General features: G+C 37.6%; 6 protein-coding genes, 1 non-coding gene and 1 pseudogene across 10 annotated transcripts; 4 read left to right on the forward strand and 4 right to left on the reverse strand.

The window, feature by feature from the left end:
- Nucleotides 1-4,166: 4,166 nt before the first annotated feature.
- Nucleotides 4,167-4,592, reverse strand: LOC128127647 (uncharacterized mitochondrial protein AtMg00810-like). The gene has a single exon (XM_052766306.1). It carries the CDS (start codon nt 4,590-4,592, stop codon nt 4,167-4,169), a length of 426 nt encoding a protein of 141 aa, XP_052622266.1.
- Nucleotides 4,593-22,552: 17,960 nt separating this feature from the next.
- Nucleotides 22,553-23,575, forward strand: LOC111904083 (pectinesterase inhibitor 10-like; annotated as a pseudogene).
- Nucleotides 23,576-25,399: 1,824 nt separating this feature from the next.
- On the forward strand, nt 25,400-26,252 carry LOC111904048 (21 kDa protein-like). The gene has a single exon (XM_023899826.3). The coding sequence runs from the start codon at nt 25,499-25,501 to the stop codon at nt 26,090-26,092; it is 594 nt and encodes a 197-aa protein (XP_023755594.1). The 5' UTR covers nt 25,400-25,498; the 3' UTR covers nt 26,093-26,252.
- A 2,684-nt stretch (nt 26,253-28,936) lies between these two features.
- Nucleotides 28,937-30,829, reverse strand: LOC111904049 (uncharacterized). The gene is made up of 6 exons (XM_023899827.3): nt 30,622-30,829; nt 29,969-30,050; nt 29,821-29,876; nt 29,528-29,651; nt 29,275-29,451; nt 28,937-29,169 (listed from the first exon to the last, which is right to left on the reverse strand). Exons 2-6 carry the CDS (start codon nt 30,048-30,050, stop codon nt 29,090-29,092), a joined length of 519 nt encoding a protein of 172 aa, XP_023755595.1. The 5' UTR covers nt 30,622-30,829; the 3' UTR covers nt 28,937-29,089.
- An 84-nt stretch (nt 30,830-30,913) lies between these two features.
- TRNAK-UUU (transfer RNA lysine (anticodon UUU)) lies at nt 30,914-30,986 on the forward strand. The gene has a single exon. It is a non-coding gene; the product is annotated as a tRNA-Lys (tRNA).
- A 5,283-nt stretch (nt 30,987-36,269) lies between these two features.
- LOC111904073 (probable pectinesterase/pectinesterase inhibitor 33) lies at nt 36,270-38,620 on the forward strand. Its single transcript, XM_023899851.3, has 2 exons — nt 36,270-37,365; nt 37,926-38,620. Exons 1-2 carry the CDS (start codon nt 36,462-36,464, stop codon nt 38,618-38,620), a joined length of 1,599 nt encoding a protein of 532 aa, XP_023755619.1. The 5' UTR covers nt 36,270-36,461.
- LOC111904047 (pentatricopeptide repeat-containing protein At5g62370) lies at nt 38,618-42,655 on the reverse strand. Of its 2 annotated transcripts, XM_042897629.2 has the most exons (5): nt 42,029-42,168; nt 39,244-41,934; nt 39,051-39,149; nt 38,891-38,975; nt 38,618-38,802 (listed from the first exon to the last, which is right to left on the reverse strand). In XM_042897629.2, the coding sequence occupies exon 2, from the start codon at nt 41,886-41,888 to the stop codon at nt 39,342-39,344; it is 2,547 nt and encodes an 848-aa protein (XP_042753563.1). In that variant the 5' UTR covers nt 41,889-41,934; nt 42,029-42,168; the 3' UTR covers nt 38,618-38,802; nt 38,891-38,975; nt 39,051-39,149; nt 39,244-39,341. The 2 variants fall into 2 exon arrangements, with proteins under 2 accessions (XP_042753563.1, XP_023755592.1); XM_023899824.3 differs by having other exon boundaries at nt 39,244-42,655.
- A 21,582-nt stretch (nt 42,656-64,237) lies between these two features.
- On the reverse strand, nt 64,238-69,031 carry LOC111904084 (trehalose-phosphate phosphatase A). Of its 3 annotated transcripts, XM_052766185.1 has the most exons (13): nt 68,909-69,031; nt 68,670-68,747; nt 66,711-66,779; nt 66,187-66,614; nt 66,037-66,108; nt 65,865-65,942; nt 65,467-65,523; nt 65,290-65,391; nt 65,127-65,204; nt 64,956-65,025; nt 64,816-64,886; nt 64,617-64,709; nt 64,238-64,530 (listed from the first exon to the last, which is right to left on the reverse strand). In XM_052766185.1, the coding sequence occupies exons 4-13, from the start codon at nt 66,607-66,609 to the stop codon at nt 64,477-64,479; spliced, it is 1,098 nt and encodes a 365-aa protein (XP_052622145.1). In that variant the 5' UTR covers nt 66,610-66,614; nt 66,711-66,779; nt 68,670-68,747; nt 68,909-69,031; the 3' UTR covers nt 64,238-64,476. The 3 variants fall into 3 exon arrangements, with proteins under 3 accessions (XP_052622145.1, XP_052622146.1, XP_042753355.1); XM_052766186.1 differs by lacking the exon at nt 68,909-69,031 and having other exon boundaries at nt 68,670-68,862; XM_042897421.2 differs by lacking the exons at nt 66,711-66,779; nt 68,670-68,747; nt 68,909-69,031 and having other exon boundaries at nt 66,187-66,696.
- Nucleotides 69,032-72,089: the final 3,058 nt, after the last annotated feature.

Consider the following 72,089-nt stretch of genomic DNA (forward strand, 5'->3'; position numbering starts at 1 on the left):
CAAAGTTTATCCGTTTCTTTTATCCAAAGTAGGATTAAAGCGATATCTTTGGGCCCCTCGATGATTTTGTGATGACAAACGTAAATGCTCGGCCGGGCTAGGGCTAATTTGATTTGTTCAATTAGTCAGTCGTCATAAATCGGGAATCGAGATATAGTACAAAGAGAATGATTTGAAATCATATCTCATATGATATCTAGAATGGAGGAATATATGATCCCTTATCTAAGGACACGCGTATCTGATAGGATAAGAGTTGACAGCGGCTTTAGAAAGCTACGATTGCAGATCATGATCTGAAGTCATACGCAGAATAGTTATTAGACTTATCCAAGTGGGAGACTATTGGATTAGTGTCTGAGCCCATAACTATTTTGGTATGTACTTGACCCGATGGTGCATGGTCCTTTTGGGTTTCCTTCACCAAAGCAACTTGATAGGATGAATTATGGAGAGAAAGGATTAAATATGATTTATTAATATATTATGAGAATAATATATTAAAGGAGAAATAATATTGTTTAATTAATATTAGTCAATAATTGATTGGTAATTAGTTTTGTGACTAAAAGAGATTAATTAAACTTAAGGGACTGGAATTATAATTATAAGATAATTGCAATTTGGGCTATGGATTGTCTTAAACTAAGGAGTGGACGAATTCTATGGGGAAGCCCATAAGAAATCATCCAAGGCCTTAAAGAAAGGAGTCCATGGGTTGCTTAGGGCTTAAGCATCCAAATTAGGGTTTCCTTGTTAGATAACCCTAATTGCCTAACTATATATAAGACCCTTATGACCCAAAAACGTGGGGAGCTTTATTCTAGGGTTAGAACACGTTTTGGGCAGCCTCCATTCTCTTTCCTCTTCATCCTCTTGCTTGTGGTGTTTGTGAACCATTAGAGGAGTGACAATTGTGACTCTAAGCTTTCTAAAGTCAATACAAGGAGATTTGGGATTGTTATTGCTACATAACAATCAAGGTAACATCCTAAACCTATTTTCATGTTAATATGATTACTTGAATGCTAGAATTAGGGTTTATAGTCTTGGATAACTTGCATGTACAATAGAGAAACCTAGATCCAAGCATTAGGGTTTGTATGAGCACATAGGATGCTCTTAGGACCAAAACCCATCAATTGGTTGACCACTCCTTGTTTGGAATGAGGATTGTTGGATCTAAGGCGATGTTTAGGCTTGTATAGCCCTCAAGTGGGTGAGACTCGTGGGTGAGACGCTTTTGGTTATGGTAGTATGGGTGAGGCCTGGTAGAAATTTTATTAATTAAGGTGTTGATCACGTTTAGAGTAGGATGAATCTATAGTCAATGGATGGCATTCATATGGTGTTTAGGCTCAGGTACCTTGTAGCAATTAGACTCTTGGGCAGAGTCTCATGATGTGACCTTGTGCGATATTTTCATATGAAACGGACGATTAGGGATTTTATATATCAACTTAGTAGAAGGTGACCATGGAATTAGAAGATCTCGGATAGAATGAGTGTGCAAATCTTCGGTTATCAGGATTTGTGTTATAGATTGGGTTAGAATTTAGGGGTGAGACTCGCAATGGGAGTCACCCCTGTTATAAAAGAGAAAGTTGTTCAGTAGCAATGAATGGCCATGGATGCTATCTTCCAGTGGTATCACGAAAATGAATATGGTCCACATTAATTGTATGTGATTAAATACATATAATCATATGTGATTATATGTATCTAATCACATATGATTTATATGTACAACATTCATTTTTGCGTTTGCGATTCAACAATTTGTGTCATGTATTTAATCACATGTGATTATATGTATCTAATGACATGTTAATTATATGGACAAAAACAAATCTTATCTATATAAATCACATATGATTAGATACATATAATCAGATGTGATTATATACACTACAACAACTATTGAATCAAAAACGCAAAAAAAAATCTTTGTCCATATTAATCATATATGATTAATATTATATAATCAGATATGATTAAATACATGAAGGGTGGTGGTTGGTGAAGGATGGTGGGTGGTCGTGGTGGGGAAGGGTAGTGGGGGTAGTTAATGGGTGGTGGGTGGTGAAGGGTGGTGGCGGGTTATGGTTTTGGTGGGTGGGGAGGTCAGTGGTGGTTTTAGTGGGTGGTGGGTAAGGGTAGTGGTAGTGGGTGACGACGATGGATAGTGGTGGTTGGCGGTAGTGGTCATAGTGGTGGGTGGTGGTTTTAGTGGGTGGTGGGTGAGGGTAGTGATGGCGGGTGGTAGCGATGGGTGGTTGTGGCGGGTGGCGGGTGGTAGTGACATGTGGTGGTGATGGTGTTGGGTGGTGGTTTTGGTGGGTGGGCTGGTGGTAGTGGTGGTGATGGGTGGTCGGTGGTGGTTGGTGGTGGTGGGTGATTATAGTGGGTGGTGGTGGTATTGGTAGGTGGTGGGTATGGGTGGTTGTGGCGGGTGGTGGTGATGCATGAGGTGGGTTGTGGTAATGGGTGGTGGTGGTGGGTGATGGTGGTGGTGGTTTTTGTGGGTGGTGGGTGGGGGTGGTAGTTATGGGTGGTGGAGGCGGGTGGTGGTGGTGTATGGGTGGGTGGGTTGGGGTGGTGGTGGTTGTTGGTTGGCGTAGTGGCGTGTGGTGGTCATAATGGGGGGTAGTGAGTGGGTGGTAGCGATGGGTGGTGGAGGTGGCCATAAATATTCTCGATTGAACGCTCCCATATATATATATATATATATATATATATATATATATATATATATATATATATAGGAAAAGGGAATAAACATTACAGCCCCACCTAAGCTTAGGTACTAAACCTCTTGAAAATACATTGTTTTACTATATAAAGATTACAGTTAGTGGATTCACGATTAATACTTGAAGATGTAAATTCAAGATCGACATAATAGGGTTTAGGGTTTAGGGTTTACGTTTAGGGTTTAGGGTTTAGGGTTAAGGTTTAGGGTTTAGGGTTTAGGTTTAGGTTTAGGGTTTAGTGTTTAGGGTTTAGGGTTTAGATAAGGAAGCCAGAATATTGATTATATTTGCCCTTCGTGACCGTGGAAAAAAGTAATGTTCACTTGGGTGAAGTAATAAACGATAATGGAGGAAAGAAAACAGAGATGGTAAAACGATAATGAAAGAAAGAAATGTTCTTTAGGATGGTATATTTACCAAGTGAAACCAAACCGGGTATATTTTCCAAGTTAAAACGACATATTTTAGATGTTTAGTATCTAAGCTTAGGTGGGGCTGTAATGTATATTCCCTATCCCCTATATATGTGTATATATATATATATATATATATATATATATATATATATATAAGGAAAATATGATTTTTTTTAGAACTTAAGAGTGGGCCTGGGCCTATCCTAACTCATAGGTGGCTCCGCCCATGGTTTCGGGAATCGGTATCTCACACATTCTGAAACAAACAAGCCTTACATACATGAATAATTAGTGATTGATGATAATATTGGCACATGATTATGATGAAGAGAAATTACAAGGTTCTCAATAAAAAGCATAAAAACTACAAAGAAGAAAGCAGAGAATAAATACTAGCAAGACAAAACCCTAATAAGCTAAAGCATAAAGCGCCTATAAACATGTGTTCTAATAACATATATGCTAACATCCCCCCTCAAACTCACAATGTCACAGCAATAAGCATTGAAAGTTTGTCACACAAGAACCAAAACCGAGAAGCCAATAGATCCTTCGTAAAAATATCCGCAAGGTGCAAGGTTGATGAAACAAACGGAAGTGATATGATTCCGAGTTTTAAGTGATGACGGGTGAAGTGACTGTCAATCTCAATGTGCTTCGTCCACTCACGAAAAACAGAATTCTTGGCAATTTGTATCGCACTTTTGTTATCACAATGCACAGGAGTAGGTGAAGAAATGTGAACTCCCATATCGGCAAGCAGCGACGGTAACTAGATAATCTAACATGTAATAACAGTCATAGCACGATACTCAACCTCTGTGGAAGATCTAGAGAAAATGTCATGTTTCTTGCTCTTCCATGAAATGAGAGACTCTCCCAGAAATATGCAAAATTTGATGGTGGATTTACGATTATGATGATCGTCATCCCAATCAGTATCACTATAGGCACGTAACTCAAGTGAAGATGTCGAGGGAAACAAGAGGGTTTAAAACTAAGTGTCACGAAGATATCTCAGAATACGGAGAACAACTACCCAATGAACAGAGGTAGGAGCAGTAACAAACTGACTGACAACATGAACAACATGAGCAATATCCAGACAAGTAACAGTGAGAAAAACCAAACTTCCCACGACAATGTGATAAAGATTAGGATCGGAGAAAGGAACACCATCAGTAGGAGAGTACCGTGCATCGATTTCTAGAGGAGTATCAATAGTCCGATTATCAGAGAGGCTCCCCCTTGTAAACAAGGCAGATATATATTTAGTTTGAGAAAGAAGATATCGTTTCTTAGACTGAGCTACCTCAATACCCAAGAAATTAAGCAGTAATCCCAAATCCTTCATAGCAAATATATGAGCTAGATCATGCTTCAAAGACTCAATACCACCATGGTCATCACCAGTAATAATCATATCATCCACATATAAGGACAAAAGAACTCGTCATGCACTCGAGCATCTAACAAACAAAGCCGAATCATGATTACTTTGGACAAATCCAAGAGAGGTAATGATTGTGGAGAATTACTCAAACCAAGCACGAGGTGCTTTCTTGAGACCATACAAAGCTTTATGAAGCCGAAAAAACTCACGCGGTTGGTGCCAAATTCCTTGGGGAGGACACATATAAACCTCTTCATGGAGGTCACCATTCAAAAAGTTATTCTTGACATCCATTTGAAAGATCTTCCAATGTTGAACGGATGCAGTTGCAATCATAGTACGGACTACCTTCATCTTTGGCATGGGACAATTGTTGTTATAATTCAAGTAAGAAGTTGATTACCCAAAACAACAAATAATGAGTAATCAATATGGTGATTAAATAAAAAGTGTTTTATTTATACTCAAAAGTTTGGGGCCATATAGGATTAGTATTATTCTTGTGTTTCACTTTGCATCTTTTGACTTCCCGAATAATAAAATTATTCAAACCTTCCACAATCACTCATTCTTTGGTAGTAAGAATGAAAGAAGACTGTCATGAATCCGTCTGTAGATTGACTAAAGCGTTTAGTCATAGCACAAGTTTGCTACAGAGTTCATGAGTGCTGCTATAAGATTAGAGTATTGGATTAAACCCACGCTCACTTGGATCGCTTCATGGATTTTATCACGAGTGACTGGTGAGACTATAATATCTTATATTCTTGAAACCGAGATGTGTGAGTTGTATCTTGTGAGTCGGTTACACATTGATAATATGTAAACACACCAGTAACTTGGTGTTATAAAACATATTGTTGTGTGTGATTCGGTGAGTGAGTAAAAGCGAGCATTGAGTCGAAGTTTATCCGTTCCTTTTACCCAAAGTGGGATAAAAGCAATATATGTGGGCCCCTCGATGATTTAGTGATGACACCCTAAGCGCTTGGCCAAGCCGGGACTAAGTTGATGTGTTCAACTGTAGTCTGTTGTCAGTCATCATAAATCGGAAATCGGGAAACAACACGTGAACAAAGAGTATGATTAAAATCCATGTCTCAGCTCATACGATATCTAGAATGGAGGAGTATATGATCCCTTATCTAAAGGACAAGTTGCTGATAAGATCAGAGTTCGACAGCGTCTTTGAGAGCTACAATTGCTAATCAGATTGTACTTACATTATAGTTACTAGACTTATCCAAGTGGGAGACTGTGGGATTAGTGTCTAATCCCGTAACTATAGTTGGTATGTACTTGACCTGGTTGTGCATGGTCCTTTTTGGTTGCCTTCACCAAAGCAACTTGATAGGATGATTTATGGAGAAAGAGGATTAATTATGATTTATTAATATATTATATGAATAATATATTAAAGGAGAAATCATACTGTTTAATTAATATTAGTCAAGAATTAATTAAGAATTAGTTTTGTGACTAAAAGACATTAATTAAACTTAGGGGACTGGAATTGTAATTATAAGATAGCTGCAATTGGGCTATGGATCACCTTGGAATATAGGTTGGACGAATTCTATGGGAAGTCCATAAGGAATTCGTCCAAGGGATGTTCTAAAAGGAGTCCATGGGCTGCTTAGGGCTTAAGCAGTCAGATTAGGGTTTCCTAATTGAAAACCCTAATAGCCTAACTATAAATAAGGACCCCTAAGCCCCAAAAACGTGGCCAACTGATTCCTTAGAGTTTCTCGATGTTTTTGGTGCCTCTCCTATTCTCCCTCTTCATCCTTATTGCTTGTGGTGTTTGTAAGCCATTAGAGGAGTGACATTTGTGACTCTAATATCCAAAGACAAGAACATTCAAGCCATTGAAGAAGAGGTAATCATCTAGATCTGTATTCTTATGTTTATTTCGAAATAAATATACTAGATTAGGGTTCTTGAGTCTTGGATGAATTGCATGTACAATAGAGAAACCTAGATCCAAGCATTAGGGTTTGCATGAACACATAGGTCAGAGCCTTGATTGGTTTCAATTGTATTTGATTCTAATATGTTCGTTCATTGCTTGATATGAAAATCGTTTTTTCTGAAAATACCCAGCTCACGACGTGACTCACAGAGTTCACGACGTGAGCCCAGTCTGTTTGACAGACTCGACAAGTGCAGTACCCTACTCGACGAGTCTGTGGATCAGATGGCTCAAAATTCGGATTTTTGACTGATTTTGTGTTTGGATAATCACCAAAATTGTTTTTGAATAATAAAATCCGATTTTTATATATATATTATGATTATCCTTACCAAATTAAAAGATAATTACCATTTATTTGAATAATCATTTAATTATAAGATAATCTTTGACTATTTAATTTATTTGGTGAATTATCTTGTAAATAATCTTGATTAGGTCAAATTTAGATAATCATTAAATTAATTGTTTAATTTAAAATTATTTGCTATTTGATCCTTTGTGTTTTGAAAAGTTCAAAACTTGCCCTCAAGTTTTGGAATTTAAATTTTTGATTAAAAAGTTCAATTTTGAAATATATAAATTCTAAACCCTAATGATTTGAAATGTTTCAAAACTTGCCCTCAAGTTTTGGAATTTAAATTTTAATTAAAATTTTAATTTTAAAATGTTAAATTCTAAAACCGTGTTTTTTTTGAAAAAGTTTAAATTGCACCCTTATGGTTTTATTAAATTAATTAAGTGTATAATTAAAGAGATTCAATATATCCATAATGATATGGTTTACATTTTATTAAATTAAAAGTGTAATTTGTTAAATTAGACCACATAGTACTTTAAAAGTGTAAAATACACCCTTATACTATATATAACATTAAAAGTCTAATATTATATATGTATAACTTAAATTGCTAGTCTTACCGTTAGTAGGCCTCATTCACGAAGCCAATCTATAAGGCGGGTATAAGTTTATGGCTTGTAAAATGGTCGTTTAATGGGTGTCCAGTATCACCCACCGCTTCCTTGATTGGTGGAGGGTCGTTAGCCGAATGGGTAGGATAGGGAAAACCCTCTCCTCATTAAAAGTATAATGAATATTAAAGTAACTAAATGTTTTACAAAACATTCCCAATCTTAGTTACTTTAGGCAAAAGTGAATTGATGCAATTCCATGAAATTACACTTTGTACCCTTGCTAAGACGTTAGTGGAGCGTGTGTGGTTAACCGACACACTAAATGGGTTCTAAGCAAAGGTGGAGCATGTGTGGTTAACCGGCACATCGAATAGATGACTGTAACATTGGGGGCACCATGTAAGTTTGCATGCTTATTCACACCCTATTTTGTGATCCTCGGCATCCAAGTCACAAATCGAGGGGCATATCGAGATTTAAACATGCCATTGAAAAGTTCAATGAATCTCAAAGGATCTAGGAGTTTTCAATACATTTAAAACTTAATCTCTTTTTCGTTTTTCATGGTGGAAAATTAGTGAATCGTCATTCACTTACCTTCAAATGTTCTTCAATTTGGGTTACGGCATCCCTCTCCCAAGTTGTAGAGTATTGTGTTGGGTCCTAGCCTTAATATCTCATTTGAGTGTTTTATTAAGGACTAAATCAATCAACTAACTTGAATTTTCTCCCGTTTTGTAGATGTCAAACTATGACAACTATGGTCTTCTCAAATCCCATGGAACAAGCCTTCCATATGAAGATGATATTCCACGATTCGATCAAGGAACACGAGATCATACTTCACTTCCTCCACCTCCTCCTATTTTTCTCCCTGACCCACAAGCTCAAAGGCTTGAAAAGTTCAAGCTCACTCAAGCCCTTTTGACAAGTAAACATGAAGAAGGAAAGTCAATGTGTTCACACGTCTTAGAGATGAAGTCACACATTGATAGGTTAAGAATGTTGGGAGTCGTTGTCTGTGAGAAGCTGGCTGTTGACTGGGTTCTTCAGTCGCTTCCTGACTCATATAGTGAGTTCGTAAGAGAGTACTATATGATAGTACCACGACGTGACCCTCATCGATCTCACCTATTTGCTTAATGCTGCTGAATCAGCAATGATTTGGCGCACTGGAAAAGCAAAGTTCATTGGTGGATCTGCCTCTATGGATATAGGCAATGGCAACGAAAGGCATGCCATGGTCGAAAAGTTTGATCATAAGAGAAAGGCAAAGTTTGAAGTAGTTCTGTGTGCTGTTCCAAAAGAGTCAATTTGCTTTTTTTGCCAAGAGACGGGGCATTGGAGACGAAGTTGCCATGTCTACCTAAGAGATTTAAGAGATGGGAGAGTCAAGACGTATGGCTCTGCTTCAGGTAAAATCCATTAACTAACTCTGTAAGTTCCCATTTTTTGATTCTTGATACATTATGTGATAAGATTACATTTTTTGATGTTTTGTAGAATCGAAGAAAGGAAAGGAAGCTTAAAGAAAGAAGCGTGCTGAATCTGATCATGAAGAAATGGATTTCGATCGCATGGATTCGAAGATCGGATTTTTTGAGCTACTACTTTAGAGTTAGGATAGATTGCTAAGAAATGTAATAGCATAGTTATTCAATTATTTGTGTTGTAAGGAATAAATTTTCCGCAATAAAATAAACTTTGATTTTGTTTTATTTATTTATCCTTGCAATGACATGTATGAAAAATTGATGTTTGTGTATTTCTATTATTAGCAATATTGAAATGGATGTGATTCTTAGTTATATTATTTATAGTAATGTCATAATTTTCTAAGTAAGGAAAGATTCCCATCGCCCAAGTTTCAATTGGACAGAAACTTGGAATCATACAACTTGTATTGTGTGATGTATGGAAATCTTGGTACTTAAGTAATTAAGACTAATTCCTTATTCACATAAGTATGTAAGTCTAGTGAAGGACTAAAGGAACTAGTACACAATGTTGTAAACTAGTCAAGTCCACCATAAATAATAATAACATTATTCACCATGATTTACTAAAGGTCTAGTAAATTGTAACGCCCGTAGATCAGGGCTAGTCAATTTAAAGACGATAAGCGTCAAAAATAAGTTTCTGATAGAAGATTATTTAGAATGAATAATCTTAACTAAGTTATAGTATATGTTACAAGGTTTTCGTGCATATAAAGAATGCCGAAATCCGAGTTATAACGAAGAAGTTATGACCTGTCGAAGTTTCGCGACAGAACAGCGCGACGTAAAAAGTGAATTTATGTTAGAGCGATATTTAGCCTTAGTGATCTAAACGAAAGTTGTAGAGTTCGTTAAACCGTGAGTGTGCATAAAAAGAACGTCCAAATCTGACTTCGTATGACGAAGTTATGATTTTTCTAAGTTTCAGCTTAGAAGTATGCAGCCCGAATACTCGATTTGAGATCGAGCAGTTTTTAGCCAAAACAATCTAAATTAGAATCGAAGATCTCGTCAATTGTAGTGAAACGATAAAAATATACGCGAAAACGGACGTCGGATGAAGACTCTATGAATTTATAACGGAGTTTTCCAGTCCCGACCTACTAAAAATAATATAATAAAAATAAAGTCAAAATTAGCCAATAGAGTCTAAACGAAATTTGTAGAGCGTAATCTCACCTACGCGTGGATATAAAGAACGTAAAAAACGGAGCTCGTATGCGAAAATTACGCAATTTAGAAGTTCGACGAGTCAAATTACGCCCAGCGTACTCAGTCGGATGCAACTTGTCTGACCAATACTCAAGTGCCACCAGTCGACACACGCAATGACGTCAAATTACGCCCTGCGTAACTCGAGTACGCCCCGCGTAATTTGAGATCACGCCCCGCGTAATTTGAGATCACGCCCCGCGTAATTTGAGATTACACCCCGCGTAATCCCAGACCCAGCAGCCTATAAATAGAACTCGAGATCAGCCATTTCCTTGCGATTTTTCTTACTTTCTCTCTAAGTTTTTGCCTCGATTTGCGTGCCAATCATATCCCAAAGCCCCGGTATTATTCCCGAGCCCCGAAGCAAGATCCGAAGCCCCGAGGATCCCGAAGAGCGTTATTCCCGAGCTGAAGCGCTGCCCGCGAGGAGCCGGTTTTTGTGAAGATCTTCCAGATCTACGGAGAAACACTACTTCTACAAGCCGTAGTGCTGCCCGATCATCTTCTGATCAAGTGAGTGTATAGTCACTTTCATCTTACACATAAATATGAAGTATTTTATAAAATACGTGTTATGTGTATATTTATATATATTGTTGTTTATATGCGTGAGTGTATAGTCACTTTCATCTTACACATAAATATGAAGTATTTTATAAAATACGTGCTATGTGTTATATATTAATTATCTGTTTGAGATGGATTTGGAATTGATGTTTTTATACGGGTGTTAAATGATTTAAATTATGTTTGTATTTATATCTACAAAAATGTTGGGTAGAACATGGGTAGATGGAATTGTTGGTGACGATGCGACTTCGTGCCTAGTTGATAAACCTTGGTGACAATGTGACTTCATGTCTTTTGGTGTAAACCCAGGTGACTATGAGACGTAGTGCCTATTGTGTAAACCCTGGTGACTATGAGACGTAGTGCCAATTGTATGAACCCTGGTGACTATGCGACGTAGTGCATGTTCTATAAACCGTGGAAGCAAATGGACTGTGTGCCAGTTCCTTAGGTAAACCCTTAGGAATGAATGAAGAACGTATAATCGATTCTTAGGGTAAAACCTTAATAAATAAAGAAGATAATGGGGATGGGTATTTGGGTTGATTGTTGATAATTGAATATAATAAATGTATTATTGTGGGTTGAAAACCCTATATGCTCACCAGGCTCCCAAGCCTGACCCACTCAGTTTTCTTTGTATTACAGGTATCAATACGAAGACATATTTCACTGAGAGAATAAAGGATATGTAAATCATTAGTGTAAATAAATGTAAGTTCTGTTTATGCTTATGTGTCTGTATCAGAACATGACATCCTGAGATTTTGTTATATAATGAAAATACTTTTCTTTAAGAAATGCTTTGATAAATTCTTATCTTATTTATTTTATTTTGGGGACAAATTCCACAACAACTTTCTTTAAACGATTACTCTGATTTTAAAAACAAAGCATAAACAAATCGGTCTTTTCTGGCCATGAAATTGGGGATGTCACATATGGTTATACTTACAAGATTAAGTGTAATTCTGAATCATTGAAAAGTTTCAATGAATGGTAGAACGAATAAGTAGAATCAATGAAGGCAGAAAGATAAAAAGTTTCTTCAATCTAAGAAGAAGGGAGAGTACTTTTGTATCGCGTTTTATGATCGTCTTGGCAATCGTAAGAACCATATTACAATTCATCCTCTATGGATACCTTAGTGCACTGGTTTGGCTAAGAAGAGGAATGGAGAATTTTGAAATGGTTAAGTCAATAAGATGTATCGTACTTTGTTCCAAAATCAAGTCTTAGAGTCATACTCCAAGATTCTGAGTTGAGTGAGATAATCATAAGTAGGAATGTTCTTACACTTGCACATTTTGGTAAGTTGTGATGTCTTGAATAAGACAAAGACCAACTAGTACCGAATTGCGTGTAGGTTTTGTCTTGATATAGACACACACTAAATCTTGGATATTTGTTTTGTCAAGAAATGTTTCTTGATAAGAGAATCTAATATGTAAAGAGGTCAGTGGGAATCTAAAGATCTTGAAAAATTTCAAGAATAAATCAAGAAGTAAACCTATTAAACACTAGCACACGACTTGAGGATTGTAACCTATCGTGTTGACGTATTCTTGTTTCTGTGCCAATCCATTTAAGTTAGTCATGCGTCTGAGTTCTATGAGTTCTCAATAGATTGCATAAGGCAAGCACCTTGTTCAATGAAAGTACATCGACTGGCACAGGTGAGCTGCTAAATAACTTGGAAGCAACGGCGAGACCCTTGATGGCAAGAAATTAAGAATGAACAAGTTCTGTCCATAAGAGTTTGGATTTGTCACAAACATTATCTTATGATTATGGTTATGACAAAGTCACATGGATAGGAACACATGCACCATAAAATCTAAGTGTCATAAGGTTTCTCTCCTTCATGAAAATGATTGTGAGGAAACGCTTTCACTAAGAGAGATTTTAAGAAGATAGCGATTATGTAAATTGCATTCTCAAATTCGATTATGATTACGGCATCCCTCTTCATAGTTCGAATTGTGAGATTTGGCAATTAGTCTGAACATTTGGGACTTAGTAATATAAGTTCTGAATTAGTTTAGACGCACATGTGAGTTGTCTAGGGAAAGGTGTGTGAGTTTGAGAAGCTTAGATAAAGGGTTATCGAAACACATCATATTGGAAATATGAACTTTGGAAATCAATAAGTATTGTCTTCTAGAAGTCCAACTGTTTTCTGAATACGTGTCAAAGCTAGTGGGTGTTTAACTGTTATGCTGGAATAGATATAATCATCATGTTAGTGGGAGAATAATTATTATTGCATGTTGGCAATATTAATTATAGAAAAACAAAAGTTTCACTATGCAAAGTTGCAGGGGTTGAAAAGTTGTTTTTGTTATAATTAAGGGAGAGAATGTTATACTTTGTTTCCAATCTAAAAACTTAGATTGAGAAATTTTAATTGAATTTAGTCAAGGATATATTTATTATTTGCATTCTCAAAGTTTGATTATGATTACGGCATCCCTCTTCATAGTTCGAATTTTGAGAACACGACAAATAGAAATATTATGGCAATATTATAGCAAGAAACTAGTAAAGTATCATTTTTTCATTATGAATCGTATCCCACACGCTTCGGGTATAGGATCGATTGCATATGCTGTAATATTCGACCGTTCTAAAATTTTCCAAATGCCTAGGGCATTTAGAGGGAAAAGGGGAATAGAACCGGATTTGACTAAAATAATTAAACAACTGTCGAGGACAATCTAAGGTTCGCCAAAAATTAGTCGCTTGTGGACAGTTGGAAGTATTCTAATGGATGGACCATATTGACTTTATTATGAATAGATAAGACTCCATTTAGAATGAGTTGTCATATGGCAAATATGGAAATGTTTCCTTTTTGGGAGTTGGACGTTGAGAATCTATGTCTAGATTAGAAACTTCTATGCAAGAAGGATGTTCAAAGGAATGTACTTTGAATGTGAGACTTCATGACTATGGAATTGTCTTGTAACAATCTCCAATAGAGCACTTTGTAAATTCATTGGTAAAGTCTTGGTGACTTTGGCGCTATGATATTACGAAAGGACCATTGCATAAATTGTTAGAATCTAACATATTCTATAAGTGGCAAGAATTTGGTATTCTCACACTTGTGGTAAGGATTGCAAATTGTGAAATGAGTGTCATTGAAAATGTTATTTAATTATACTATTTCGCAAAGTAAGGACCATAGCTAAACATAGTGTGCATGCTAAGAGCATGGGACAATTGTTGTTATAATTCAAGTAAGAAGTTCATTACCCGAAACAACAAATAATGAGTAATCAATATGGTGATTAAATAAAAAGTGCTTTATTTATACTCAAAAGTTTGGGGCCATATAGAATTAGTATTATTCTTGTGTTTCACTTTGAATGTTTTGACTTCCCGAATAATAAGATTATTCAAAACCTCCACAGTCGCTCATTCTTTGGAAGTAAGAATGAAAGAAGATTGTCATGAATCCGTCTATAGATCGACTAAAGCGTTTAGTCATAACACAAGTTTGCTACAGAGTTCATGAGTGCTGCTATAAGATTAGAGTATTGGATTAAACCCACACTCACTTGGATCGCTTCATGGATTTTATCACGAGTGACTGGTGAGACGATAATATCTTATATTCTTGAAACCGAGATGTGTGAGTTGTATCTTGTGAGTCGGTTACACATTGATAATATGTAAACACACCAGTAACTTGGTGTTATAAAACATATTGTTGTGTGTGATTCGGTGAGTGAGTAAAAGCGAGCATTGAGTCGAAGTTTATCCGTTCCTTTTACCCAAAGTGGGATAAAAGCAATATATGTGGGCCCCTCGATGATTTAGTGATGACACCCTAAGCGCTTGGCCAAGCCGGGACTAAGTTGATGTGTTCAACTGTAGTCTGTTGTCAGTCATCATAAATTGGAAATCGGGAAACAACACGTGAACAAAGAGTATGATTAAAATCCATGTCTCAGCTCATACGATATCTAGAATGGAGGAGTATATGATCCCTTATCTAAAGGACAAGTTGTTGATAAGATCAGAGTTCGACAGCATCTTTGAGAGCTACAATTGCTAATCAGATTGTACTTACATTATAGTTACTAGACTTATCCAAGTGGGAGATTGTGGGATTAGTGTCTAAGCCCGTAACTATAGTTGGTATGTACTTGACCCGGTTGTGCATGGTCCTTTTTGGTTGCCTTCACCAAAGCAACTTGATAGGATGATTTATGGAGAAAGAGGATTAATTATGATTTATTAATATATTATATGAATAATATATTAAAGGAGAAATCATATTGTTTAATTAATATTAGTCAAGAATTAATTAAGAATTAGTTTTGTGACTAAAAGACATTAATTAAACTTAGGGGACTGGAATTGTAATTATAAGATAGTTGCAATTGGGCTATGGATCACCTTACAATATAGGTTGGACGAATTCTATGGGAAGCCCATAAGGAATTCGTCCAAGGGATGTTCTAAAAGGAGTCAATGGGCTGCCTAGGGCTTAAGCAGTCAGATTAGGGTTTCCTAGTTGCAAACCCTAATAGTCTAACTATAAAAAAGGACCCCTAAGCCCCAAAAACGTGGCCAAGTGATTCCTTAGGTTTTCTAGACGTTTTTGGTGCCTCTCCTCTTCTCCACCTTCATCCTTATTCCTTGTGGTGTTTGTAAGCCATTAGAGGAGTGACACTTGTGACTCTAAGCTCCAAAGACAAGAAGATTCAAGCCATTGAAGAAGAGGTAATCATCTAGATCTGTATTCTTATGCCTATTTTGAAATACATATGCTAGATTAGGGCTCTTGAGTCTTGGATGAATTTCATGTACAATAGAGAAACCTCGATCTAAGCATTAGGGTTTGTAAGAGCACATAGGATGTTGTTTTGGCTCAAACCCATCAGAGAAATCATGGATGAATCTCCGATAATAACCCTCCATACCAAGAAAACTCTGAATCTCGGATGGAGACCTCGGAAACTCCCATTGCATCATGACCTCTACATTGGTCGTATCGACCAGGATACCCTCCTGGTTGACAATGTGTCCCAGAATCTACACCTTTCGCAACTAGAACTCGCACTTGGAGAACTTTTCGAAAAGTCTCTCCCTCCTCAGTGTCTCCAGCACCTCCCTCAGGTGCTCCCTGTGTTGCTCCTGATTCTTTGAATACACCAAGATGTCATCAATAAAAACTATCACAAACTGATCCAGCATCGGTCTATACACACGGTTCATGAGGTCCATGAACGTGGCAGAAGGATTGGTGAGCCCAAACGGCATCACCACGAACTCATAGTGACCATAGCGAGTCTGAAAGGTTGTCTTCTATACATCGCCGTCCCCGACTCGCATATGGTGATAACCTGATCACAGATCAATCTTGGAGAACCAAGACGCACTCTGAAGCTAGTCAAATAAATCGTCAATCCTTAGGAGGGGATAACAGTTCTTCACCATCACCTTATTCAACTCTCGGTAATCAATACACATCTGTGACCCATCCTTCTTCTTCACAAACATAAGTGTGGCTCTCTATGGCGAACTGTTCGGTCTGATAAATCCCTTGTCTAACAGGTCTTGCAGTTGTGTAGACAACTCCTGCATCTTGGGAGGAGCCAACCGATGTGGTGCCTTGGCTATCGAAGCCACACCAGGAACTAAGTCAATCCTAAACTCTACCTGCCTCTCCGGAGGTACCCCAGGCAAATCCTATGGGAACATGTTTGGGTACTCTCGTACGATCGGTACATCATGCACGGTCTCCTTACCCTTATCCCGGGTATCCATGAATAGGCGACGTAATCTGCGCAACCCTGATGTAGGTAGCGTCTCGCCCTCGCTGCAGAACACAAAGTCGGTCCACACTGTGACCTCTCGCCCTGAATCACTAACCCTTCCCCACTTGGGGTTCGAACCCGTACAAGCTACTGCTCGCAGTCGATCACTGCCCCATTGGGGCTCAACCAATCCATACCCACGTTAACCTTATTCCCTCGCAGGGGAATGAGGACTAAATCAACGGAATATTGCTCATCGAACAACTGCAGTGTACATCCCCGATAAACCCTCGCGAACCAAATAGTCCTATCATCCGTAATCTCTACATCAAGGGAACACTCCAGCTCCCTCCGAGATCCAACAAATCGTTTGCTAAGCACGAGCGATACAAAAGATCGGGTAGCCACCGAATCGAATAATACTAGAGCAGATATGTCGTTCACTAAGAATGATCCTATAACGAAACACATAAACATAAGCGATAATAAATATAAATAAAGAGATAAGGAGAAGATACATTCCTGTCACAACATCGGGAGCTGCACGTGCCTCCTCTGCTATCAGCTGGAAGGCTCTTCTCTTCGCCATAGGCGCCTCTCTCTGCCCTGGTGGCCATCGGTAATCCTCAATGTAGTAGGAGCGGGTGCCGCCACCTGTCCTTCTGCTGCTAAACTCGGGCACTGGGACCTCTTTTGTCCCCTCTGATTGCACTAGAAGCAAATCAGATCAGATACTATGGTAGTGGAGGTGGTGGTAGCAGTATAATCCCTGCTGATGTGACAAGTTCGGCCGCACTTAAAGTAGCCCGAACTAACCGCCCTGCACGTCCCCTCGTGCGTCCTACCAAACTTGCCGGAGTAGCCTCGGCCCTGTTGGCTCTTCCCTCGGGAATCCACCTTGGGCTTCTTGCCCGAACACTCCACACCAGACACCGCATCTGGTTTCCTCTTCCTCTCTATCTCTAAATCGATCTCCCTCTCCCGAGCCCTCGCTATCATATCCTTCAGCGTCTTGAAGCTGGATCAGCTCGCAAACTATCGTATGTCACTCCTTAACATCTCATGGTACCGGGCCTTTTTCATCTCCTCGTCTGCCACATACTGCGGAACAAGAAGGGCCCTCTCCCTGAACTTGGCGGTGATCTCAGTCACCGTCTCAGTTATCTGTTGGAGATCCTGGAACTCCCGCGCAAGCTGCTGCACCTCGATCACAAGTGCGAACTCGGCCCTGAACCTAGTCGAGAAATCACTCCAGGTGATCGCATCTATAGCAACATCATCTCCAATAGCTCATCCAACCTCCTCCCACCAATCCCACGCCCTATCCTTCAGGAGGCAGGCAGCAAGTCGAACCTTGTCCCCCTCAGGACAACAGCTGGTGCGAAAGGCATTGGCGACATCTTCCAACCACCTGCTGCTAGCAATGGGGTCCCTAGCCCTATGGTATTCTAGAGCTCCACAACCTCGGAACTCCCATCATGGCCGCCATCTCGGTACGGAATACACCCAACCTTTCGTCAAGAATTTCCAAAATGCCCTCCTTGACCGTACCAAAGATCACAGGAGTTTGTTCAATGTTACTGCACATGATATCAGATTAAATGAACTCCATCATCTGATCATCGATCTGCCTGGCTCCAGAGCCCGAGCCTGATCCCTCGCCTGCGCCAGAACTGCCAAGTGGTCTAGTGTGTAGCGTCACCATACTGAAAATACACCATAACAATCATCAGAATACTCATCATAACTTGATGGATCATACACACAAGTTCCCTGGGTTCATCTCGGCCCTCCTTGACTCGAGTACAGATCCTCTGCTTTTAGTAGTACAAGCACATACTACCTTCCACATCTATCCGTACTTTCCTCAAGAATTGCATTGACTCCACCAAGTCCCTTTCTCTACTACTGCTCTCAGCGCTAATCTCATCCTAGGTTTACCCTAGGGTAATCTCTGACCCACTCTCCACCATCAGTTGCATAAGAAGTCCATGCTACCTTTCCCTAACTAGCTCGCGAATACCATTACATTTTATTAAGACCAGATGATTCTTCGAATGAGAGGTTTCTCCCTACAACGGTTGGACTCAAACAAGAGTTGCGAAATAAGGCTAAACTTAACCTTCTGAAATTATTTAGTCCTCATAATATGTAACTTAGCGTATACGTTCACTAGTTAGTTAAAGATAACTAGAACTCCTAAAATCACAAAGCATGCAACATTCGAGCATTGAGTAAACCAAACCAAGCATATTCTAATCAGGTCATCATATCACAGACTAATCAGTACTAGCATGCAGTTCAATAAGCTCATACAGTAGGCATACAAGGCATCCTTACTAGATCCTTATTTCTAATCTAGCATGCAGTTCACATATTCACAATTCATATCATAACATAAACATGTATGGGTAATTTGGGAGAACTTACTTGAGCTCGGCTGATTGCATGCACCACACTGTTTTCTCTTTTAAAAATCATTTTTATAAAAATGATTTTCATTTGAAAATTTTCATACCAAATCCTCAGTTTGAGTTCAGACACACCCGAGAGTATGCCCGAATCCCTCAAACCAAGGCTTTGATACCAACTTGTAACACTCATAAAATACGGTCCCAAAAATTTCGTTTTTAAATCATAAATAAACCATAGTTATTAAAATCATCTCCTTAAACATAAGTCATAGTATCTCAAAACATCATAACGGTATATCCATATCAAAACATATGTCAAATATATCAGAGTAAACATCCCAGGCTAAACATCATGGTGTGTGCAATGTAGTCATCCCGAGCTCTTTCCTTTGCTACCGGAAGTACCTGAAACCAAAACTGAAAACTGTAAGCACGAAGCTTAGTGAATTTCCCTCAAACTACCACATACCATACACATAACATGCAACTAGGAGATACAATCCACGCCCACACTCAAGGAGAGACATGCCTCACCCACACTCGAATAACGGTCCCCGACCTATGAAATACGCGCCCCGCCCACGCTTAATGAGATACGGGCCCCGGCCACACTCAGTTATCTAGGAGATATGGGGCCCGCCCACACTCAGCTAACTAGGAGTTACAGGCCCCGCCCACACTCCGCTAACTAGGAGTTACGGGCCCCGCCCACACTCAGCTAACTAAGAAACACCTACAAGTATCACACAAACAACAAGTATAACCAAATCTACCAATCCATTCCATATCCATACTCAAAAGATACAGGCCCTGCCCACACTTAACTACTAATCATCACATATAATATACACGGGCCGGCATTGGTGTCTTCGACCCGTTCAATCCAGGAGGAAACTCACCTCAAATGTCGGATGATAGCTGAAACGTCTCTGCCCGGAATCAGCTCTACTCACTCCATGAACCAAAACAACCCCTTAGATACCATTTCATGTTCATAACCCTTTTAGGGTCAACTACGGTCAAAGTCAAGTCTAGGTCAAAGTCAAAGTCAACACTCCGAGTTGACTCAACTCGTCGAGTTTACCCTTCAACTCGCCGAGTTCCCATGAATCACGGAATCGTGAAATCGCAATCCAACTCATCAAGTTTTCCTCCAACTCGTCGAGTTCTTCCTTTTAACAGAATCGGGATACTTCGACCCAACCCGTCGAGTTCTTCAGTTTGTTGGCCCTTCTTAATGCATTAAGCCCTTATTCTTCAGATCTACACCCCATACTCCAGATCTAAACTGGAAATGCCACTATAAGGGTAAAGTTTCCAACTTTACCCATCAATACCTTTCCTAAATGGATTAAGCTCAAACCCTAACCCAAAAAGGCCAAGGTCTTAATCCAATCACCATCAAAACCAAAAGATAAATCATGGGGTCCTAGATCTAGACTCTAGGGACAAAAAGATCACGTAAACTCCCAGCTTTCTCCACATGCATGGCCATTAGAAGCTCCAAAAAGCCAAAATGATGGTCCAAAGGTTGCATGGGACTTCCATGGCCGTAAAGTTGGTACATTTATGCCATGAAAACCCCTCAAGACCTTAGATCTGAAGTGGTAACCCATTTGGGATGTCCAACTCCCAAGGACCATGATATTTGGACCAAACCAAGCAAAATAAACCCAAAAAGGAGATCTACTCAACTACAAAGCAAGGTTCAAGCTTTATACCAGCAAAGTGTCGTAGATGAGGCAAGGATTCTGGATCTATAAACTCATTCTTGTGTCCTCAAGCTTTTCCTTCTTCCAATGGCTTCAAGCACACACTAAAACACTTAAATTGGCTCACAAACACTCACAATAGCATTAGGGTTTCGAGATCTCGGGTTAGGGACTTAGATGCTGGAAATGAGGCAAACACCTTGGGGTTAAGGTGTTTAAATAAGGTGCAAACCCCGGAAATTAGGATTTCATATATGTCAGCCTACTCGTCGAGTTGAGGCCTCCCAACTCGTCGAGTAGATTACTTAAAATACGCGGACCTTATGATCTTTACTCAACGAGTTGGGGGGTCCCAACTTGTTGAGTTGCTCTATAAAATGGAATAAATTATAAATTAAATACATACCATGAACCAGGCATTATAATCGAACAGCAACAACGACCTAACAACAACAACAAACGAATACCAACAAACAAATGAACATCAAAAACGAACAAACATCAAACAGATTAAACGAAACTGCTACAAAACCTTCTAACAACGTATCAAACCTCCGCTTTGATACCATGATAATATTGTATGATTATGATAGAGAGAAATTACAAGCTTCTCAATGAAAAATGTTGGATTATTGTCTAAGCCCGTAACTATATTTGGTAAGTATTTGACCCGGTTGTGCATGGTCCTTTTGGGTTGCCTTCACCAAAGCAACATGATAGGATGATTTATTAAATAAAGAGGTTATTATGATTTATTAATATATTATATGATTAATATATTAAAGGAGAAATCCTATAGTTTAATTAATATTAGACAATAATTAATTAAGAATTAATTATGTGGCTAAAAGAGATTAATTAAATAATGGGGACTAGAACTGTCAATTGTTTGATAGTTGGTTTTGGGTTGTGGATCCTTATGGATCATGAGGTGGACGAAATTAAGGTGTATGGACTCCTTGAATTCGTCCAAGCCCTAATCTAGAAGGATCCTTGGACTGCTTAAGGCCTAAGTAATCTAATTAGGGTTTCTGGCTGTAACCCTAGCTACTCAAGTATTTAAAGGACCAAGGGGCTACAGAAATCGGCTACCAGAAATCCTAAGGAGCTCCTAGAGCCGTTTTTGTGCCCACAACCTCTCTCCAAATCATCCTCTTGCTTTTTGGTGTTTGTAAGTCATTGGAGGAGTGACAATTGTGACTCTAAGCTCCAAGGATAACAAGAGTCCAGCTTCCAAGAAAGAGGTAATCATCTAGTTCTACTTTGTCTTGTCAATTTCGAATTGTATATCATAGATCTAGGGTTTGCAAGTCTTGGATGAAAAGCATGTTCATTAGAGAAACCTAGATCCAAGCATTAGGGTTTGCATGTGCACATAGAAATGTTCTTATGGCTCAAACCCATCAAAAAACATAAGAACTACAAAGAAAAAAGCAGAGAATAAATACTAACAAGACAAAAACTTAATAGGCTAAAGCCTAAAAGGCCCATAAACATGTGGGCTAATAACATATAGGCTAACAATTCATTCCCTGTTTTAGTTTTGTGACCGAACTCAGAAGTTGTAGGGTCAATGTACTACTTATGTGAAAGTGTCTAACAGGATCCAATTTGGCATCCAAGTAGTAGCACAAATCAGGGTAACTACCTGACGTGAGATCACTTGTTCAAATTGAGTAGCGCGCAAGTGGTCTGGAAAGTTGATTGTAACTCTGTAGCCCCCAACGGTCCAACTTGTACATAGTCCCATTTCTAGATCCCATTGAAGCCCCCATTTAATTATATCAAACATTAAAAATTCAAAGTCAAGCGCATACGATTCAATAAAAGACGGCTAACGGTTTGCATGATTGAAAGTTGTTATAAGAGCTACTTGATAAATATTTTGGCGCATTTACACACTATCTTAGATAAAGACTAGAGCTTGAGGGCTTTCATTAACTATTGTTTGTAAGAAGCAACAAGGAATATAGTTGTAAAAGATAAGCCAACATTTGGTTTCCTATAAATTTGGAGTCCATTTGCTCGACTTTCATAACCTACTTCCATAGTTCCTTACCTTAAAACTTAATCCAGACAACATTCACTTCACACCCTCCTAATTAATAAAACTTCTAGATATGGAAGTCTCATATTCAATTTATACTCTAGCCTCTAACATTCTCTTAATAATACTTCTCTTCACTTACACCATTAATTCAATCTCTGCCCTTGAGAAAACAAACACCGAGTTCATCAGAACATCATGCAGTTTGACAACTTACGCTACACTCTGCTTCAACTCACTCTCAACTTGATCAGGTGCAATCCAAACAAGCCCTAAGCTACTATCCCAAACAGCTCTTTCTATCACCCTTGACACAACACGCACCACCTCATTAGCAATGATAAAACTGTCACAAGTTCATGGAATGGCTCCACAAGAGGTTGCTGCCATGAAAGACTGCATTGAGTTGCTGAGTGACGCGGTATACGAGTTGAAAAAATCACTCGAGGAGATGAGTCAACCGGGTTCCAAAGATTTTAGGCTAGTGAAGAGTGACATACAAACGTGGGTCAGTTCTGCATTGACAGATGAAGACACGTGCTCTGAAGGGTTTGTGAATGACCCAAAAATGAAAAGTGTGGTGAGAGGAAAGATTGTGAATGTTGCCCATTTAACCAGCAATGCTTTAGCTTTGATCAATAATTATGCTTCTTTAAGCGGATAGTTGAAAGGAAAATAGAGATATGATGCTTAGATCTATTCTAAGAATCACATAGTAAGGCAGCGAAATCTCAAGACATCCACACAGTAATCATAAAATTTTGTATTGGTTTTCTTATAGCGATGTGTGAATGTAGGTCAAACTTTTGCTACCCTTGATTGCAAATGCAATGTACTACCGAGTGAAAATATATATATTTGAAAAACATTATCATGTATTAACATTATCTTGACGATATTACCATGTCTCCTATTGTTTTTATACTTCTAGTATCATCTCTCATATTGCTTCAAAGTTTTTCCAAGAATGTTATCCCTCCCCTGCTTTTAGTCACCATGTGCGCCCGCTTTTCATATGTCAAATGTTATCTATGGAAATAGTCTTTGTATCATTGGGTGGAATGTATGGTTTCGAGCTTTTTGCATTTGAGAAAAAGGGTGTGTCTCTATGTGAACTTTTATGTTGCATTATCCATTGCTTATGATAAATAACTAAGAACACAAAATCAAGAACAAACAAATGGTATCAATACAGAACCCTATATTACTTGCCTCTAAAGAATCACAAAATTTCGTCATAAGGTCACATGTTCAAGACCATTGAACCATAACCATGTACATTAATGAGATGGGATCTGACACAGATCTTGTTTAAACTTAAAAACAATTTGGTGAATTGGCGAAAACAATCGAATCCATATTCTTATCTAATGACCAAAAAAGTGGGATTTGATTCCAAGAAAACTGGAATCAAAGTTGACAGGGATCTAACAATCTAATGATCTGATCCTGAAAATACCTACTGTTGTTCATTAGTCGAAAACTAGTCAATGATACCTCAGTTACAAATTAAAACTTAATCACCATTTCAAATAAGTGAAGCATGAGCAATATAGATGAGAGTAATACAACAGGAAGCTTTAATGTAGGCCCCTAAATGTACATCAGGATATTCTACTGTATAATTAACTTGTTCAACACATCAAACAACACAAATTTCATCTTGATTACAATTTCAAAATATCTACAAGATATTAAAAGTCTTAACTCTCGAAATATCCACCATTCCAAAACAAAGCATTCATCTGTGTTTGTGTGTGTGTGTGTGTGTGTGTGTGAGAGAGAGAGAGAGAGAGAGAGAGAGAGAGAGAGAGAGAGCATGTTCAAACTGAGTAGAAAGTGGTCCAGAAAGTTGATTGTAATTGTGTAGTCCCCAGCCGTCCAACTTAAACACAGTGTCCCGCCATCTTTAGACCCCAGTAAAGCCCCCTCCACTTCATACATATCTGACTTTCAAACTTATCCATTTTCATGATATTGGCAACCCTTAAAACAAACAAACTTGAAAACTAAGATGAAGGATTTGAAGAATTCATGCTATTTGTTGAACTGCTGGTGTATATAGAACCAAGGATCTCTTAGGTTGGATGGAATAAAATTACCAAAGAATGAAATAATTGAATAAGCAAAGTAACACAACGAGTCATTACATTTCAATATCAAATATCATGTTTGGTTGACCTAAAAAATGAAATGAGTCTATCAAACTTATTGTTTGTAATATGCAATTAGAAATAAATGATTAAAATAAAGAAAAAAATGTTATTGTAAGAAAAAAAAAAAGTTTAATCAAACAAAGATTTATTGCCAAATAAATTAGATATAAACATATTTTATGTATATTTAAATAATTAATATATGTGATTTAGGTATTCTAAAAAAGTGTGTATATCACATTAAAAAAAATGTCCACAGTTTTAAAATATTAAATTAAATTAAATACCATGAATCTTATAACAAAATTACAACCTAGTCCCAAGAATTCCCCTTCATTTACTTGTATCAAATATCAAAAATCAATAAAGGATGGCTAAAGGATTGCATAATTGCAAGCTGCTTAGTGCAACTTGATAGATATTTTGACATGAGACTATCACATGTACATATCATCTTAGATAGAGACTAGAGTTAGAGGTTTTCATTAATTATTGCTGGTGAGCAACAACGAAAAGTTGTAGAAGATATTTACATTTGGTTTCCTATAAATTTGGAGTGCATTTGTTCAACTTTCATAAATCGTAATTAACCTACCTTCTTAGCTTCAAACTTTAAGCCATATATATAACATTCTTTTCACACCCTCCAAAAAGAATTTCTAAATATGGAAGGCTTATATTCAATATATTCTCTAGCTCGTAGCATTCTCCTAATATTATTTCTCTCCACTTCCTCCATTACTTTAATCTCCGCCCTTGACAAAACAAATGTGGAATTCATCAGAACATCATGCAGTTTGACAAGTTACCCTACACTCTGCTTCAACTCTCTGTCTACTCAATCAGGTGCTATCCAAACAAGCCCTAATCTGCTAGCCCAAACAGCTCTATCAGTCACCCTTGACACCACCCGCACCACATCCACAGCAATGGTAAAATTGTCACAAGTACATGGCATGGCTCCCCGGGAGGTTTCTGCCATGAAAGACTGTATTGAGTTGCTGAGTGACACGGTGTACGAGTTGAAAAGGTCACTTGATGAGATGAGTCGACCGGGTTCTAAAGATTTCAGGTTGGTGATGAGTGATATACAAACATGGGTGAGTTCTGCATTGACGGATGAAGATACGTGCTCTGAAGGATTTGTTAATGATCCGAAAATGAAAAGGGTGGTGAGAGGAAAGATTGTGAATGTCGCCCATTTAGCTAGTAATGCTTTGGCTTTGATCAACATCTATGCTTCTTCTCTACACGGATAGCATATATAAGATGCAGAATTTTATTTTTGTTGCCTTGTAGTAATTTGTGAATGGCCTTGATTGCAAATGCAACGTATTATTGAGAGAAGTTATTAATTTGAAATTATTGTCATGTATTAATAATCTCTTGAGGATATTATCATTTCTTGTATTGCTTTTATATATTCTATTATCATATCTCGTTTTGCTCGAAAGTTGTTCTAAGAATGTCACAAACCAAGTTCTGATATAAGTTCACATAGGGTCAAGTTTTAATATAAATTCACAAGTCACGCTTGTATCAAACTTGTTTTATTAAACATAAACTATGATAAACCTTTTTGGAACACTTGAATCAAGCTTTGGCTTTTTCTTTAAGCCTAGCTCAAACCTACATCAAGTTTTTGAGGCTAGAACACCATCCGGTCAAGCTCCAGCTCGGGTCGGCTCGTGTGCAACCCTATTTCCGAAAGGATTTGGGGGATAAAAATGTTGGTGGTGTTAGTTTCATCAAGCATTTTAGGTTAGTGGAATATACACTAGTACAAAAGGGGATTAAGGCTATGCTAAAATACGAGTTTAGGACCAAAATCCGTCACATGGTCCAGAGTCAACATCCTTTATAGACAGTCGATCATGCGGGCAGGGTCAAGGGCAACGTTGACTGTGCCCTAATTAACAGTTTTGAAGGATTGCAAAGCTAATGGATCAACTACTAGCGAGTTTCGAAGGTCAAAGATACTAAAGGCCAACAAATATGCAGTAAGTCCCAAAATATGTAAGTTGTGAAAGGGACAGTTGTTTGGTAGGTTTTGAGAGGTAAGTATAGTTATGAAGGGTGGAGCATGCACATGACATGTTTAAATGGTTGTCAACCGCCATATAATTGTCATTCATGATGTTTATCCAGTTACATGTAACCGTTTGTATATATACAGAACTTTGTCACTAATTGTAGATTCTCACAAAATCCGAAACAAACAAGCCTAACACAAAATTTTCCATTTTTTGTCGTAACTTTGATTGGATTATACCCTACCACATATCACTTTGTGTCACCCAAGCTATTGTTAAGCTGTTGAGTCTAATGGTTGCCAAGGGACGTATCAGCTGCAATGACGACCAAGAATGGGTATATTTGATGTAGCACCATTAACCTAATCTTGTGAACCTTACGCTCTTGTGTGTCTTTTTTTTTTCTACATCCTAATTTGTGTATTTCAGTCATAAACCTAACAATGACATCTTGTAACATGAGTTCCCCAACAATTAGTAGCATGAGGTAATGTCCACGAGCACACATCAAGGTACCTACCTATTTGAAGTGAGGCTTTAAAGAAGACATTGCCAGTGTCCGATTGAAGTTGTAAGAAAGAGAGAAGAAGATAATGGCCACCAAACTGTAACTTTGAACAAATGAAAGTTCCCAGTGCAACAACTTTCAATATATCCTGGTGTACATATTAAGACCGCAGAAAACTATAACACACGATAAAAAAAAAAAAAAAAAAGAATCGGTCTCTTATCCGTGCATCCTAAAGTGCTTTTCTAGGGTATTTATTGTTGGGTCCCAACCAGCATGTGATCAGTTTTTGTTGTAGGCCCATTTATGAAAGTTTGCTGATGTTGAACTTTCCCTTCTTAGTTAAATAATTGTTCTTTTGAAAAATTCATGCTAATGTTTTTAGATACCCTTCCAAAACAATGCATGAATCTGTGTGTGTGTGTGTGAGAGGCTTGAATACCAATTGGTCAAGAATGTTGATTGTAATTATGTAGGCCCAACCCAACCGGTCCAACTTAGCATATAGTGAAGTCCCATTTCTAGAACCCAGTGAAGTGAGGCCCCCTGCCCCTGCCAAGTGCCAACTTCATACATATCGCAATTCTCAAACATTCAAAGTAGTTACAGTTTTTCATCGTGAAGTAGTCAAAAAATTCATATATGCAAATGAATTTAGATGAATTATTGCTGATGTACAAATTAAAAACTTGATCTAATTTAACTTATAGATCGTCCTTATGGGCAAGTTTCGTTGTGGTTTTGGTCCTTCAAGTTAAACACCATCAGTTTAAGTTCATTAACTCATGTCACAATGACTATTTTACCCTCTATTTTAAATAAAAATATTGATATTAAATAGAAAATAACCCCACGCCCCCACCCACTTCTATTCTCTCTTTCACCGACTCAAAAATACATCACAGAATGTCTTGCTCCCACCATAGGGCAAAAAAGTCATTTTAGCATGAGTTAACGGACTTAAACGGATTGTGTTAACTTGGGGGGACAAAAACCACAACGAAACATGGGATCTATGCAAATAGAAAATTTTAGGGACTAGAACCTCTATTTTTTTTGACAAACACAGGACCAAAGTAGAAGTTTTCTCTAATCTCTATATAAATACGGTTATGAATACAGTACCCCAAAAGATGTCATCTTGTTGCAATCCAAACAAGCCCAAACAGCTCTATCCAAATATGAAGCTTATGCACAATTCGGGTAAAGCTTCAAACTGTATCTCTTGCCTCTAAATAATCACAAAAGGTGGTCATAAGGTAACATCTTTAAGACGATTGGGACTATAATATACATATTGCACATCAATGAGATGTTTAATGGTTTTCAAATCGATTTGGTGAAGTGGCAAATACCTTGGGACTATAACCCGTGCTTTAATGACATCTAATCACCAAAAAGTGGGGGAAAAAAAAGAAGGCATCTGAATCCATTGAAACTGGAAACAGAGTTGACTGGAATCAAATGTTCTGATCTTAAAAGTAGTAGAGATCACAACTGTTCATCTGTCACCAAACTAGCCAACAAGACCTCAGTTCCAAAATTTAATCATGGATCTCAGATAACTAAACCATGAGCAATAAAAATCTAGATGAGGGAAATGAGTTTTGTTACAGGACATAACAATAGTGATGGATGTTAATGAGACAAAAACAACATATATTCAACACAAAAGTGCGTCATTGTCAATAAGACAGAGGGAAAGATGATTTGCATCAAGAAGCTCTTTTTGGAGGAGACATATTCCCGATCAGAGATGTTGTTTTACTGATAGAAAATATTTGCACAAACAGTCCTGCAGTGCCACACAATAAACCTCCATTGTTAAGCTCTCCAACTACATGTTACATACATTAATAAATTGGTACAAAGGCTTATTAATTATTATTATTATACTCACCAACAGAAACACAAGCAATCTTCAATAGATCAAACTTATCTGTTTCCCAGTTACTCAGACCAACAAGAAGAGGTGTGGTTGCCTTTAGTTGAGCAATGGAAGCAATTGATCCAAGTATTCCTACAGACGATGCAGCCATATAGAGTTTCAAAAGACTCACTCTGCTACGCTTTCGACCTGTAACATTATTAAAATAACTTCATACACAAACATATGAATTTCACTCTTAAAATAACAGTGCTTACTGCTTTACCCAATTCTCCAATTATAATTGAAATCAAAGTTATAGAAATGGATGCAGCAGCTAAGATTTCAAGAGGCTCCTTGTTTAACAGAGTGAAAAGGATGTCAACTACTCCTAGCAGCACTACCACTGCCTGCATTGCATTCAACATGGATATCCTGTTACTCAACTTTACAACCATCAAAGAAAACAACATAAAAGCATAAAAGTAGAAGTTCAAATGATGTATCATTTAAAATTTTTGCAAATAATCATTATAAGATTTTAACAAACAGCAAGCAGCAAAAAGCATGTATATGTACCTGAACCACAAGAACTTTGGAGAGTGTGGATTTCCCCTTGGCTACCTTTGTATATCCTAAAGTTAAGATCCAAATAAAGAGTTGAAATTATAAAGATGAAACATACAACACTATAATTACATTTACATACTGAAGAAAAAAGACATACTGTTGTCCACAACCATTCTGTATGAGAAATCAGAGCCATCGGTTCCCGATGGACGCCGGTTGCCAGAATTTCTCTGCTGCATCTGCGCAATGGTACAAATGGTTAGTTTTTTTATTATGAAATTGGTTCCTAACTTTTTTTCACAATTTCGTTTTTATATGTTTTCTAAAAGTTACAAAATAACCTTTTTACAACTTATTAAACATGCTTTTTTTACAACTTTCAGATGTGTATCAATGTGCTCACAGATAGTTGATCAGATGAAAAGAGTAACTGTTATTCAGAAACCAAATTTCAGTCAAGACTCTGCAAGATAATAGGTTTGAGTTCAAAACCCAATCGAGACTGATAGGATACTAAGTAAGCAATGTGAAATATTCAATTTGAAACAAAATTTCAGAGAAGAGTCTGCAATAAACGATTTTAATTTGACTCAAGACTTCGCCTATAGTAGTTTGTTAATTATACACTTTTTTAGCTACTTCTAAACCCTAAAAAGTAAAAGAGGTGAAAATGTTGAAACCAAAACCTAATTATTGAACGGGTGCAACTACAATCAAACCAATATCAAAACTGTAGGAATCAATAACCGATTTAAACCCTAAATTGTAGGCAAACATTAAACAAGAAGAATAGATGAATTGTTTTTTTACCTGGGCAAGTGCTTCCGGTGGTGAAGGAACGTCGCAGGCACGTAGCAGTTCACAACAGAAAAAATAAGGGAAAAAGATTTTGATATGGGATTGAATAGAGCAGGGTGCACCAGTGATGAGATGCGGCGTATAATGCGATGGTTGTGGCGATCGGCGGTGTGATGGTGGTGGAGGGCTTCTGTTTCTAGAAAGAAGCAAGAAACAATTGATCTTGCGCAAGGTAGAGGCGCCTGCATAGTAACGACTAAAAATTAATCGTATATTATAATACAAATCAGAAATATCAACACTTGCCGTTCTAGCTCAGTTGGTAGAGCGCGTGGCTTTTAACCACGTGGTCGTGGGTTCGAGTCCCACGGATGGCGTTAAATTTTACTTTTCATCAGCTCATGTGTTCTTTTAGCTTTTTATATCACAAGTTTTTTGAAGAAACTAAAATTCTATCTTTTAAATTAAATTCATCTGAAAATTATAATGTATAAAGGTCCAAAATTTGATATTTGTCCTAATATTATCCCGCCTCGTTTTTAGACCTGTATATTTACAGTCTGGTTTTTTACGGTCGATCTCCGAATGGTTCAGTCTTTTTTCAAATCGATCTCTTTTGATCTGATCTTTTTTCAGGATCGGTCTCGGTTTTTTTCGGGACGGTCACGCGGTCTTTCCATGTGTCTTTTTCGGTTTGATTTTTTGAGTTTTTTTGTTCGGTTTCCGGGTTTTTTGGCCCGGTTTCGATATTTGTTGGGTTTTTTAGTTTCAGTTTCGAGTTTTTTCCTTGACAAATGTGTGATTAACATAAAAATGACAGATTAAATTTTATTAAAATAATAAACTAAAGTTTAATAAAAGAAAAAAAATGAAGTTAGATAGTGTTTGATTAAAAGTTATGTAATCAGCACAAAAATGATATATTTATAAACTTTCGCTTCCGGTTTTTTTTTAGATCGGCTAAGGTCTGTTTCGGGCCGGTCTTGTGTCGGTCTCGAAACGATCTGATCTTTTTTGTTATCGGTCTCAGAACTGTGCGGTTTTGCGCGGACCGATCTTGGACGGTCTCAAACCAGTCTTTTTCCAGTCCGGTCTTTTTTCGGTCCAGTCTTGTTTTAGACCGGTCTAGTTGGTCTTTTTTTGAATTCTATCCGAGACCAGTCTTTTTGTGTAGGTCTACTTGTTTTCGTTCCCTTTTTGTGTGTTTTAAATTTTTAAGCTTTTTTTGGACTGAAATGAAAATATTTTTTGGGCTCAAAAAACGTTGTGTCTTGGGCTATAAATAAAGTTTGTTTTGAGCTATAAGGGGTTGATTTTGATGAATTTTGACATCTTGAAATTTAGTTTTGTGGCAGCTCAAATATAACAGTTTTTTTGTAGATTTTTATCTGCTCAAAAATAATAGACACCTTTCCTTTTTAAGCCTAATATGCATTAGCATTGGCTAGTGTTAATTTAGCAAAATTGTCTAATATATTGAAGTACATTTCAATAAGACTATTAGGCATAAAGTACTTTTTGAGTGTCTACAGGTACAATGGGTACGAACAAAATAGGTTTAAGAATTGAACCGGGTGTTTGAAACCGAACCGGTTTAGGTAGAAACCTATTTCATATAAAGTGAATCGGCGTTTTGAATAGGTTTGGCATTCTAGGCATTGAAATTGGTTTGAGTTCAGTTTATGGTAAAGCGTTGTGAAATAAGTTTGGGCAGTGCACTATTTGTCACACCCCGCCCGGCGGTGAAAACACGGAGGTTGTGACGTCGAAAATTGGATCACAATTAACAAACATATATTGAACAGTACAAGAATTGAATAACATTACATGTCTTCATAGATTTGAATACAAAGATTAAATTTATTCAAACTTCGGAAATGCGAGTTTACAAAACAAGTTCAGCAAGGCATAATTTAACAAAAACAAAAAGGCCTGAACAGGTTTACCAACAATAAAAGACAAGCTATTTCATACCTCATGAGGCTTGAAATTCTGTTTCAAACTTCCTGGAATACACACGTTTGAAAATACGCCAACAAAAATTGTTGGTGAGTTCTATAGGTTTTTTTTACTCTGTTTGTCTTATTAAAAGAGGATTTTTATATAAAAGTGAACCGTTATTAGATTATATAAAAATGTTACTTTTATAATTCAGGGTTGTAAAATAACAATAAGAAGTGTCATCATGACCTAAGTGTAAATGTACTTGTAATCCCATACAAGTATGGATATTGATTCACTTTGGAAATATAAGTTGAGGTCAGCATGTTTTGTATCCCCTTAAGTGTTTATTTTATTTAAATAAAACACTACACTTAATCATGATCTAAGTGTAAATATGTATACTACATATAGTACTATTCTAACTAGTATTAATATTTTTGAAGTGAATTTCGGGCAATATGGAATTATAACCGTGTTGGGTGACAACAAAAACAAGTTAAGCACTTCAGACAAATATCAAAAAACAAACTTCGGTGAATTCATGAAAAACTTCTGAAAAACGTAAATCAAAAGAACACGATATTTAACGTGGTTCGCTCAAGGTGACCTACGTCTACGGGCGAACAAGAGAGAGAGAGAGAGAGAAGAATTTTATTAACTTTCTAGAACTATTATAAGCACTCAAAATTGTATCTTACTTTGAGCTCTCACATAAATCTAGCAATTTACAATGATGGGGGTATGAGCCTATTTATACTTAAGGAATCAAACCTAAAACCCTAATTGTAACATCATGTTTCTTGCCTTTCAAGGCCATGGGCCGAAACTCGATTGTGTAAGGCTTTGGGCCTTAAGGAGGCAAAGTTTAGTCCTTGTGGAATGAGGTAAGGTTGGTTAAGAGATTTAACCCTTGAATTGTGTTTTGGGTCGAAGGGTAGAAAGGGAAAAGTCATAGGTCGGGTTCTTGCATGAAATATGGATTTTTGTTCAATAATTTCTTAGTCCAAGATAGTTAGATGATATTGTAGATCTCTTCAATACCTTTTCATGGATACAAAGATCGCCGAAAACGGAGTTGAAACGAAGAAGTTATGAATGTTCGAAGTTGGCAAGGATTTGGGGGAAATCTGAGCTCACGACATGAGCAGTTGGAGCTCACGGTGTGAGAAGCGATTAAACGAAAATGTTGATGTTCATTGTGCTCACGACGTGAGCATTAGGAGCTTACGGCATGAGAACTGTGCAACCTATGCCCACGAAGTTTTAGGGTTTTCAACATATATAAGGGGTTGTTCCGTGTTTTTAGGGCATTTTATGAGCCTCCGTCATATCTAGATCATCTTGAGAGAACCCCTAGCCTCCATTTCACCATTGTTCGCCTCCCCTCTCCTATTCTTTCCATTTATGAAGATTTTGGTGCTTTGAAGAAGAAGAAGATGTTCTTACTGCTTAGATCCAGCAAACAAGCTCCCTCGCCGCCTTAAAGATCATACCTTGGACCATGGTAAGTTCTCATGTTCCAACCTTTATGTGTTATTCTTCTGAATCTAGACTTTTATGTCTTTTTCTTCATGTTAGAGGTGGTTTGAGTGGTTGCATTCCATAAAGTTGGCAACTTTATGGATCCATGAGGTCCCTTTGAGGTTTGGTGTGCTAGATGTATGGTTTGGTTGAGTTTTGGTCCCATGAATGAGAATTAGATCTCATTTTCAACATTTTGACTTAATCAAGACATGCGTTTGACATGCATGTCCATAAAGCAAATATTTGTATGTTGCTTTTGATGTATGAAAGCCCTCTGGAAAGTTAGAATGGATGACTTAATGGATTAAGGACTTAAGACATTAGGATTTAGCATCATTCGTGGCTCACGACGTGACACTGGGAGTGTCACAACGTGAGAGTGGTTTTTTCGCGATTATTTCCACTGAGAGCAAATAAATAAGTAAAGATCTTTATGAGTGGGGATTTATTAGTGCGTTCAATGAGCAAATAAATAATTAAAGAGGTCTTGATTCAATACATTAAACCCACTTTGAATCTAACGATCACCCATTTATCATAGAAAAACAAACATTTATTTTTTTTATAAAGAAACTACATATTGTTATCATTTCTGATTTATATTATATTTATAATTTATTTTATTCTATTTTCAACAATTTAATTTATTAATTTAGTAATCTTTACTAATTAGTAATTAGTAATTAGTAATCTATAATTTGTTGATAAAAAAAATAAATATTTAATTAGTAATTAGTCATTTGTAACTTTTGATTTCTAATTAATGTGATATCTTAGTTTTAAGTATTAATATTATTTATAAAATATATAATAAAATATTGATATAACAATCCATTAAATTTTAATAAAATTTAATCCTTTAATGAATAAAATAGTATAGTTAATGGAATCTTAATATAACAATCCACTAAATTATTAAAAGTTCAAGAATTAAAGGTCTTCCACATGAACAAAATAATCATTATATTCATAAGTTCAAAAGACATAGTTGATGCTTTATTGTTTATCACATGTTTAAATATTTAGAAAAATGGAGAAAGAGGAAGAAAATAACTAAATTAACCGTCATGTGAAAGTTATGCAATGTATTTTAACAACTTAAACTGATAAACAAATTGGATATCAGTCATAACTTATATCATCACAAACATAATTATTATATAAATATGTTAGAAAGTAAAACAGAATTTGTTTTGTTAATATCCTAAGCAATAATATCAAACATGTGAAAATAAAGAATGAAAAAAATCACCATACTTTTTGAAGATCAGTTTGAAGTATGAATAGGATCTTTCTAGAAGTAACAAAAATTATACATACCTTGAAACCAAGATTCAGCTTATTCAAAAATCGATGAAACAATTATATTAATTAGGATAAACTAATTACAGTCATTATAAAATCTCAAATATATGATTTGATGGAGTTACATAATTACAGAAAATTTAATGTCTTATATGTAATATTTCACTCGACATAAACATAAAAACTGATATGAGGCATACATGGTTGCTTGCAATATAAATGATGAAAGATTGATTAGAGGATTTATTAACACTAACACACGATAGTATCGTACATCAAGCAACATTATTAATTGCTTCATTTTTCCAATATCGGCCACGTGATATCTAAAACACAACATTGTTTATGTTCCTAAAAACATTAAATTTTCTAATTTGAAAAGTATAACATTTTTTAATATTCGATACCTATTTCTTTCTTAGTTCATAAGCTTTTTTCTAATGATTTCTTGTAAATTGTAGACTCATATAGCGTATTTTTTATCTATATTTTATGCATTATAGTATCTTGCATTCTTGCTTTTATAATTTTATATAATATTATTAGAATTTCAATTTTTTAAGAATTTATAATTTGTATATATACCTAGTTATAACATTATATTTTCATACATTTTTAAATACACCGAAAAATCTCCTTGTGACAACATGCAGAAATAATTTCATATTCAGTTGAAAGTGTTATAATTTGTTAGATTTAACTCAGAAAAAAAAAAAAAAAATTTGTTGTCTTCTTTGTCAAAAAGAAAAGCATTTGAAATTCAACAATAAAGACGACGGCGACCACCGTGCATTGTAATAAACAGAACGAAATCAATGGCGTAAAACACCCATCAATACATTGTTCTTCATCAAGCAAGCAAACATCGATCTTTCTACACTAATCTTCATTCATTGTTTTACTTAATTTCACTAAACTTCACTTACACATTTTATCGATTCAATTCGTATCTTCATCTATATATTTTACTATAAAACCAACACCCAATCATACATTTTCTAATTATTTCAATCCATAAACAATCAAGATCGAGTACTTCAATCTAAAACACGAAAAAACAACAAAACCCCAAGTCCAAAATGGCTTCGATTAACTTCATTTCATCGTGTTGTTTGTACGTGTTCATCTTATCTTCGTCATTTAATTTGCTTATACAAGCGACGGAGGAGTCCGGCGGCGATATAAACTGGTGGTGCCAAACAACTCCTCATCCTAACCAATGCAACTACTTTCTGGGTCGGGGTCGTGGTCACCATACTCCGCCGAAACACCGGGCCGATTTTCGAATGCGGGTTTTACAGGCGGCGATCGATAACGCTAACGAGGCTCAGGGATGTGCAAAAAACCTCGGGGAGATGTGTTCAACCACCGTGACGAAAGCTGTATGGAACGACTGCTACCAACTTCTCAATAACACTATTTCCCAACTCAACCAAACGGTAATCGGCCTGAAAAACAACCGGAGCTCTGACTTCGACGCCCAGACGTGGCTGAGCGCCGCCCTGACAAACCTCCAGACTTGTTTTACCGGTTGCGTTGAACTGAACGTGACTGACTTGGTAACTCCGATCAGGTCGAGTAACTTGACAGAGATGATAAGCAACAGTCTGGCCATAAATCACTTGTTCTTGAAGCAAAAATCGAGTTCCGATCAAACAGATGATTTCCCGGGTTGGGTAACACGCCATGACCGGAGACTGCTGACGACAGCGACAATCCAGTCGATTGCGAACGTGACGGTGTCTAAAGCTGCAGGGAGTAGGTTTCCCACCATTCAATCGGCTCTTGATTATGCCGGAAGTATCGAGCGTCTAAATCAGAGATTTATAATCTACATAAAATCAGGCGTATATAATGAAAACATTCTGATTGGAAGCGATTTTAATAACATCATGTTTGTGGGTGATGGAATCAGATACACCATTATCAGCGGTAACCGGAGCGTCGCCGGAGGTTCCACAACTTATAGCTCAGCAACCGTCGGTAAGACTTTCACTTACGCAAATGGTTGACATTTTTACGATAATTTAGAATTTTAATATTTTAATGACACGCTTGATCTACGAATTCTATAAACAAACACGATAAAAATCTTTCTTAATTATAAACATCCTATGAATAATATGATAAAAGTGAAGTAAAGTGGAAGGTGGACTTGTGCAAGAAGATACTTCCATCGTATTTCTTCTGCATGCACGTTAATGATTTTTCTATTGTATCAAAATTAATTTGCATATGAACTCCAAAAATCGAATTTTGGTTTTGGGTTTGTTGATTTGGGGGTTGTTTCGTTTGTCTCTTATCGAGACTTGTAAGAGTTTGAGCCGAGTCGATCAGACCGTTTGATATCACGCTTGAAAACCCCTATTCGGTCCCTTCCTAGCTCTTCTGAATTATGATATAACTCTTACTTGGTTAGATTCAAAACTGTCTAAATCAATCAAACCTCCACTTAATTAGATCTGACTCAATCAACAACTATTAAATATTGTTTTAAAATAAATGATTATATCTTTTTTTGTAATTTAAATGGAATATTTCAGGCGTGGATGGATCAGGATTCTTTGCACGTGGCATAACATTCAGAAACACTGCCGGCCCCGAAGGAGCTCAAGCGGTGGCCCTCCGATCAGCCTCCGATCTTTCTGTCTTCTACGCTTGTAGCTTTGAAGGCTATCAAGACACTCTGTTCACCGTCTCCCAAAGACAATTCTACAAACTCTGCTACATCTCCGGCACTGTCGATTTCATATTTGGTAACGCTGCCGTTGTGTTCCAAAACTGCGTAATCTTAGTCAGAAAACCCTTAAACGGTCAAGCAAACATGATCACCGCCCAAGGCCGCGGCGATCCATTTCAAAACACCGGAATTTCAATCCACAACTGTCGCGTGGTACCATCTCCAGACCTGATTCCGGTGGTGGGCTCCGTTCAGACCTACTTAGGTCGGCCATGGCAAGAATTTTCAAGAACGGTTTTCTTGAAAACGTATATGGATAGTTTTATCAATCCGAAAGGGTGGTCCCCATGGGGGAATACTGATTTTGCTTTTAGCACGTTGTATTACGGTGAATACAGTTGTTTTGGTAGTGGGGCCGCCTTAGAAAACCGTGTGAACTGGACCGGATACCATGCGCAAATGAGCTTGAGTGAAGCTTATGACTTCACGGTTGAAGGACTTATAGCTGGGAGACAATGGTTGCCCGCCACCGGTGTGTCGTTTACTGCTGGAATGTGATTACTTATTTTTATTGTCTATATTTATATTTATATTTATATTTATTTGTATACAATATTTGATTATATTACATTGGAATAAATAAAGACAGTATATCCTTCTGCTTCTTGTCTACAAATGCGCCAACTTTGAACATAAACATGCATCATATAAATGATGCCACTTCCTGCTTCTTCCCCAACCTGGACATGGACATTTCCCCAAAATCTCAAACCAATTATTTTAAAAAAAATTAAAATGATTTTTGAGGTAAATCAACTTTCAACTTACATATAAATGATCGTTTGTGCATATGCTGGAGTCGTTGCCCACTTGCTCCTGATAATATGAATCTTTGCTTCTTTCAAGCAACTATCTGGCATCATTTTCCAACCTTGTTTTACAAAACTGAATACATTTAAAAAAAAATAACAGGTGACACTTTACATACCTGATGCAGCCAAAGTTGTGATATACATATAAATAACCCGAATGAGAATGACATTGATGAGCAGATCAAGATAATCTCCACTTCAAAACAATCCTTTTCCTGCATCAAAACCTCATGTTAGATACGTCTAAATCACATCAAATTATTATAAAAATCAAAGCTAAAAAAATTAGCCAAAAGGTCATAGAATTACCCAAGGGGATCCCTCCTTTTGATATGAGAATCTATGTGTTCCCAATGTACATGATAACCATGTGCACTTTACCAAATGAAATCAACTCTTAACATCTTTCATGATTTCATTAAAACTCTTTGTCGCATTGGATTTGGTAACTTTCTTCCTTTATCAAGCATCATGTCACGTACCATTTGAGCTTCATGCCATTTCTTTTCTTCCATTAGAATCCGAAACAACCATTCACCATTATGTTGAGAAGGTAAATAATTATACCCCATCATCATATCTTCAAATATACTCAATGCTTCATTCACCAAACGAGAATCACAAAGACTAATAAGCATGTACTCATAAGCAATTTTGCTAGGAGCAAACCCTCTTTTACACATTGCATATGAAAGAGATAACGCATCAATCGGTCTCTTGTTCTTACAAAATCCTTTTATCATAATATTATATACAATTCTATCTGGAATGCAGCCATCAGAATTCATTTTGTTAAACAACCCAACAGCAACATCAATTTCACCTGCCTGAATATGTCCATTGATCAGAATGGTGAATGTTACCTGATTGGGTCCCACACCTTGTTTTTGCATCATATCAATTTGTTCATATGCTTCCTCAAACTTCCCCATTCGACAATATCCAGATAGAATGGAGTTGTATAAGTATAAATTAGGCATATCACAAGTATCTTTAATCCCTTTTATTAATTTCGTTGCGAATAACTTCATATCTTCATGGGTTCTTATAAAAATCCTTGAATCCTTCTCCATGGGCAACAATGTCTTTTCACAAAGTAACTGATAGAGCTTTTCCCTTTCTTTTCCAGACTTTGTATGAGAATCATTCCATGTACCTGTGTAACATTGAAGATTCCTGGATATGCCACTGATCAATGTGATGTAGGTGATGTCATCACACTCTATGTGACCTCTTTCCATTAATGAAACTAGTCTGAATGCAAATTCAAGCTCCCCTTTTCTTAAAAACTGATCAATAATGGAGGTATATAGCACTTTATTTGGCATAAAACCGTCTTTCAACATATTTTCAAGATACATGACACCCTTTTCAATCATATTTTTCTTAATGAATCCACTTATAATCGCTGAGTAAGCACGTGAACTCGGTTGTATCCCGTGTTTTATCATGTGGTTAAAAAGTCTGTTAGCTTCAATTGCTTGTCCATTCTTGGAGTAGACATTTATCATTCTGACATACAAAACATCATCAGGTTTTTTACCACTTTGCAGCATCTTTCTGAACATATCATGTGCATCCAAAACTCTCTTCTCTTTACCCAAACAACCGATAATGGAATCAAATATAGCAACACTAGGCTTCATTCTCTTGTCATCCATTTGACTCAAAACATCAAAGGCAGATGCCACATCACCACGCTTGCAGTGCTCACTAATCATCACCAAATAAGTTGTGGAGTCTGGAAAAACACCCATGCCTTCCATGAGTTCAATGAGGGCAGTCGCATGCTCAACAAATCCTTCTTGACAGAAACACTTGATCAAGGAGTTAAAAGCTGAGATCAAAGGCTGAAATCCAAGATTCACCATGAAAACCACAGTATGCAATGCAGCATCACTTTTTCCTCCCATGCATAATCCAATAATGTAAATACTATAAGCCAGATTAACAAGATGAGGCTTACTTTCAATGATTCTACCTAAAAGATAGTCGATTTTGTATTCAATGTTCTTGGTAGTAACTAAAGGGTCAATACCACAACCATATTTAGCAACAGCACTCAAAATCTTGAGTGTAAGATGAAGCTCATGCCCTTTTGGGTACTCCTTAACTAGTGTAAAAAACAAAACTTGATCAGGTATCACTCCAGAATCCAGCATCTTTTGGTATAACTCATCAATTTCAACCCTGTTTTCTTTGTAAAGTGCAGGGATGATGGGTGTATAACAATGGACATTCGGTGTTATGTCCCTACTACACATACTACTTAGCATTGCCAACGCACAATCAACTTTCTTTTCTTTACAAAATTTGTTGATCATAATCTGGTAGGTCAACACATCAGGTTCTAGTCCTAACTCCATTACTTGCTTGTGTAAAACCCACACTTTATCAAATAATCCACAATTAACAAACCCTTGAATCAATGTATTGTAAGTATAAGCATCTGGCTGACAACCTATTTTGAGCATTTTATAAAACAATCTCATCCCCATTTTTATTTTCTTGTTCTTACAGTAACCATTAATAAGACTAGTATACATAACCTTATCCACATAAAAACCATGGGATTCCATCTCTGCACTCAGCAGTTCAGCCTCCTCAACTCTCTCCATCTTACAGAAACCAAATACAAGTGACTTCCACAAATGAGATACAGATGGAACACCTCTCTCAAGCATTGTATCAAACACTTGGAGAGCTTCATCAACGTACCCTCTAAATGACAACCCCGCGATCAGCATATTATAACATGAAACAGGAAGTAAAATCCCAGCATCATTAACCCTAACAAAGTAATCATATGCATCAAAGAATCTATTCTGTGCAAACACCTCACGGAGTAGGTCGGAACAAGCTCTTCCAATAGAAAATGACTTCAACCCAATAAGCTTCTGGAAATGGTCGTTTTCCTCTTTGAGTTTCCCTAATTTGCAATAACAGATTGTCATGGAACTTAACAATGGAGCGTCAGGCTTAAGTCTGCGTCTCAGTATCCTATCAATATACAAATTTTCAGCTACCCGGGTTTCACCCGCATTCACAAGTCTACAAATGAGAGAAGAATAAGTGGAGAAGTCAGGTTCCAGACCTTGGAAGACAGCAAAATTAATGACGGAAATCTCATCAGTGACGGTCGTCGACTGTGAAATAAGACGCTGAATAACTCTTCGAGCAGACGATAAAAGCCCACGTTTAATTAGGTTTTCAGCAAGAGAAAAGCACAATGACCTATGGTCTTCTTCACAAGGGGTAACGGTAGAAAATGAAGGGCCGGATGAAGGATCTGATAGGGGTAGAGGGCTCGTAGCGAATGATTTTCTTATTGATTTGAAGAAGGATTTGAATAAATGTGGTTTATGGTGAATACGATTATTCTTAATCATGCTTCCATTTGGCACTGATTAATAATTACGAAGAGGAACTTGAACTTATGGTTCTGCAGGTTGATTGAAGTGAAAAAATAGAGGAAAAAACTGATGAAATGTACATGTAAAGGGGCGAATGAACAGATTGTACATAATAAGGAGTAATTAAGAAACTGAAAGAAGAATTCAAGCAGAACCAGCGCTATTCTCTACCGGAAAGGGGGGAAACCGGCGCAGAGCAACTGTAAAACCCTAGAAACAAAATTGCAGTGGGTGGCGGGTAATAATGTAATGCTTTAAACCCCAGAGTGCTTCTCGTCTCAGTTTTTCGTAAATCGTAAGTGAGACCCGTACGAGTTAAACCGACACCATAACTTGATTTATTTTTGTTTTCCTTATATTCCGAAAATATTACCACATTTATACTATTAGCGTTCAACTGAAAATATTTGAGAAAAAATTTGGATTATATAATTCTTTTTAATTAAAACTATAAAATAATATTCATATAAATCAAAAAATAGTTACAAATAATTAAAAAACTCATTAACAACACCACTCACTCACCACTACCTACCATCCACCACCCACCTCCACCACCCATCACCACCACTAACCACCACCCACCCATCATTACCCACCACCACCACGCGCTACCATCACCCCCACCAAAACCACCACCCGCCAACCCACCACGATCACCACCCATCACCACCACCCCCACCCACCTCTATCACCCATCACCCGTCACCACTCACCACCAACAGTCACCACCCACCATCACCACCTCCACCCACCACTCACCACCCCACCTATATCTATCACTCATCATCACCACCACCACCACCATCATCCGCCACCACCACCTCCACCCACTACCTACCAAAACCATAACCATAACCCGCCACCACTATCACCACCTACCACCACCACCTACTATCACCACCCGCCACCACCACCCCCACCTACCTCTATCACCCATCATCACCACCCGCAACCACCATCCACCACCACCATCATCCGCCACCGCCACCTCCACCCACCATCCACTAAAACCACAACCCGCCACCACCATCACCAGCTACCATGTAACATTGTAATTTTTCATTTTTAAAATCACATAAACTCAATATCACATTTCTCAAAAATCACAAAATGTATAAGTTGTCAAAACACAAGTCAACAATGTTTAATAAAATCTCATAATCCTCAAAATCATGATCTCTAACTGGTGTGTACAATCAAGTCGGCGCCTTCCCGCAATCCTGAGAAGTACCTGGAACACATATCACACAACACGGTAAGCACAAAGCTTAGTGAGTTCCCCAATATACCACATACACAAATAATAAGCCGGCATGGACCCTTCGGTCATGGTTCTCGGTGAGGACCCTCCGGTCTCACGGCTCGGTGTGGACCCTCCGGTTATGTGTCTCAATGAAGACCCTCTGGTCTCACAGCTCGAGTTGGACCCTCCAGTCCTATATCTCAGTGAAGACCCTCCGGTCTCACAACTCGGTTTAGACCCTTCGGTCCCAACTCAGTAAAGCACTGAATAATATAGCATATATCACAAAGACAAAATGCATAATATCACATAACTAAGTATAAGCACATAGGACCCTCCGGTCGATAACTCAAATAAGACCCTCCGGTCATACAATATTACCGCTCAGGTAAGTATAGTGAGAAGACTCACCGCAACTGCTACGCGGAAAACCCTACACTATCATTGTTGTTGCGCACTAACTCCTGAATTGGGCCGAAACAACCCAACATTATAATCAAAAACTATACAAGGCTACACCCCAACACTATGCCCTATAGATGGCCCAAAAGGTCCACTAATGGCCCAATTTTCCAAATTGGGCCTTACCCTAAAGCCCACAACTTAACTCTAATCCAAAATACCCTTTCTCATATGGCATAACCAGCCACCAACAATCGGGCCAAGCCCAACTATGCAAACTCACTCAGACAGAGTACGCAGGGCGTACTCAGTGGTACGTTGTGCGTACCCGCTTAATAGCCTGTACATTGTGCGTACTGGCTTGTATGCCCATCGTATGTCCCTCTTAAACCCACTTTTCCATTCAACACTTAATGCTTTAAGCCATAAGTCCAAACTATGGATCTGAGTCTCAAATAACGTTTAAACCCATAAGTCACTGACTTGGTGACTTTGCATGCCCCACATAAGCCCATACTCCAAAAATGGCATTCTACTTCCATGAAAATGGTCTTAACTCTTGCATGAACCCATTAAGACTTCCAAGATAGCAACTTTATGGCTCTAAGTCCCAAATAACACTGATAAGGGCAACTCTAAGATCCAAAAACGACATGGACTCAAGGGACTTCATCAATGGGACCAAAAGAGTCCATAAACTCAACCCAAAAGAGATCTAAGAAAATAACAACCAAGTTTGAGACTTTATACCTCAAATAAGAGCCAAATGTTGATGAGGTTCTGGATCTAAAAGCTCTAGCTTCTTCAATGAATCTTCAAGAGTGAGAAACTTCTTCATAATCACCAAAACACTCTTCTAATGGTCTTCTAAGCTCCAAGAACACACAAGAAGGATTAGGGTTTCATGAAAGTTGTCCAAGGGTGAGGGGGAGGCTGATCTTTGAGGCATTATGTTCTTTACATAATGTCCATCCCTAAAATTAGGGTTTTGGTGGTTGTCGAGGCCAACAAAATTAATAACCCTAATTATTACACACTAAAATAGCGTATAGTGGTAAAGGGATCGAATCCACGGAGATTGATTCAATTTATAACTCTATGAAAAATCTCTCTGTAAAAATACTTGTAAAATAACATTAAAAATAAAATGGGGGGTTTTGGTGTTTTGAAATACTTGAAACAAACTAGAATTAACTATGATTTAAATAGACAATTTCAACAAAAATAAGAGTTTGATGTAAAATCAATAAGGGAGAGATGGTTGACTTAAAGTTTCTTCACTTTGACTTTTGATGAACATATTATTAGAATCCAATGGTGCAATAATTTGATTTAAATCCTTAATTTTGCTATAGTAATCCAAGGAGCTTGAGATTACCTATACTTTTCTTAATTGTTGAAATGGCTAGAGAAGCTCATAACAATTTCCTTAGTCAAAGTCATTAATTCCAAATAGCATGTAATTAGTGAAAGTCAACTAGCATTAAGAACCAAAAAGTCACCAAATCCAAGAGGAGTCAATTTCTTTCACTACCATGTTGGAGAAAATGTTTTTATGATTGTGTGAAGCAAAAAACAACACAAAAATCATTTGTTGCTTGCTAATTTGAGGATCCTTTACTTAATCAATAAATTAGCCAACTAATCACCACAAACACATTTAAACTCATGAATAAAAAACATACTAGTAGTGATAATATGTTAAAACAAAAAACATTTCCATAAAGATTTAAGAACAAATTCATGGATTCTTCAACATTCAACAAAAGTTCAAAGGATTCAACAAAAAGTCAACCAAGATTAGTTTAGCCAAGCATGGCTAAACTCAAAGAAGCAAAGTTAGTTAAGATTGTACCAAACATTTGACAAGAATCAAGAGATGAAAAGATGAAGTTCTTGGGGTGTTCTTGGCCTTCAAAAGTGGTCCAAACTCCAGAGAGAAAGTGTCAAAATCGGACATCCAAGATAAGGCTGAAGAGGCACACCAACCTTCCCAATATAGAGCTATAGGTAAAATTCTGAAATTGCCCCCTTCAGGAATCCACGCGGGCCGCGGGGAATCTTACGCGTGTCGCATGACTGCAACAGATTTTTGGGCTTCTTCAAGTCTTGCCCCCCCACAACTAATCCATTGGCCCAGTTCGAGTCCAATCAGCTTCTAGCCCATTTTTCTTCAATATTTCTTCAATTTAAGCCCAATTTGACTTTTCCAAATCCTCCAAAGCTCTCGTAAATGCCCGATCATTAATCCCGACATACTTGAAAATCTCCCGCATCTCGCAAATTTAAAGTTTAATTCTTCCAACCCTTCAAATAGTTAACAATCCCACTCCATGCATCACCTCCATCGCCATCAAACCGAAAATCTTTGTTTTCCTCCAAGTCCAAATGCTTCCAAAAGATCCTGCACATTCTCGCTCCACTGGTCTCCTTAAAATCTACAATTAAGCTCACAAAAATCGAAAGTACCCGAAAGTGGTCATAAAATAACAAAAAGGAAAAAATGCATGGAAATTATCTAAACTGTGAATGAAATATGCTAAAATAAACTATAAAAAGAAGTAAATAAAATAAATTTATCAGGTTTTTCATTCTGACCCTCGTACGCCCCACGTACCTTCTTATACACCCTGCGTATGAGGCTGCACACCCCGACTCAATCCCCGCACCTACGTTGCGTGTTCTTCCCAGCTACGCATCGTGTAGACCTTTCTCCTCGGCACGCCATGCATATCACTTGGTATGTCCCGCGTACTAGGGTTTTCTCCCAAACCCTAACTCTTCTGAATCCCATAACTCACTCGATACAACTCCGATCTAGACCATCCATATATCCATAGAAAGGCATCGATATGCTCAACACAATTATCAATTCATACTTGCCATCAGATATCCTGAATCTGAAATCCATTCCCCATAAATCCTGATTGACAAAATATCTAATTACTCTTTTTGCTCCAAGTCACAACCGAATACCCAAACCTTGTTCACCATTTCGAAATGAAAACGTCTTAAAAACAGGATGTTACAACCCCCCCCCCCCCCACTTAAATTAGATTTCGCCCTTAAAATCGCTTCTTGCTGATACTCATATCATCCAAACAACTTGAGAAGCACAACAGAAAAAAAAAATCAGAACGTAACATGACATCCCAAAGACAACCGAATCCAACAGAAACCTACAACCCAAAGAAGAATGAACCTCAATACTCTGCCCTCAGGCACTAAAAAGAATGACCATGCTCGGTCGGAAATATCCTATGATATCCATAACCATAAGCCCCAACTTCCCTTCAAATGTCCCTTCCAACATTGAGTACCAGGTCAGCTCCCGACCTAAGATTTGAACCTCCAAGGCTACCCTAACACATCCGGCAATATGACTTCACAGTCATTGCATCCAACCAAGCTGTCTCAACCAACTCGTCAACCAATCACATTGGACTCACAATCACCAAGTTCGCTTGGCCCTAAGCGATTACTACAACCGAATTGACGTCGCACCTCGCCTCTGACCTCTGTCGTCTAATACTTGTTACTTCATGCATGTTGTGGCTCTCCTGAAACCAACGAACCGATCCACCCAGGTCAAAAACATCATAGGGGAAACATCCCCACTCACAAAGAAATCCATTTGAAAACTCTGAAATCCCAACCTGCCCGTCCTCCATACAGATAGAGCCTAAAATCAACATAAGAGATTGGCCCGACACAAAATTAGAACCACTCGTATCTAATATTTTACTCAACTCAAGACCCAAGATCCGCGGATCCACGCATGCATCACTCCTCCCATCCCTTTGATTTGCGACAACTTCTCCCTCAATTGAGATAACACGGTTTCCTACCATTGCAGAGACCCCAGTCTTGCCGCTGGTCCGGCCACCAGGTTCCTATGAACTCATTTGGCAAGGCTACCCAGGCCTAAGAACCCCTCTACGTCACACCCTGAATATTAAATGATGTGGCTCCTGCAGTTTTGCAACACTCTCTTACTGTCTAACAAGTGTGACGGCTCCCCGCAGTCCTATGACACTCTCTCACTACCTCGTGAATGCTACAACTCCCCGCAGTCTTACGATACGCTCTCTCTCGCTGGCTCATGAATGCTACGGATCTCCGCAGTCATACGATACTCTCTCTCTGACACATGTATGCTACGGCTCCCCGTAGTCATATGATACTCTCTCTGACTCATGTATGCTATGGCTCCCCGCATTCATACGGTACTCTCTTTCTCTCTCTCTCTCTCTCTCTCTCTGACTCATGTATGCTACGGCTCCCTGCAGCCATGATCTCTCTCCCTCTCTCTCTCTCTCTCTCTCTCTCTCTTTCTAACTCATGTATTCTACGGCTCCCGCAGTCATACGATAATCTCACTCTGACTCATGTATGCTACGGATCTCCGTAGTCTTAGAATATTCTTTCACTCGCCATGGGCTCACCCACAGTTTTTCCCCTGACAGTCCTAAGTGATTACTCCCACCCGGACCCGCTCACTCTCTTATCACCCCATAATCTCATCATCAAGTCGTCGCCACACTGAGTTCACTATCTAATACTCCGCGGTCTAACATAGTTAGGTGCACACACCTACCCAGTTTATGCATCACTACTCTTGACGAAAAGTTCTCATAGACAAGGCATACTCGGATACCTCGATACATTATCATAGAATCTCACGATGTCTTGCCACAACCATTGATCTTCTACCCACACAACTCGAACCCTTGAAGTACTCCAACTCACAATTTGAAGCACGAAGGAATCGTCCATGACTGAGAACACATTGAAGACAACCCTAAGATCCATCCTCTACTAATCACGCCCATGTGAAGCTACTCATACCGACTCTGAAGTTGATTGACAAATCAATTGTTGTCCTTCCTGGAGTACAGACAAATCAATTGTTGCCACCAGTTGTGAAAACACTCATTCTCTCCTGTAATATGCATCATCTCGCTCTGTACATTGACTTGACAACCACATGACCCCATCCCCATATATTCGAACTACAGATCCCCATAACCTAAACTTCTGTACCACGTCAGATTGAGGATCCTCCCCACAGAATACCCAGTTCTCCCCCACTTAGGGTTCAAACCATCATCCATTGACATACCAACAGACCATAATTCAGACTGGCTCACCAAATGTACCATTCCCGACTCATGGAACTTACATGCAGCACTCAATGTCCTTCCAGATAATGACTAAATAACTCCAAATATCCCGTTTCTCATATGAAAACCTCAAAATCTTCCCAATATGTCTGCCTCTAAGTCACCCAAAATCTCATACCGACACATCTCCAGACGCCTGTCCCGAATTAGTTATGACTCTCAACTCTCACAATCGTTATACAACGTAGACAACAAGGGTCACCACCCTGATATACTCCTCTTGATTACCTAGAACTGCTGCTAAAATATGCCTTACAATACTCAACTAAGGCATATCCTTGTCCCCATCCATCTCAGTCCCCACTGATGACTCTCTCATGGTATAAGAAATACCTCGCAGCAGACATACCACAAATACTCTGGTGAAAATATCACAACTATATGCTACCCCATGGGATTCACCTCCACCTATGAACCCGGAAGCTTGTTATCTCTTTCGCTTCACACGGGAAGCGGAAATAGTGTAATTCGTCCATCAGTCGATCACTCTGAAGGGTTTTGAGCACTCTAAACCCTTATGGTGCACATGCAACCCTAGATGCTTTGGATCTATGTTTTCTCTAATTATACATGCAATTTGATTTTCCAAAGCATACATCCTAACTAGTATACAATTTGACAATTGAACAACATAACTAGTTAGATAACTTACCTCTTAGTAGGACTTATAGTTCTTGGCCTTCAAAAGCTTTAGCACCTCAAATGTGATGCCTCTAATGTGTCACAAACACCAAGTGCAAAAGGAGGCTTGAGAGAATAAGTTACTTAGCACAAAATCGATTCACACTCTCCAAGAATGTATGTGGCAACCGATTTTAGCTCTAGGGAGTTCCTTTTATATTGTGACAAGTGCTAGGGTTACATCCATGCAAACCCTAATGCACCATGACCCTTCATATTACTTAGGCTCCATAGGTTAAACCTCCATGGACTATCAATGTTGGTTTAGCCCATCCTAAATAACCATGGATCATTGGACCACACTATAAGAATCATTGATTTACCAAATCAGTACCCGTATATTTAATTAGTCTCTTTTGATCACTAAATTAATTCCAACTTAATTCTTGATCAATACTAATTAAATAATATGATTTCATATTATTATATTACACTTGTAATATATTAACAAATCACAAATAACCTTATTCTCAAAAGTCCATCCTATCAAATTGCATTGGTGAAGACAACCCAAAAGGACCATGCTACCCTTGGGTCAAGTACATACCAATTATAGTTATGGGATTAGACACCTAATCCAACAGTCTCCCACTTGGATAAGTCTAATAACTATAACTGCAAGTACGACTTAAAACCGACTAGCAATCGTAGCTCTTAAAAGATGTTGTCGAACTCTGACCCAGTCAGTGACATGTCCTTTATATAAGGGATCATATAATCCTCTGTTTTTCAAGATATAAGCCAGACAAATACATGGAAAAATGTCATACTTATTGTCCAACAGTTTGTTTCTCGATTTCCGATTTGTTTGACAGAGAATTTAATTGAACACATCAATTTAGTACCGACCGGGCCCGACACATAAGTCAAAACAAAATCATCGAGGGACCCAAGATATCACTTTTAATCCTCAAAGAATTAAAAGGAACAAATAAACTTCGACATTATATGCTTGTACTAACTATTTGTTAAATCATACACAACAGAGAATTTTATAACATCAAGTTACTGATGTGTTTTCACACTATCAATGTACAACCAACTCATATATCTTGGTTTGAATACTTATATGATATTATCGTCTCACGATCACTCGTGATAAATTCCATGAAGTGATTCAAGTGAGCGTGGGTTTAATCCAATACTCAGACCTTATGAGGACTCATGAATGTTGTAGCAATCTCTTGCTATGTCTAAAAGACTTCAGACAATCTACAAGACAAGTTCATGACGGTGTTGCCTTAATACCTACTTCCAAAGTATGATTGGCTGTGGAAAGTTTGAATATATAATTATTCTGGAATTCAAAACATGCAAAATGAAAAAATAGTAAACAACTGACACAAGATAGTAACTTTACTCATAAATAAAAATCCTTTTTATTTAATCATCAAATGTCATTTACATTTTATCTATTACAAGTTTCAAATAGCTATATAATAATTAAAACTAATATCATCCTTCATCCCAGTGCTCCTTGCATGCTGCAAATGTTTAACCCTACTCAGTCCCTTCGTGAGGGGATATGTTGGGTTCTCAAAGGAACAATAATATTGTAGAAATCATGGATGAATCTTCGATAATAACCCGCCAAACCAAGAAAACTCTGAATCTCAGATAGAGACCTCGGAACCTCCCACTGCATCATAGCCTCGACCTTGGCCGGATCGACCAGAATACCCTTCTTGTTGACAAGGTGTCCCAGAAATTGCACCTCGCACAACCAAAACTCACACTTGGAGAACTTTGCAAAAAGTCTATCCCTCCTCAATGTGCCAAGCACCTCCCTCAGGTGCTCCTCGTGCTGCTCCTGAGTCTTTGAATAAACCAAGATATCATCTATAAAGACTATCACAGAACGATCCAGCATCAGAATAAACCAAGATACCACGAACTCATAATGGTCATAGCGAGTCCGAAAGGCTGTCTTCTGCACATCCTCATCCCTGACTAGCATCTGATGATAACCCGATCGCAGATCAATCTTGGAGAACCAAGATGCACCCTGAAACTGGTCAAAAAGATCATCAATCCTCGGAAGTGGATATGTAACGCTTGCTCCAAGTATTATTTATTTCTCAATATCCTAGGGTTTTGGGCTGGAACTCGACGAGTCGGGGAGCTCCAACTCATTGTGTAGAGATTTATTTGGACACGGGTTTAAGGACTCAACTAAACGAGATGGGGAGCCCCACCTCGACGAGTAGACGCTGGAAAGTAAAACCCTAATTTTTAGGGTTTGCACCGTATTTAAAGGCCTTAAGCCTCATTGTTAGTCTCCCTTATCGCCCCTTTGTCTAGAGAAACCCTATTTCATGCTTTTCCTACCATTTTGAGTGTGTGAGAGCTTAAGGAGTGCCTTTTTGGTGTTTATGTGAAGAAGCTTGAAGTGGTTGGTGCATAGCTAAAGGGAGATGTTGTAGATCTGGTGTTTACTCTGTTGTGGAAACCATTTTAAGGTATAAAGTTGATACCTTGGCCTTTCCTTTCTTAGATCTTCTCCTATGAAAGTATGTGGTCATTTCTATCCTATCTTAGGGTCATTCTTGGATTTAAGCATGTCATGAAGCTATGACTTCAGATATGGAGATCTCATGGCCTATTTTGACTTAAAGTTGCCATCGTTATTTAGTCTTGGCCCTCCTTCATGCCCTAAATCCTTTAATTAGCTAGGATTGAGTGTTTTAGCCACTTAATACCATGCATGGACGTAAAGTCAACAACTTTACGTGGTATCTCATCCCTAGAGAATCAAATCTATAGTTTGGAGCTCTAGACTCGCTTAGAAAGTGGTTGAATGAGTTAAGACTGGGCAAACTCGGCAAGTTGCTTTTCCTAACTCGGCGAGTTGGCCCGGGGTTCCCCGATCTTCTAGACACTATTCAAACTCGACGAGTTGCTGTAATAAATCGACGAGTTGACTGGAGTTTTTCCCGGTTTTTCTGAGAACTGAAGGAACTCGATGAGTCAGCAAGTGCACTCAACAAGTTGGGTTAACATGGACTGTTGATTTTGACTTGGACCAGGGTTGACCAATTTTGACTTTAAGGGTATCTTTGTTAATTTGGGGTTTTATTGAAGTTAGTTGTAGGGTGGTTGTAGGCAGTTGAGTTTGGAGTTATGAGTTGGATTTGATTTTTACCGGTTCAGCATTTCTTAAGGGGTGAGTCTTCTCACCATACCAATGGGTCGAAGGCACCAAGGCCGGCCCATTAGGTGATATGAGGATTGTTAGTTGGTTATATGGTATGTTGGTATGACATTTGCATGGAAGACCCCGGGGGGTTCCCGTGGCAGTAGATTAAGACCATGTGGGGGTTCCCATGGCATTTGGTGTAAGACCTTGGAGAGTTTCTATGGCAACCTATTATGTTTGTATGTTTAGCTTGCATAATATTTCTTTGGTTAGCTAAGACCATGAGGGGGTTCCCAGGTAGTTAGTGAAGACCATGTAAGGGTTCCCATGGCATGTAGTTAAGACCATGTGGGGGTTCCCATGGCAGTGGGTTAAGACCAGGCGGGGGTTCCAATGGCACTTGGTGTAAGACCTTGGAGGGTTTCCATGACATCATATTATGTTTTTATGCATGGCTTATGTGGTATATGTGGCTAATATAGCTAATATGGCTTATGTGATTATGTGGATGGTGTGGGGTATGCTATGGGGAGGTCACTAAGCATTAGCTTACAGTTTGTTGGTTGTTTCAGGTACTTCAAGACATAGGGTAAGAGCCTGATGTGATGTCGCGGCATGCACTCTCTGGCGTTTCATTTGGGACACTCTGATTTTATGAATAATTTATCGGATGTTATGAATTTTGAAAACAAATGTGTTTGGATTTTTATATCTTTTGGAAATGTTTTGGTTATTTAAAAATGAAAAAATTTGTCGGAAATCTAGGCTGTTACAGGATAACGGTTCCTCATCGTTACCTTATTCAACTCCTAGTAGTCAATACACATCTGATGGGATCCGTCATTCTTCTTCACAAACAAAATCGGGGCTCCCCAAGGCGAACTGCTCGGTCTGATGAATTCCTTGTCTAACAACTCCTGCAGCTGTGTAGACAACTCATGCATCTCGAGAGGAGCCAACCGATACGGTGCTTTGGTTATCAGAGTCGTACCTGGAACCAAATCGATCCTGAACTCCACATGCCTCTTTGGTGGTACCCTAGGCAAATCCTCCAGGAATACATCCGAGTACTCCCGCACAACCGACACATCGCCCACGGTCGCTTTACCCTTATCCCGGGTATCCATGACATAGTCGATAAATCCGACACAACCCTGATGGAGGTAGCGTCTGACCCTCGCTGCAGAACACATGACCGGCCCACGTTGCGGTCTCTCACCCTGTATCACCAACTCCCCCCACTTGGGGTCCTAACTCGAATCAACCGCTGCTCATAGTCGATCACTGTCCCATTGAGGCTCAACCAATCCATGTCCACGATAACCTTGTTCTCGCGCAAAGGAATGGAAACCAAATACACTAAATACTGCTCGCTAAACAACTAGAGAGTGCAATCCTGATGAACCCTCGCGACCCTAACCGTCATATCATCAGCAATCTACACATTAAAAGGACGATCTAGCTCCCCCGGAGTCCCAGCAAACCTCTTGCTAAGCGCAAGAGACACAAAAGATCGGGTAGCCCCCGAGTCGAATAATGCCAAGGCAGAGATACCGTTCACGAGGAATGATCCTAAAATAAAACACATAAACATAAGCAATAGTTAAATACAAATAAAGAGATAAGGAGAAGATATATATATCCATTACAATGTCGGGAGCTACACGCGCCTCCTCTGCCGTCAGTTGAAATGCCCTGCTTTTCGTTGCTGGCGTATCTACTCGGCCTTGACGGTCGTCAGTAATCCTCAATGTCCCAGGAGCGGGTGCTGACACCGGTCTTGCTGCATCCAAACTCGGACAACGGGCCTTCTTGTGGCCCCTCTGATTGCACTGAAAGCAAATCAGATCAAATATCAGAGTGACAGGGTGTAACGACCCAATTTTCACGACCAAAAATTTTGTTTTAAAACATTACTTTAGAGAATATTAGTAACTAAAAACATTGTTTGATCAAACCATAACGCAAAGTGAACCATGTTTAAAAGCCAATTCATACACCCAATCAAAATATCAGAGTACAAATCCCAGTGAAGCTCATAATTGCGGAAACCGGAGAGTGTGTGTGTGACATGCTGCTACCGCGCCGGCTCCTTTCCCCTAGCTGAGGAGGTACCTGAAACCAAAATTGAAAACCGTAAGCACAAAGCTTAGTGAGTTCCCCCATCGTACCACATACCATACAAACACATAACATACATACTGCCAGGCTATTCTGGGGTGCCTGACTACCCGGTATGGCCGTTCTGGGGTGCCGTCCTACCCGTGTCAAGCCATTCTGGGGTGCTGACTACCCATGTCAAGCCATTCTGGGGTGCTGACTACCCGTGTCAAGCCATTCTGGGGTGCTGACTACCCGTCGGTCCTAACAACCGATCCTCGGGGACTCGTCCCCTCTTACTACCTTTATCTCATATAACATAACAAGCCAGCATGCAATCATATCATCACGTACCGTCAGACATATCTGGGGTGTCCGACCTACCCTTCGGTCCTAACAACCGAGCTCTACAACTATCACATATACATATCATGCCAGCATACAACATATCAGGTAGTAGCAAACCTAGATGATATCACAAAGACAATCATCTAACATACAACTCCTACTGGTGGGCCGACATTGTGGCTGTAGACCCACCGCTACTGGAAGGTAACTCACCTCGAAGTAGCTGCTGATCTGATCGGGAACTGACTGCCTACTGCTGCTGCTGCTGCTCCAGAAATCCTCCGGCTACAATTCCCACAACATACTCAATCAAACACTGCTCACTGACCTTTGGGTAAAATGAACATTTTACCCCTGACCATGCCCTAAGTCAAAGTCAGAGTCAACTTTCAGTTGACCCAACTCGTCGAGTTGGCTTTCCAACTCGCCGAGTCACCACCCAAACGATGGTCCTGGATCCCGATCCTACTCGTCGAGTTAGGCGACGACTCGACGAGTTCTCCTTCTAAACTGATATTCAAGTCCTTCATCCTACTCGCCGAGTTGTATGAACAACTCGTCGAGTTCATCTTCATCCGATGAACACTTATGCTAAGACTCGCCGAGTTGTATGAACAACTCGTCGAGTCTGTTCTTGATCTAAGGAGATTGCCTTGAACTCGCCGAGTCAGGGCATTGACTCACCGAGTACCTCCATAGATGAGTTCAGCTTCCGACTCACTGAGTCACACCCCGTGACTCACTGCTCACTCGACACTACGAAAAGGAGACAAACTCGGAGACTCGCGAACAGACTCGCCGAGTCACATGAACGACTCGCCGAGTCGTTGCCATGCACCCACTAAATACACAGATTTGCTCGATTCCAGTCCATGCCATTCACAGATCTGGACTTCTAGGACACGAATCACACGTAAAGTTTCCAACTTTACGTGTGGATATTCACCAATATGGATTTTAGGGCTCAAAATGCCTCAAAAGGGTAGATCTAGGGTGAACAAGCAACATGGGGCCATAAAGCTAATAGATCTGAGCTCCTGGAGCTCAATCTTGCCTAGATCTAGAGGCCAATCGACTTATTACAAACCCTCAAGCATACACAATCTTGGAAATGGCTCAAAAAGGACTTTTATGGAGCTATAAGCTTAAAAACAGAGGGGAAACGAGCTATACCTTAGGGGAAACGTCGGAATGACACAGAGATGCTTGGCCTCCTTCTCCTTTTCTTGATTCCCTCTTCTTTTCCTTCAAAGAAACTTCAATACACCACAAACACTTCAAACTCACAAGAAAGCAAGACTAGAGAGAGATACAGGGCTCTGAGGGTGAATGGGGGCTGGCTTGGGGCAGTTAAGTCGTTTAAATAGGGTGCAAACCCCAGAAACTTAGGGTTTCATCCAACAGCTGTGACTCGCCGAGTCCAGGATATGGACTCGCCGAGTCGCCAACTTAAACTTGTCCCGGGTCCCGCATCCACTCGGCGATTCGGGTCTATGACTCGCCGAGTCCAAGGCTAAAAGAAGGGAAATACTCACATAAGATTTACGTACCAGGAATCGGGTGCTACACGGGGGTGGTAGCAGTACAATCTCTGCTGATATGACCAGTTCGGCCGCACTTGAAGCAACCAGAACCCACCCCTCTGCACATCCCCTAGTGTGACTTGCCGCACTTGCCATAACAACTACAGCCCTACTGACCTCGATGTCTAGAATCAGATACCTTGGGCCTATTACCCGACCCCTCAACACTCACAGTAGTATTTGGCTTCCTCTTCCTCTCCATCTCTAAATCATTTTCCCTCTATTTAGCCCTCGCTATCCTGTCCTCCAGCGTCTTACAACTGGATCGGATCCCAAATTGTTGGATATCGCTCCTCAACATCTCATGATACCGGGCCTTCTTCATCTCCTTGTCTGCCACATACTGCGGAACCAGAAGTGGCCTCTCCCTGAACATAGCGGTGATCTCAGTCACCGTCTCAGTAGTCTGACGGAGATCCTGAAACTCTAGCGCCAGTTGTTGCACCTTGATTACTGGTGCAAACTCAGCTCGGAACCTGTTCGAGAAATCACTCCAGGTCATCAAATTAATAGCATCACCTCTAACAGCATGCCCTACCTCCTCCCAGCAATCATGATCCCTGTCCTTCAGGAGGCAAGATGCTAGTCTGACCTTGTCCCCCTCGGGACAACGATAGGTACGGAAGGTGTTGGCAACATCTACGAACCACCTACTGCTCGCAATGGGGTCCCTAGCCTCATGATAGTCGGGCGCTCCACAAGCTCGAAACTCCCTGAAGGACATAGAGTGCATCCTAATCAAAGCCACAATCTCAGCGCAAAAAGCACCCAACCTCTAATCAAGAAGCTCCAGAATACCCTCCTTGACCGAGCCAAAGATCACATGAGTCTGATCAAGGATACTGCGTAATCTTAGACGAGATGAACTACCTCGTCTAGTCGTCAAGCTACCCGGTTCCAGAACCCGGGCCCGATCCCTCCTCGACACTAGAACTGTCCATTGGCCTACCTCGCAATACCACCATATTGAAAATAGACCTTAAAACTATCAGAATAAGCATCAACGCATATCGGGCAAATCATAACTACACAAGCTCCCTAGCTTCATTACAGCCCTCCTTGAATCGAGTATGGATCCTCTGCTTCCAGTAGTACGGGCCCATACTATCTTCAACATCTATCCGTACTTTCCTCAAGAAGTGCCTTCATTCCGCCAAGTTACTCTATAACCAATAGATCCCTCACAGCTAGGGATCTCAACACTAAATCTCACCTAGGTACTTCTCCTAGGGTAGACTCCACACCACTCTCCGCCATCAGCTATAGAAGGAACTCACGCTAACCCCTTCTAACTAGCTCACGAATACAATTACATATTACAAAAACAAGAGAATTCTTTGAATGAGAGGTCTCTCCCTACAACGATTGGAATCAAACAAGAGTTGCGCAATAGAGCTAAACCTAACCTTCTGAAATAATTTAGTTTCTATAATATGTAACTTAGCATATTCGCTTACTATCTAGCTGTGATTAACAAGAACTACTATAAGCACAAAGCAAGCAGCATTCGCGCATCAAGTAAACAAACTGAGCACAACCTAGTCAGGCCATCCTACCGCTAACTAATCACTACTAGCGTGCAAATTTATAAGCTCATATAACAGGCATACAAAGGCATCTCTCCTAGATCCTTAGCCCTACTCTAGCATGCGATTCACAATTCATAATTCATATCATATATAAACATGCATGGGTATTTTGGGATAACTTACTTGTGCTTGGCTGATTGCATGCACCACACCCCTTTTCCTTTTTGAAATCCTTTTTATAAAAAAAATTCTTTTGAAAATTTATACCAAATCCTTAGTTTGAGTTCAGACACACCCGATGATGTGCCCGAATCCCTCAAACCAAGACTTTGATACCAACTTTAAACATCCAAAAATATGGTCCCAAAATTTTTCGTTTTAATATAAGATAGAATAGTGATTCTCCATACTATCCAAACATTCGAAATAAACCAGTGTAACAATTTTCATAAATAAGAGTATAACATCATAACAAAATTCAAATGGTGTGTGCAATGCAGTCATGCCAAGTTGTTCCCTCTGAACCATAAGTACCTGAAACTTAAACTGAAAACTGTAAGCACGAAGCTTAGTGAATTCCCCCAAAATACCACATAACAAACATACAATAAACAAATAGTGGGCCCCACCCGACTTCGGACCCCGCTTGGCATCGGGCCCCGCCCGACATCGAGCTGAGCTCGGTAAAGTGGGCCTACCCAATCATACAATAACATGTATAAAATAAACACATACACATGCAATAATCACAAAGATACATGGCATACAAATATCCATCGGGCCCCGCTCGACCTTGGGCTTTGACCTGGATAAACATATAAACACAACACATGCAAGAGTCACGAAGACAACTAGCATACTAACAACATAATGTAAATATGGGCCGGCCTTGGTGCCTTCGACCCACTAAATACGATAAGGAAACTCACCTCGAATACTGGAAGTAGCTGAACATACCCTGGCTCTGAATATCAACCCAACTCAATCCCTTAAACATAAAAGATTTCCTTAATTACCCCTTCATACTCATAACCCCTTAAGAGTCAACTTTGGTCAAAGTCAAATTCAAAGCTCTGAGTTGACGGAACTTGTCGAGTTGCCTTTCAACTCGCCGAGTTTCCATGAACCACAAGATCATGATATCGCGATCCAACTCGTCGAGTTTTCCTCCAACTCGCCGAGTTCTTCCTTTTCAACAGAATCAGAACTTCTCAATACAACTCATCGAGTTCTTCAGTTTGTTAACCCTTCTTAATGCATTAAGCCATTATTCCTCAGATCCACACCCTATATTCCAAATCTAGACTGGAAATGCCTCTAGAAGGGTAAAGTTTCCAAATTTACCCATTAACACCTTTCCAAAAGAGATTAAGCTCAAACCCTAACCCCAAAAGACTAAAGTTTTAATCCAAAAACCACCAAAACTACAAGATAGACCATAAGGTCATAGATCTGGACTCTAGGGCCAAAAAGATCACGTAAAGCTCCATCTTTCTCTATGTGCATGGCCATTAGAAGCTCCAAAAGGGCAAAATGATGGTCTAAAGGTTGCATGGGACTCCCATGGCCATAAAATTGGCACTTTTATGCCATGAAAATTCCTCAAGGCCCTTGATCTAAAGTGATAACCCATTTAGGACGTCAAACTCCCAAGGACCATGATATTTGGACAAAACCAAACAAAATAAGTCCAAAAGAAGATCTAAACAACTATAAGGCAAGGTTCAAGCTTTATACCAGAAAAGTTTCGTGGATGAGGCAAGGATTCTGGATCTATACGCTCCTTCTTGCGTCTTCAAGCTTTTTCCTTCTTCCAATGGCTTCAACACACACCAAAAACACCCAAAATGGATCACAATCACTCAAAGTAGCTTTAGGGTTTCGAGATTTTGGGTTAGGACAGTGGAGGATGGAAATGAGGCCAACACCTTGGGGTTAAGGTGTTTAAATAGGGTGCAAAACCTTGGAACTAGGGTTTCACTTTACCCATCCAACTTGTCGAGTTGAGACCCCCCAACTCATTGAGCTGGTCACTAAAACATGCGGTCCAAAACATCTATACTCGACGAGTTTAGGGCCTCCAATTCATCGAGTTGCTATATAAAAATGAATAATTATAAGTTAAATACATATCAGGAACCAGGCGTTACATCATAACCAAGATTAACTAAGCATGTTACGGTTTTAAGAGGAAGGAAAGAATGAGCAACATTTCAAGAATGCAAGCCTCTTATTTATATGCATAAAGTGAAAGTATTAACCATTAGGTCTTAACACTTTAAGCACATATGTCCCCATGTCATAAACATGTCTCTCATGCTTCATTTGTTTTGAATAAACTAATCACAACTCCTTTATCTTTATCTAATTTTCGAAATTTTATAAATAAAAAGAAGAGTTAGTTTAAATTTTATAAACTCAAGTTTTATAAAATATAAACTTTGTCTTTTGAATAAAAGACAAAACAGTTTCAACTAGTCCAAAAAGTTGTACATAACTTATTAATTCATACCATATGAATTATGTAATATTAATTGCTAATAAAAATTATTATTTCCATGAAATAAATAATTTCCAATTTAATTATAAGAGTTTTATTGAATATTTATTAAAATCAATTTGTAATAAATAATCAATTATATCAAGTTATTGTTAGTGTGACCCATTAGTATCATATGTTAATTAGCAATATCATTTTAATATGATTCTTGAGCATACTAGACATTTCATGGTTGCCCATGATCAGTTGTCACGTCGTGACAACTCAACGAGAAGATGCGTCTCATATCGCGATGCCACATCGTGATTATACCTTCATCACGTCTTGGCCAACACAAAACTCATAATTAACTTTAAATTCCCTACCTTGAAGATCTAGATGTTATAGATTTATTATCATCACACTTTAGGATAATGTTCCGAGTATAAGGTAATAGTTTGTTTTTTAAAATTTTATGTTTTTTTTTTATTTTTTATTTTTCAGATACCTAAGTTTGTGCATCGAAATGGCATCCAGATCCTCATGAGGGTTCTTCCAAGGTATGATGTATTCTATTTAGGGTTAAATTGCAAGAAATAACAACATACTTTCTTTTATTTTTTTCATGAGTAAATTACACTAATGGTCCCTATGGTTTAGAGTAATTTGTGTGTTTAGTTCCTAACTTATTTTTTTAACTCGGAAGGTCCCTACTATTTGGTCTAAAAGTTAACTTGTAAAATAGAAAGCATTTGGGGTGGGGGTCAATGCGGTTGAAGTTGAACAACTTATGAATGTTATGGGTTGTATTCATGTTCGCTTACCTTTCTTGTACCTCGGTAAATTGGTTGCATGTCTAGGATTGAAGGGAGGAAGGATGTTATCAAAAAGTTTACGACTGAACTTTCCAAATGGAAAGTTATAACTTTATGGGTGGGTGATCGAGCGACACTTTTAAAGTTGGTATTAGGCAGCCTTAGAATTTACTTTATGTCCTTATTTTGGGCTCCGAATGTGATTATTGGCTAAGTCATTTTTTACTATGGTGGTGAATTGAGTGGAAAAAAATTGGTGAGGGTTAATTGAAAAAATGGTTTGGCCAACACAGATGTTGGGGTGTCTTAGGATGGGAAGTTATATGCTTTAAATAGAGCTTTGTTATTTAAGTGGCGGTGAGATTTCTTGTAGACTCTAATTCTTCATGGGTCGAGGCCATCAAAGGTATTCACTTTTCTGCTCAACTTTCTTCCAAACGTATTGATTTGACGTCTTTATGTTCTAAAAATGTGGTCAGCGGTAACGTGACTCATTTTTTGGATGATATTATTTGCCCTTCAAAGATGATTCCTCAGATTATACGCTATGATTAATAATAGAAGTTGCACAGTTCATTCTCAATGCTCTATTTCCGTTTGGCGATGGGATGAGGTTGAGGTTGAGGTTATTTTATTAGGGCCGGCAAAATTGTACAATGGAAAACCAACCAACATGTTACCAACGAACCAAGAATCTTGGTAGCAAAGATATTTGGTAGCCAACATGTTTGGTTGGTAGTACCATACCAATTGATCAATGTTGGTACGATAGTGGTACAAAAATCTGAATACCATGGTAATACCGTACCAACCAATTCATTATATATATATATATATATATATATATATATATATATATATATATATATATATATATATCAACTGTTAATTGTATTTAGTGTTTCCTGTTTTAATAACATTATATTAGTCATTTGGTCGTATTGGTCAATAGTTATTACCATGTTAAAGCACAATATTAAAATGTTACTTTACCGTCACTTCAGTAGAATTCTTTTGTAAACTAAAAAAACTACGTAACTAATTTCTATACTACACATCAAAATCTCGATGTCTTTGCTTATTTTTAAATCTTATAATAGAAAATAAAATAAGTTGGTATATACCATTACCAATTTGTACCAACCAAACTTGTTGGTAGCCAAATAAATTGGTACCAAGTATACTTGGTACGGTACCGGTAGCAATTTTTTTATACAAATTATAGTTGGTACGGTACACGGTTTACAGAAAAATGAATCGATACCGTACCAATTTCACCCCTATATTTTATAGAGTTTGGTCTTGCTTGATCTAAATGGCATATTGGTGTGGGAGATTGACTCTATAGGGACTAGTTTTAGAAATTTGGATGACTCTTTGTTTGATTGAAGTTTTTAATTACACGCATGATTGCTTATCAAATTTAAAAGATACATGGTATGTACGTAATTGCTAATCAAATTAACAATAAAATCCATCTCTTAGTTCCGGATTGGGACCAAAATGCTTTTTATTTTGCCTTAATTGTTTAGCGTTTAGCGAAAAGCATACAATGATTTGACATTGAAAACCATTCAATCAATACAAAGTATCAAGTTGTTGAGTTCCCCGATTTTAAAATACTTAGCTCTTTGTCAATGTTGTTTTTTAGTTTTAATTAGGCTTGGTTATTTATCAATATTGTTTTTAGTTGGTCCTCCCACTTACAAAATACAAATATGGTTAATGGTTTCCAGATGACTATTTTCGTTTAACAAAAATTGCTATTTTTGTGTAACGAGTCGATTCAATTGTTTTATATAGCCCTCTTCACTCGCATATAAAAATAAAAATAAAAAGTTGTTAATAAGTTATTTCTAATCCCAGACTCCCAGTTTTTTTATGTAATGAAACTGGAACAATAACTAGTCACATCTATTAGCACTCATATACAAAATATGCATATTAACATATGATCAAAATACTAGTCAAACAAGTAAAATTATAGTAAAATATTACATGAAGAAAAAAATAATAATAAAGAAATCAAAAGTCTGAGTTACTTACTTAAGAAAAAAATACATATACAAAATATGCATCAGAAGTCAGAACTCTATTTTATTGTCTTGGGTGCTATGCAGGCGGATGTAGTGTGTATGGAGTGGGGTCCATGCACCCCACTTGGCTGTAATTCCCACCGTATTTATATGTATATATAAATTTATTTCAAGTTAATAACCCTCTGTATATTGGTATGCATCCAGTTAATTTCTAATTTCTAAAATTGATTAAGTTACTTTTATTTAGTTTTATGAGTTGTTGATGGAAAAGTCAATGTGTTAGATATTAAATAATGGAAAAACAACCAAAAAAAATATTAGTTTTGTTAGTTTTGAAATGAAAAAAAGATGGTTAAACCGTGTAATCGAATTTCGGATGAGTTCAGGAATGATTGTATAATTTGCACGGTTAAAGGAGAATAAATTTATGAGGCTACAAATAAAGATGTTATGAATCGTCTGGAAATTATAAAATGGACCCCAATTCACTTCTGGTCTGGATCCGCCAATGGTATGCTATATGCATGGTCAAAATAGTAAATGCGCAGAATAGTCTCATTCTCATATCATATGTATGCATCTCTCTCTTTATAGTGGACTCGACTTCTTATTCATCACCAGTAATTTTAGAAATTCCATCACCTAATATTAAATTATTTTATCATACGAAACACATTTATTAAATGCTGAAAAAAGGTTTTAGAAAAAATAATAATAAATGTGTGCACCTCTGATGGATCCCGGAGGGAGTAAAACGCACTGCTTTCTTTCGGGGCACAAGACACCAAGATCCCAAAACCTCCACCACCTTCTCTTAAAAACTGTTTAACAAATTTTTTTTTTTTTTTTAATCACTCATCACTCATAGTTAATAACTAAAACCGAAATAATTTAATTTCTGTATGGGTCCACAAGCTATAGGTATACCTTGAATGCATCCTCATCAGTTCTATCATCTCCAATATATATCGGGAGCACATCATCACAATTATTTAACCCTACAAAAACCACATTTATATTAATTTTTTTTTAAGTTTAAAGAAAAAAAAACAATAAACTATACCAACCAAGTGACTCAAGCAAGAATTCAACCGCCTTTCCCTTATCCCACTTAAGCACCGGACGTACCTCCAAAACCTACAATGGAATGGAATGAATCATTGCATTGCATATTTGCATTCCATGATACAAAAATACAAAAATACAAAAATACAAAAAGACAAACTTTTGTTTTGTACCTTTCTCCCATGTGTCAATCGCAGACGTGGATAGTCTTTCAAAATGTTTTGTACATATTGCGCCACTGTTTGCCAACTCTGTAATTGTAAAAAAAAAAAAATTAAAAAAGTTAATCAAATAAAAATATAGTTTTTTTTAATCAACGAAAAGTTGGAATACTACCTTTTCATCTACATTGCGGTAGTGTACGGAGACACAAAACTTATTGTTCTCCACTTTTGCTCCTTTGATTTCTTTGGTTGTTTCAACAAGTGACTTATAAACCTAATAAAGCAAATAAATATTACAAAAATTTCCCAAAACACAATATTCTTTATATAAAAAAAATCTTATAATTACCTCATTGATCATTGCTAGAAATTCACTAGCAGGCTGGAACAAGTTACCATCTTCACCCTATCATTTAAAAAATAGAATAAAAAATTTGTTACACAGTACGTGACATGACAACACATGTATTGTGTAATTAACAATAAGGTGGGACCGAGTGAATTTTTGTCCTAAACAAAAAGTGAGACGGCCACTACATCTTGTATTGCAAAAAGACGTAACTGATTCGGTATCCAAAATAGTCCTAAAAAGTTTGACTTAGTACCGTCAAGTCAATATTATTATATGACATGACACAACAAAACTAGTTGTACTGTATTTTGTATGAATTGGACTGGGACCGGTGTTAATGATACAAATAAGTCATAAAAAATGTGTCCAGTCAGTTTCTCTGTAAAAATAGGTACCTCCTTGCCGGGACTCATGATGTCCATCCCATGACTACCGGCATAATAGAGTTCTTGTAACCCTACAAACTCGTGTACCTAAAATAAATAGTGGAATGATTTGTATAATGATAATTATAAATACACACACACACAACATCAGTGAAAAAATAATATAAAAAATATAAAATACCTTGTCACGACTTCTACCACTGATGATTGCTGTTGGGATGTATTTGGCCACATTTTTCACAACAGCCCGCATCTGAATATTACCACTAGGTATTTTAACTTTTAACTTTCAAGTTTAAAAAAAAAATGAAATAGGTAAATAAATCCTTACAGCATCAGACATGAAGGCAAGATCAGGGTTGTCCACAATCGGTGATAAAGTTCCATCATAATCAAGAAACAATGCTATTCTTTTACTATTTGCATATTTCATAATATGTTCAAAGGAGGTGAGTGCAGAGGGATATTTGACAAGCCAATTGCAATAAGCAACCGTCGCCACGTCATTTGATGACGTGTCAATTCCAGAAACAGAAGCTTTTGTTAGTTTTTGATGAGTGGGAGATGAGGACTTCATTGCATCCAACCAATTATGTAGTCCAGGCTTTTTCCATTGGACTTTTAAAAAAAGGCCAGGAGAGAAGACTGCTCCAGATGAATATGGTAACAAAGCATCATAAAGTCCTAATCTTGGTTTGTTTATTGGTGTGGGGTCCGTTAGTGTAGGTGCATTGTGATTCGACTTAATGTCCATCACAACTGTTGATCAATATATATAATATTCAATTAATTACTTCATACAAACAGAAAAAAATAATAAAAAAAAATGCTAAAAATCAATCAACAGATACAAACCTCAGTCTGAATTATGCATCCAAGACTCCTCTACGCAACTGCTTGTTTTGATCAACTTTAGACAAATAACTACAACACAAAAAGATCCCTTAGAAAAACATGTAAACGAAATCATGTAGATTATATATATATATACCAACAAAACATCACATTGGACAAATGTCACAAATCCATACGTGTGGCTACAATACAAGTTGCTAAAAGACAAATCCATGTAACAATAAACAAAACAATTTAGTAACCTAAATCATCCAAAATTCCAAATCCAACATCATAGGACACAAAGGTCGTCCTGTTGCTAAAAAGACAAATCCATATAAAAATAAACCAAAGAATTCAGTAACCTAAATCAACCAAATCCAACATCATAGGACACAAAGGTTGTCCTGTTCCAACATCATAGGACACAACATTATGCATAAGAAAACAAAAAGATGATTGATAACAATTACATGAAGGGAGAAACTTGACACTTTGATGTTGTATATAAAAATGATCCAAATTTCCAAATCCACATGGTGGGGTTATGGCAAAGGAACAATAGCATATGGAACCACATAGTATATGGTCCCACTCGAGTATGGGAATCATTGAATTGTATAGGGACCCAAGACAGAACGCATGCAAATAAACAACCATGAGGTGAAATTTATTTAGTGAATAAGTGAATTTGACAAGTCAAGATACTCATGTTAATATTCCAAGATGTGAAATGAATTTGATGAACATTTATGTATTTCTACCTTTATGTTTATTTCCTTTCATTTGTAATCAACTTGTAAGAAGTAATAACTCTAGAAGAAGTCAGCAAAAATCAAAGGATAATTTTCCAACAAAATCTTGTGTGACCATTGGGTATCTTAAAAGGATTGTTAGTATCTTAAATTTTCTGACATCCAAAATGTTATATATTGATAGTGTGATACCATTCACATATTTTTTGCATTAAACCCCTTTTAAAAAGTAAAATAAAACGATTAACAGTATGAAAATAAAAACACTCTCGCCCTATAAAACTAATTGTCAGTCCAAATTATAGAAATAAACATGAGGAATTGTAATACTCTAGCAGAAATACGAACTAGATGTAAATGGGACATAAGTACGCAAAAGGCCATTACCTCTGTTTCAAAAATGTGAGTCCCATTTGTTTGATATATGCAATGCAATTTATCAAACAATATTTTCCAATAATACCACCAAAAGATGAAAGAAAACTTTGTAATTATTCATTGACAAAAGTGATAGATAATTGTAGACATCATTTCTTTTATGCAAAGTGAGACTCTTTCTTCTTAGGCATGCAACAGAAAGAAAATTAGAAAACCAGACTCTAATTCTAGAAGTCAGTATATTAGATCAACCATATTTAAACAAAAAAATTGCTCATGAAAACATAAATTCTTGTTATCCATAGGAAAAAAAAGATCAGTTGCTAAGCCAAAACAGACCCTCAAAATATAGACAAAAAACTATAATATAAAATCCTTGAGAACATAAAACTTGGTGTGAAAATTATGTCGGATGTTCTTCAGAACATTTGTTCTTTCTTTAAATTAAAGAAACACCAAGAAAATATATAAAGTAAGGGAGACAAATTAGGTCAATGCATACAACGCTGTTAACTTTCATACAAGAGAGTGAGAAAACCAAAACCAAAAGCTAGAAACCCGGCATGAATCGATATGATAAGAGAATGTGATAAACAAATGACGGACTTCTTCTATGAGAAGAAAGGAAATTCTAATAACTTAAGGAAGCAAAAATGAAAACCAGTCGGCTTTGGACCAATTGTATATAACCGATCTCTTTCGATACAGAGGAACTGGGGATCCTTCTTCCGGTCATTATAACATTTCTAGGGGATAAAACTATGAGCAAACAATGTATAAATTCCACAAATACAAAATAAGTACATAAATTACAAAAAGGGAACAACTCGAATTAAAGCATCGTTACCAGACATACGATCCGGTGAAGAAGCCGATATTGAAGCTCTGTCTCAATGTCTAATCCAATTTGTTACTAGAACACGACCTGATTCAAAAACTTCAAACAATCTATAAGGATCATCAACAGAAAAGTATTAAATACGAATTGTTCTAGAATATGCCATGAGAGCACGAAGACCAAGCCAGTTGAAAACGGCAAAAGAAATCAAATCAAAAAAAAGATTCAAAAAAAAGATACGGTATTACCTTTCAGGAGCGAGAAAAAAAGGTATAGAGGAATCAAATGAAAATGAAGCCCTATAAAATCACAGAGATGATAGGTTTATAGATACAGAAAACGTACACGTATAAATGAATAGGGGAGGGAAAGAGAAGAAGAGGGTTACAGGAGAGGTTTATATGAATTGTGTGTGTGTGTGTGTGGTGTTAGCGAACGTGCGTTTCCAAAATAGTAAAAGTCGATCGTTGAATCTTGAAATTGCATTTTCCAGTTCTGGCTACCTCTGTTGAATCACGCACTCACCCATGTCGTGCTTGCACGCTCCTTTTTGTTTTTTTTCTATAATTCGGATGGGATGCAGTTGTTGTAGAGGAAAATTTGTTATATTGTTGCACAAAATAATGAAATATCGACAAATAAAACAAAAATGACCCGAAAGATTAACCAAATTTTGTAATTGTATATATAGTCGTTAAAGTTCCCTTTTTTATGCAATTTGTCATTCTACTTTTAAATTGTTCAAAAAAGTATAAATATTTTTGGATACACTTTGTTTTGACTCTCATAATAAATATTTTTGGATACACAAATGTATTTTGCCTGTCATAGTAGTATTTTTGGAACAAGTTAAATGGTAGCTTACATGTAAAAAATTAATTATTACATACTAGATGTAATAAAAAATTCCCAATTTTAAATAAAATATTTATGTTCATACCTTATGTTTATATTAATTACATGTTTATGTTTATACTATTAATGTAAATTAATTAATATTGATGTTTAGTTTAAGAAATGTAAATTAATTTATACATATGAATTTAATAATTTCTAGTTTTCATTTTTCTCCAAATTGAATTTCTTAATTACTTTCCCTAATTCAAATCTTCAAACTTTTGGCAAGTATTAATGAATTATTTATGCCTAATTGATTTGTACAAAAAAATTGTAACTTACACCTCTTAAAATTCAATATATGACTAATATGTTTTATAATATAGTATAAGATATAAGATATCTTCTAAACTTAATAAAAGAATCATTATATCGGAAAGGCACTTCCACAATACATTTTTCTTTCGATGTGAATTTACTTCATTGCCCTTAATTCATTTTAAATTCCAAAGATTATGCCCTACAATCATAAACCATTTAATTTGATTCCATTTAATTTTGTAACTGGTAGCATACTTCTTTTGAATTTTGAATATCCGATGATAAAAGGGTTTAATATGGTAACCTTTAAAAATATTGTTAAAGATTTATAAAAAAAAATAATCTTAGATTTTTAATTATCAGTATTGTTTTTCTTTTTTATCAGTAGTGTTCACGGGTTGTATCCTAATATAGTTATAAAAATTGGTTACTCTTACAAATCATTAACCCTTCCTTTAATCTAATCCAACACAAAACATTTTGTAATGCTTTAAAACATATTTACAACCGAGGGATCATGGGGGTGTGACATGGCCTCTGTGTTTCTTCATATTATAAAACTTAATTTTTTAAAGATGCGACATATGGATAAATACACAGTATTATTTTTGTGTGTTTTTACTTATGTACAAGTTTTAAGTGAGTTGATTGGTCGGATTCTTGAACTTTTAAAGATGCAACTTTATGTCAACATTGTCTGGTGTATTGTGTGTTATAATAGACATTTATCTTATCTAAAGGATATTAGTTGAAGTATTAAATAAAATATGAGTATTTTAAATTGAAATTTGAGGATGTATTCAAATTTTGTATATTAATATCTTACGAATAATATAGTGTTTTGTTAGGGTTGTCAAACCCAACAAATAAAGGGGTACAAATGACTCCAAAAACACTGCTACTTTGCACTGAAATGTAATATAGAGTCGATCCACAGAGACACGGAACAAATGTTTATACCTTTTTTGCGTAAAGTACAAATATGGTCACAAAAGTTGGGGGGTTTATATGCACTGATTTAAGCAAAAGACTAAAGTAGTAAGTAAATGATCAATTAAATGAAACAAATTCAGGATTTGAGAGAACTCCAACTCTATGCAAGACAATTTATCAATGTGATTCCAAGGATGAAATGATATATACTTAATTCCACCTAAGTTGGTACTTGAAAGTTTTAACAGGCTCTAACACTTCCCATTCACCAAGCTGTCAAATTCAAAACAAGCTCTTTGAAAATAACCTAACCTTCTAATTTAAGTCTAAACAAGCTCTTTGATAGAAATCAAAAGGTTGCAATAAGATTTATGTGTATGTTCCCAACAACACCCAATACTCGTCACAGGCTTAGAAGTGTAAGAGTATGTGAATAAGATTTACACTAAATTCATTCAATGGAAATCAATTTATTGTTTGTTACTAAGTCCAATTCACAAAACAATTACAGATTTTGCAATTAGATAACTTGAATGACCTAACCCTAATTCAAATGGCCAATAAGAAATAAAATTAAAATCAAACATTCAATTGAAACAAAATCAAATTCACTAGGTAGAAATTAGAAGCAAACATCAAATCATATGATTGAAATCACAACTAAAAAGTCAAGACATGAAGTTAGAGAAACTAGGGTTCTAGCCACTCATGACTAGAACAAGATCACAAATCTAGAAAATGAAATTAAAGTTCTTACAAAATGAAATCAAATGTTCCCAAGTGTTAATCAATTCCAAAATCTTCAAGAAAATCGCCTTATCTGCTCCAAAAATTGCCCCCCTTTTTTTCTGGAACCGGTTGCCTCCTTTTAGAAAGGAGAAAAACTGATTTAAATTGACGACCTCATTTACACGACCCGTGTAAACTAGCACTACCAATTTACATAGCCATGTAAACACAAAAAGTATATTGCTCAAATTGGCCAGGTCTTCGAAGTACATTGCTCATGAGTAGGCGTTTACACGGCCCGTGTAAACACAAGGCCTGCATTTACATGGCCGTGTAAATCTCTGTAAAGCTAAAATCTTCATTTTCTTGATGTCTTCCTCCTCGATGCTCCACAAGTCCCAGAACTTCATCCATATCTCTTATTCATCACCTCAACTAAGATCCTACCTCCAAAAGTCCTTGAAGTATTAGAAAAGCGTGTGAACGGAATTCCATCATGAAAAATCCCGAAAAATATGCACAATGCATAAGTTTAAACCTAAATGCAATGCACTTTTATGGAGTAAAACTACAAAATGGATGCATGAAATGCATCCAACATGTGTCTTG

This window comes from Lactuca sativa, chromosome 8 (genome assembly GCF_002870075.4).
Source record: "Lactuca sativa cultivar Salinas chromosome 8, Lsat_Salinas_v11, whole genome shotgun sequence".
Taxonomy (NCBI): domain Eukaryota; kingdom Viridiplantae; phylum Streptophyta; class Magnoliopsida; order Asterales; family Asteraceae; genus Lactuca; species Lactuca sativa.

What these genes read in the sequence shown, in the direction of transcription:
- LOC128127647 (XM_052766306.1), bottom strand. Translation starts at nt 4,592, where the DNA reads ATGATTATTACTGGTGATGACCATGGTGGTATTGAGTCTTTGAAGCAT.
- LOC111904048 (XM_023899826.3), top strand. Translation starts at nt 25,499, where the DNA reads ATGGAAGGCTTATATTCAATATATTCTCTAGCTCGTAGCATTCTCCTA.
- LOC111904049 (XM_023899827.3), bottom strand. Translation starts at nt 30,050, where the DNA reads ATGCAGCAGAGAAATTCTGGCAACCGGCGTCCATCGGGAACCGATGGC. An exon ending in CAGAATGGTTGTGGACAACA is followed by an intron (nt 29,877 to 29,968) that starts GTATGTCTTTTT and finishes TCTTAACTTTAG; the next exon opens with GATATACAAAGGTAGCCAAG. An exon ending in GATTGCTTGTGTTTCTGTTG is followed by an intron (nt 29,170 to 29,274) that starts GTGAGTATAATA and finishes GTGGCACTGCAG; the next exon opens with GACTGTTTGTGCAAATATTT.
- LOC111904073 (XM_023899851.3), top strand. Translation starts at nt 36,462, where the DNA reads ATGGCTTCGATTAACTTCATTTCATCGTGTTGTTTGTACGTGTTCATC. An exon ending in TTATAGCTCAGCAACCGTCG is followed by an intron (nt 37,366 to 37,925) that starts GTAAGACTTTCA and finishes GGAATATTTCAG; the next exon opens with GCGTGGATGGATCAGGATTC.
- LOC111904047 (XM_023899824.3), bottom strand. Translation starts at nt 42,323, where the DNA reads ATGATTAAGAATAATCGTATTCACCATAAACCACATTTATTCAAATCC.
- LOC111904084 (XM_052766185.1), bottom strand. Translation starts at nt 66,609, where the DNA reads ATGGACATTAAGTCGAATCACAATGCACCTACACTAACGGACCCCACA. An exon ending in TTGCCTTCATGTCTGATGCT is followed by an intron (nt 66,109 to 66,186) that starts GTAAGGATTTAT and finishes GGTAATATTCAG; the next exon opens with ATGCGGGCTGTTGTGAAAAA. An exon ending in GATTGACACATGGGAGAAAG is followed by an intron (nt 65,026 to 65,126) that starts GTACAAAACAAA and finishes ATTCCATTGTAG; the next exon opens with GTTTTGGAGGTACGTCCGGT.